This window comes from Medicago truncatula, chromosome 5, assembly GCF_003473485.1.
Source record: "Medicago truncatula cultivar Jemalong A17 chromosome 5, MtrunA17r5.0-ANR, whole genome shotgun sequence".
In the NCBI taxonomy this organism is placed as follows: domain Eukaryota; kingdom Viridiplantae; phylum Streptophyta; class Magnoliopsida; order Fabales; family Fabaceae; genus Medicago; species Medicago truncatula.
Window position 1 is genome coordinate 7,760,253 of NC_053046.1, and position 72,089 is coordinate 7,832,341.

Genomic DNA, 72,089 nt, shown 5'->3' on the forward strand with positions numbered 1-72,089 from the left:
GTCATTAGCTACAAAGACATCAACATCCCAAAATTTTCGCAGGTAAATTTTCATAATTTTGATGCTAACACTTTATTAATTTCTTTTTTTTTTTTATGGGAGATACTAAAACTCTTGCCATGCTCTATGTTCCAAAACACATGTTTTAATTTTATTTATTGATTAATAATAATTAACTACAAGTCTTCCTTTTGCAGCGAATACATCTTCTGTGGGCAGAGAAAGACAAACTTTTCACACCAGAGGTTGCACAAAACATGAAAGAGTAAGAAATCTTGATCACAAAATTATAAATATTCAAATCCATTCTTAAATTTTATATGCAATTGATCTGTGGTTTAAGTGTTTGATACATATTTACAGGAAGCTGGGAAATAAATCAACATTACAAGAGATAAAGAAGGCTGGCCACTTGGCTCATATTGAGCGACCATGTGTTTATAATAGGTGCCTTAAGCAATTTCTTGCTTCGGTTATGCTTGATGAAAAAAAACGATCCAATTCCTATTATGCTTGATGAAAACAAAAACAATCCTGCTCAAATCAATGAAAATGCCGAGGGTGTCTTTGGTAAGTTCTTTATTTGATAAGTTATTTTAGTAAGTCCAATTAAGCGCTTATTTGTAAGTTATTGTTGTGAAGGTGTATCCAAAAGCTATATAAATGCTATCAAGTATTTTTGTAATATCTGGAAAAAATATCTGGAAGTGTGTCCAATTAATTTGTTTTTTTATTTTTAAGAACCAATTAAGTTCATATATATATATAAATTTATTTATATTCTAGTTTTGTTTTTATAATAAATGTTTTTTATTTTGAAAAATATGTAACAAAAAAAATCAACTAAAATAGATTGTTAATTTTCAAACTGCCTATAATTATGTTGCAGATTTGAATTTAAATTTAAAAAATAATTGTTTTGTTAAGGGTAAATTTGTAAAAAAAAATCTGACAAAAAATTAGTTGATTGCTAGTTAACTTTAAAGTTATCTTTATACATTGGTATAAATATTGTGGCTTTAGTCCAACTTGGAGGTAATGTTAAATAAATCAGTTTTAGCTACTTAGATGCTTGATGACGAAATTGATAAGTGAAACAAATCATATGCAAGTAATAAAGTATACTAAGTTATAATCTCCACATGGATTATCGTTTAATTTGGTAATTGGCGGAATTTATTAGAAATAACAAAATTAAAAAACAGATGAAGTGGTTTACAAGATTTTAATTGTCTTGCCCAATGCGAAATTAGTATGTTGTGATTCAGAAGTTTAACGTCGATTACAAAATCCTTGAATCCCCCTTCTGTCTTTGTTGGACTTAACTCGGTTGATTATTAGTTTATGACATGTTTTTCAATTTAAGAAAGTAGAATATGACCATGTGATGTATCAGAGGAAGTTTTATTTTAAGGGTGCTGCTAACCGGTGCCTCTGGGGCACTGGTTAAGAAGCAATAAAAGAAGAGATTACATTTATTTTACCTTAATTAAAGTGATAAATAAGTCATAAAAGAGAGTTGTATTTAATACTATATCAAATTTCCTTTCCTTTATTTTTCTTGTGATTTTAGTTTTGGTAATTTTTTTCACGTGGATTTTACTTCCTTATCCTATTAAAAATATGATTTCTTTTCCTTTAAATAAGTCAACTAATTAAAATAAAAGAGAACTGTATTATTTTCATTTCTTAACAATTTTTTTTTCTTCACTTTTTCCGTAAATTTTATATGAATCATTTTTTTTCTTTCGAACCTCTGTGAATTTTTTATGAATCGTTTTAAAAAAAAAGGATTCAATGCTTGTATCACAAAATAGGAATTTCGACAACGTATTGAATGCACATTTTCTTTATTTTAATTAGTTGATTTATTTCTCACTTTAATAGAGGTAAAACAAGTGGGATTGATTCATTTATTGCTCCTTAACCAGTGCCTGCACCGGATATCATTGCCCTTATTTTAATATCGCATCAATTCAACCAGTTACAATTGTGACGTTCCCTTAAGATGAGTCAAAACCCTAAAATCATACTTAGATTCAATGAAAATAATTTAATTTAGAAATTAAGCAATTTACTACTGTCTGGTTCGGGCGGAATTAGTGTTATCAATCTTAATATTCTCTATCTATAAATTTGGTATAGAAATGGAAATATACAAATTAAATCAGACATTCGAATCATAAACTGAATAAAAAAAAAAATTATTGATTATATCCAACAAATAAGAAGGGTTCATCTTGGAACCCTAATTAAAGAAGTTTAGTTGCACATGACAACGGACATCATTAGAAAACAGTAGAAAAATATACCATTGAGAAAACAAGAGGATGATGAAGATCCTCTGACTTGAAGCTTTGATGTTTGACCCTTGCCTTGTACCACTAACTTTTTGAATGATTAAAAGAGTGTGCAAGGGTCTCTATTTATAATGCATCATTGCTTAGGGGTTAAGAGAAGAAAACTAGGTTTTTTTTTTTTTTTTTTTTTTTTCCACCGATCCAACTTGAAAAACAAGCAAACAACAATTTCTGCCTGCAAGCCATGTGCAGGGCACATGGGTACTCATGTAGGGGTGCATGAGGTAGTAGCCAAGGCTGCCTGCAACAGTTTTCGTCATTTTTTTTAGTGTTCTTCCGTCTTGAAACTTGAAACGATTTTTCTTCACTTTGTATTGTCTTCAAAGACCTTCTAAGAACCATTGATCTTCAGTCTTCATATCTTCGATTCTTCACGTGATGTTTTGTTTTACTGATTTACATGATTTCTCATTAAAAAAACTCAAAACACATATGATTTTACATGATTTAGGATAAAAGTGAATTACAAAGACTCGAACGAAAACAATACAAAATGTTCTTCAAACCATTGACAACTCGTCTAAATGACTTCTTATCTGCCTTCAAATATGAAAAAAAATGACTAGAAACATAGCCAAAAATATCATATGATGGTCTATCATCAATGGTATCACATGTAAAGTATTTTAGACGTGGATGCATAGTAAAATATATTATTATTTTTATTTAGAAATAAGGGCTATAATTTTATGTAAGTTATTTTTTTTTTTTTTTTAACAATATCTTTTTTTATTGAAACCAAGACATGCTACTACATGTTTTACTTTTAACGACCAACCACATCAAATATATAGAAAGAAACAGAATACAAAGAGTACTCAATCTCATAACAATGACATAAGAGAAACAAAAGACAAATGTTTAATTGACCAAACGATCCTTTAACTTAAACTGTTTGTTTTAAAATGGTTCTATAATTAAAACATATCTTAAGTTGGTTCCTTAAGTTTTCTATCGTTATACTTTTTGGTCCTCTCTGTTAACAACTTAAATAATTTATTTGAAACTTAAAAAACCTAAATGACTATCCTGATATTTTTGTCAACTTTAAAGGATCAAAAAATGTATTTGGCCAAAATTAAAGAAATAATTTCCAAAACAAAGAAAATGGTTCATCATAATATTGTGACTTCCGGGATGGCCTAAACTAGGTTGAATAATCATATTAGACTAAGAGTAACTACAAAAGTGAGATTGACACCATATCTTTATCCAAAATTTTACGGCATTAAGTATATAGATCATGTTACCTATGTTTTTTCCACTATATACTCTTGCATCTAATGTGGAACATTAACTCACATATGAAACATTAACATTCCTCTCTTAAGTGTGAGGCTATTTGAATTAGTAATCTGGTGACTTAGCTAAAACAGGCCAGTTTGAGGCGCAACATGGTAAAAAGGTGCATTGGTGTGGTGATTTCATGGAGGGAGGTTTATGTTCCTTTCTTTCATAAGAATAGAGAAAGTAAATAAGAAAAATAAAGAAGATGAAAAATAAATTTTAACATGAGACAAATGGTGAGAAAATAAAAAAGTGTGTGTTTTAACTGTGAAAAGATAGGGAATAGAGTGAGTTGTTGAAAATTTTGTGGGTTTGTTTAAGGATTTGGAGTTCCTGGGGTGATTATTTTACCAAAAAATTAAACTCAATTAAAAAATACCCTGTCATTTTAAAACTTATAATAAGCATGTATTTTGTCAACTTAAAAAAACATATGCATTTTTTTAATTATCAGATTTCATCGAAAAGCACGTCATTGAAATAATAAGGCTTGAATGAATAAAAAGTATGAAAGTGAATGACATCCAATAATAAAGATGTAAAATAAAAAATTAAATAAATGACATTAATAAACTGTTCATCGTAATTTTGGGACTTTTAAAGGATCATGCATTGAATTTAATTTGATCACAATATTAAACTAAGAGAAACCACATATGTTAGATTGATATCACATCTTAAACAAAAATATGAAGGCATTAAGTATATATGTGTCATTTCACTTATATTTATATATTTTTTAAAATCCACTATTAAATCCAATATAGAACTTTAACTCACACATGACACATTAATATATCTTAATCAATGGTGCAACTCTTCGCATGTGTAATTATATGACATAGTTAAATAAGGTCAACGTAGGCACGTCTAGAGGTGTTAAATGGGCTGGCTCGAGAGGCCCAACTACATAAGTGGGCCATCCCGACCCAACTATTTATAATTGGGCCGCATATTATTGAGCCCGACCTGACCCGTGTGGGTCATGGGCCAGTCCAGCCTCTTTTAGTATTTTTTTATTGATTCAATTTTTTATATTATATTTTTATATATTACTTACTCACAGCTATCTTTTTGCTAAAATATGATTGAATGGAGATAGAAGTAAAAATAATTTTTACATTAACAATGAATATTAATTAAATTATAAATTATTCCTTCGATTGGATCAAATTAATAACATATAAATTTTAAATTTTAAAACTTTGAGCTAAATTCATTCATTTTTATTAAGTTTACTTATTTATGTATTTTTTTATTAATAAATTACAAATTGGTTGATAATTTTTTCAAAAAATAGTGTTTATTAACAAAAAATCAAATGAAAAAAATTTGATAATGGGCTGGCCCGAATCCCGATGGCCATCCCGACCCCATTTTTATATGGGCCAAAAAAACCCGAGTGCAATTTGGGTTAGTTTTTTGAGGCCCAACTTGACCCAAAATGTGGGCTAACAGGTCAACACATTAGTCTGCCCTTTTTTTTTACAACTTGAGGCACAACATTTCTAAAAGGTTGGTTGGTGGTGGTTTCATGGTCGGTGGTGGTTATATCACATATATATGTTGGAACAAAATGTGTTTAACATCACCCTTTAAGATTTTTGATGATAACAAGGTATTAAAAATTGTCAATTGGATATGCTAATATTTGTTCAAGTGTACAGAACCATAGACAAAAATTTGACATCTTAAATAGGTTCTGAAAGAACAAAAGAGAGCAAATGGATCAACAAAAAGGAAGCTTGAAGCGTCTGAAGAGAAGTGCTCCTAAAGTCATAGTGCTCCTGAAGTAAAAGTGCTCCTGAAGTGACGACGTCATCAGAAGCAAGGTCATAAGAAGCAAGTTCATCAAAAGCATCTCATCAGAAGCAAGATCACAAGAAGCTGAAGTACATCAGGAGATGTAAGACTTAAAGCTTCAAAGGTTGTTCAATGGATTTAATCGCATCCAAGCATTGGAGAAGACTAGAAGAGTGAAGCAACAACTATTTTGAAAGGATTTGAAGGCATTGGATGCTTGTTCTTCAAAGAGCGTTGACAAAGTACAATTGTACGAAGTGTACAACCACTACCTCCACTACTCGGTTTTTGTCTCTGCTACAAGACAAGAAAAACAGCTCTGCCTGCAACTATGTTCCCTCTCAATTGGAATGGATTTGAAATTGATCCTTCATAGGACAATAACCATATCAGGCAAAAGATCATTGATGATTGATCAAAGCTTCAAACGACTCTATTTTGATGTGCTGGCAATTCACAACGTCTCTTTCACACCTCTATATAAAAGAGTGAAGACTTATAGATTGACAAGGACTCAACAACAATTTTCAAGTGCCAAAACTTTGCTGAAATTGTTTTGCATTCAAAAGTTCACTTAGAATTTCTTAACAACTTTCATATCTTAGAAATTCTAGAGTCTTAAGAGTCCATATCTGATTTGTATTGTGAACATCACTGATTGTATATCAAGTGTTCAACCTCAAACATTTTTCTTTGTAATTCTGTTTGAATTATAAGTCTCTTGCAGTTGTGCTTGAGCATTATAAGTCTCTTGATTGTGTTCAGGAGCATAGGAAGACTCTTGCAGTTGTGCTTGAGCAATTTGAAGTCTCTTGCTAAGTTTAGCAGTGAGCAGTTGTAATCAGATATTACATTCTAGTGAACTCTCCTTGGAAGTGCAAGGGGGACAAGACTACTTCCGGTTTGTGGAAGGAACCTGTATAATTGCTTTGTGTCTTTCTTCTTTCTCTCTCTCTGTTTTTATCCGCTACAAGTTAGTCCTGAACATCACTTCAGAAGTAGAACTCTATCTGCTTCTGATCAGTGTTTTCAGCTTAGGAGAAAACGAAGAAAAAGCAAACACAATTCAACCCCCCTTATTGTGTTTTTTCTCACCTTCAATATGTTGCTCAATATCCACTCCTACATTCAACGTGGAACTTTAAATTACACTAGAGACATTAACATCTCTCCCGCAAGTATGAGACTCTCCGCATCGTGGATCTAGCTACAACCATGAACCACCCCTACTTTCCCCACAAAGTCGAACTTGACTATGATATTGTCGTTGAACCTTAAGGGAGCCAACACTAATGTCGGTCGAATCATTTATCAGAAAATAACCATACAAATAAAAATGATACCACATATTCATCCAATATTTTAAGTATGACGAAATTCTAAGCCCAAGTATCCATACTAGTTTTGATTAAAACAATTAAGATTTATGGTTCTACCCTTTTCGTCTCAATTAGAAATAGGGTTAAATATGTTTTTGATCCTTATAAATGTCAATTTTTCATTTAAGTTCCTCTAAAAAATTTCTTCAACTTTTAGTCTTTCAAAAGTTTTTCATCTTCGCTTTAGGTCCCTCAGTAAACTCACATGTAGAATTCATATTTTTGAATAAAATTTTGCAGAAAAATTTATAATATTATAAGAATCTCTCCAAAAAATAATTCGAATTTTTTAACAAAACATAAATTAAATATGAATTTTGTGTCAAAAAAATAAATAAATTAAGTATGAAATTTTATATTTTTTACGGTTAAAAATTCATATTTAATTTATGTTTTGATAAAAAAAAATAATATTTTTTTAGAGTGATTTTTACAATATTCTACATATTTCTACACAATTTAATTAAAAACAAAAATTAACTTAAACATAAGGACCAATAATAGTGTTTGAAAATTTTATAGGGATTAAAAGTTGAAGGAAAGTTTTCGAGCGACTAAAACAAAAAGTTGATATATTTATAGGCGCCGAAAACATATTTAACCCATACAATTATCAAATTGTCTTTTAAAAGGGTTGAATTTGTTTTTGTTCCCTGTAAAATTTTCAAATTTCAGGTTTATTCCCTATAAATTTTTTCATCAATTTTTGGTCCCTAAATTTATTTTACCCCCACTTATGGTCCCAATTTTTAAATCAAATCATGTGTATACTTCATATTTTTGAATGCAAGGATCAAAAATTGTGACGAAATTTTTTTGAGGGAACAAAAATTGACGAATTTTATATAGGGATTAAAATTTAAAATTTTATATAGAACAAAAAGATATTTAACATTTCTTAAAAAATTTAATTTATTTTAGACTTTAGTCTGTGTTGCGCCTACATTATAGTTGCACTTGTAATCATTTCGGGTAGGTCGTCATTTCAATTATTTTTTTGTTTCGGGTGGGTCGTCATTTCATTTTTTTATTTGAGAAGAGGTGGGTCGTCACATTTCATGTTGAGCGACTAAGCAATGCTGGCACATACACCATTCCTTCATACATATATATGTGGTCCCGTATCGCATTCATAGCTTCTTTTTAGCAAAACAATCAAGTTAGGTTGTAGTTACAAATAATTGGACTCGTCGATCAGTTTCATCATATATATAATATTAGTATTACTAGTAAAGCAAATTGCGAGCATGCAAAGAGAGATATCACATTGCTTAAACATGGTGAACTTGGTGACAGTTGCTTTGTCATTGATTAGTTGGACAATGAAGATGACTGGTATGAAGCCTTACACGGTGGAGATAGAGCCCGGTACAGTTATGAAATTTTGGGTTCCATCTGAAACCATTTCAACGCCCAAACCCAAACTCAAGCACATTTCAAAACCTACCAAGCCAGTAGTGGTTCTTCTTCACGGCTTCGCTGGGGACGGACTTGTTACTTGGGGGTTCCAAATCAACACTTTAGCTAAAAAGTACGCCGTTTACGTGCCCGACCTAATTTTCTTTGGCGGCTCCACGACCGACAAGCCCAACCGGTCACCGACTTTTCAAGCTGAGTGTTTGGTTGTGGGGTTAAAGAAACTCGGGGTGGAGAAATGTGTTTTGGTTGGATTCAGTTATGGTGGAATGATTGCGTTTAAAATGGCTGAACTTTACGGTGAGTTTGTTCAAGCTGTGGTTGTAACTGGCGCCGTTTTGGCTATACAAGAGTCTTTGATTAGTAGGGCAGTGGAAGATAATGGATTCTCTTCTTGTTCTGAAGCATTGTTGCCATCTTCTACCGAGGGATTGAATGCACTTCTCTCTCTTGGTGTATACAGAAACATTTGGTTTCCCAACTGTATGCTCAATGATTTTCTTAAGGTTTGACACTTTTTTTTTTTTTAGTTTCGTCCAATGAAAATTCATCAAATTGTTATATTACCAAATTATTCTAATTAATTATTGGTTTGTTTTTCATTAAAGAAAAAATAATACTTTGAAAGTTATGTATATAGTATTAATTAAATGATACAATTAAAAATATACGGTTATTATTACATTGAAAACTGAAAGTGGTATTTATTTTAAAATGAAGGGAGTATTTTATAACCATAATCGTATTTCAGAGATAATTAGCACATACTTGATTGTTATTGAACATGCGTCTAAACCTATTTTATATTGATGATGCTTGTCCTATTTTTTTTTAACACAAACTCATTAATCATTATTTTTTTTTCAAAATAAAATATACAACAAACTTATGATTAATCAATTTTCTAACAAAGAGGATAAATAATTTTTATTTTTAGGAATGAGGAGAAATGTTTTATTTACAAAAACGAAGTATAATTTCTTATATATTAAAAGATCGAATTTCATTTTTATTAATTTAGATAATTTATTTTGTGGTTTCCTGGATAACTTAGTGACTAGTTCTCATAAGAAACACACTTAGTGATTTGTTAATTTCATTTTTTTCTACCATGATCATAAATGTGTAAAGGAAAATAGAGCATTTATTAAGGAATCAATTGTATAAAAAAAAATCGAAATTAGTAGAAGTACGATTTTATTGGAATGCATGTATGTGCATAGTTTTTAGTTTTTTTTTTAAACAAGCGTATGTATGTCAAAAAAATGAGCATAAGTAATACTTCATCTCTCTTCAAAAAAGTAATACTTCATCCGTTTCAAAATACATGCTCCTTTTTACGTAAAATCGTTTAACTTAAATTTCTTAACAACACTTTGTTAGCTTGACCCATGTTTAAAATAGGTCAAATATAATGACTAATACTTCACCGTCTCAAAATGCATGCATGTCAATACATAACTTTGACTATTAATATTTTTAATTATAAATAATAAAAAATTATAAAAAATTTGATATCTTAAAGATATTCATTGAGACAAATTAAACAATATCTTACATGCTAACATTTCTATTTATATATTACTCCCTCCGGTCCTATTTACAAGAGACAATTTAATTTTTAGATACATTAAATAATTTATGTATTTGGTTTAGATTCTTGACTAGATACATACATTATTCAATGTATCTAAAAAGTCAACTTTCTCTTGTAAATAGGACCGAAGAAAGTAGTTAAAAAATATAATCAAAATAAATTATATGAATAGTGCACATTGTAAAATTACGACGTGTATTTTAAAATGAAGTGACTAATTAATACTTGACGGTATATAATACTTGAGGGTTGTCAAAATAATGAACAACACGAAGACAACACACGTGGCGTTGCTCCTTACATGAACAGAAAGGTGACAATTTAATTTATTGAATCCTTTTTATCTCAACAATAACTAAATAAATATGAACCCACCTAAGATAGTTTAAAGATATCAACGAGCTTGAGTGGTGAAGGAAATTAAGAAAACACGGTTAATTGCGGTTCAAATTCTAACGAAGATGTGAACTCATAATTATTGTACAATAGATCTTAAATTTATAGCATTTTACGAGGTCAAAATTCATAAATTAATTATTATGATTGAGGTTTAATCTCTGACTCCTTCGATTATATGTGAGTTTTCGAATGATTATTATTGTTTTATATATATGTTGTCTCCATTATTTAAAATTTCTTAGTATATCCCTACTTATAAAAACATTCATGCACGGATGACCGCAATGGGGTGATGTTAGGAGGTGCCTAAATAGGAAAGGACCCATCTCTAAAAAAAAAAAAAACTAGCTTACCTGTAAATTGTAGGGTTAATCAAGTAAATTTCAGTTTTAGTTTGTAAAATTTTTCATCAGTATTTTTAGTCCGTGTAAAATTTTTCATCAGTATTTTAGTTCCTATAAAAATTTTCAATCAACATTTTTAGTCCTTAAAATGCTAAAGAAAAATGTCACAGGAATCAAAAAGTATGATTTTATAGGAACTAAAAACAAAATTCTGAATATAAATTTACTTAATTAACCCTAAATTGTAATGGGACTTTTGTGAGCATCGTATCATTAATTGCAGGTGATGTTCTCGAATAGGAAGGAGCGAAGTGAGCTATTAGAGGACTTGGTCATTAGCTACAAAGATATCAATATTCCAAAATTTTCCCAGGTGATTGATTATCTTCATAATTTGGATTCTAACTCTCTTTTTTTTTCTTCGTAAAACACTATTTTTTTTACAGAGATACTAAAACTCCTATATGTACTATATATTTTCTAATTTTTCCAAAATCTATGTTTTTATTATTATGTTAGTTAATACTAATTACATAGCTTTCCTTTGCAGCGAATCCATCTTTTATGGGGTGATAAAGATAAAATTTTCAAATCCGAGGTTGCAGAAAACATTAAAGAGTAGGAAATCTTAATCACGTAATTATAATTATTTTATTTCAAATCATTATTATGGTTTATCAAGTCATTTAAAGTCTATCTTGTTGATGCCATATATTAGGACGCTAGGAAGTAATGCAACATTTGAAGTAATAAAGAAGGCTGGTCACTTGGCTCATTTGGAACGACCATGCATTTACAATAGGTGCCTAAAGAAGTTTCTTTCTTCCATTACACTTCATGAAAACAATTTATCCAATTCACATCTATGAATATGTTAAGGTTGTGTTTGGTAAGTAAATATTATTTAATAAGTTATTTTAGAGAGTGCAATTGAGCACTAAGGTTCTTATGATATGTTAAGCAAATTTCAACAAGGCATGTTATGTTGGACTAAGGTTGTCCAAGATGGAATTTTGTGATTTTAACAACATTTTGATTGAAACTAAGATAGGCGAACACACATGCTTTCCTTAAATATCTATCTAAAGGAGAATTGAATTTCTTCCAATGTTCTTCCTTTTGTCTCGGGGACCCAAATTGCCGCGAAAACAACGGTAAACGCAGCCATCACAGTGTAGATTAAGAATGTTCCTATTGAAAACCAAACTTTAGTATATGATTTTGATATTGAGATTGACACCATACATACAAGAGCATGCATGGATGTCAAGAAAATTTTCAAAAGAAATAATAAAGAGCATGCATGAATGTACTTGAAACAAAAACAAACCTCCACTACTCCAAGTCAAAAGCAAGTTTGCAGTCATTGTGATTATCCATGAAGTTAGCCAATTTGTCAAGGTAGCTATGCTGCCAGCAAGTCCCTTTATATTCACAGGAAGTATCTAGAAAACAAGATCAAGAAGTAAGAGGTTATTTATGTTTAAAAATGTGAAAAAAAATATATGTGATCCGTGCGAATACACAAGTATATTGTTAGTATAGCACTAAAACATTAATTGTTTGATTTATAATCTCTTATGTTTATAAGGTGAAGTGAAAATAAAGTCTAAATTTTACCTCAGACATTATAAGCCAAGGGATTGGTCCAAGTCCAAGAGAGTAGCCAATCACCATAGCCTAAAAAGAAACATTTGATAAAATTGATAAGTACTTAAATACTTGAATTCACATGGAACAAAAACAATGTTCAACAATTTTAGTTCAACATAACATACCACAAGCCCAACAACAGAAAGTATTCCCAAAAAGCTGTATAGAGGAGAATCCTTCTCTGTAACTCCCTAGTATCAATATAATGAACTAGTTAACATAGTAATGGTTCTGATATTGAATCAACTTTGAATAATTACCTAACTAACCTCAAAATAGAATGCTATTGAGACAAGAAAAAGGCTTCCTGTCATTATTGATGAGGATATCTGCAAAAGTGATTACACATTATAGATTTTTGCTATAAATTTTATTTATGTTCATTCACTATGGATTTTGGACTTTGCATTTGGCTTAACTATTAGAAGTAGCCTTCTTCCACTTTTGTCCACCAACCAAGTAGTGATTCCAGTAACTATGACCTAGAAGAAAAAGCTGATTATGATAACTGAATTCACTATTTTGTTATTATTACATGAAGAAACAATAGGATATGCAAAATCCAACCTGAATAATCCCAAGTCCAACTGTAGCAGCATTACTTGATGACACTCCTGTTATAAAGTGAAAGTCAAGACCAAAGCAATGGCAATATAAAATGAGAAAATATTAGGAAAAAGAAAGTATATGTTGTCAACTGATAGGAAGACCTAACCTGCATTTAGAAAGATTGTACTTGAATAAAACAAAACTCCATTGGTTCCACTCAATTGCTGAAGTACAAGTAATCCAATCCCTACCTGCAGGATCTCAGCCAAAAGTAGTGGTTTTTTCCAATTTTCTGACAATTAAATAGTGCAACCTTAGGAAAAAGAGTGAGAAGAAGAATACATATTTGGAACCAAAAAAGGAAATTTAGCATACCATTAAAGGAAACCAATATTTTTTCATCTTAAGATCTGCAAACTGGATTGTAACACCTTTTCCCATTGATTCCACAGATTTCTACAAAAAAAAAAATGATTATAACTTGCACCTTGTGTATATATTGAATCTTCTGTTTTCATTAACTCAGAACTATGAGCTAAATACCTTAATTTCATGTACTTCAAGAGATATATCAGTATCAAATCCTCGTAGCACTTGCAAAGAAGTCTCAAACTCTTCTGTCATTCTCATCTTGGCCTAATTTCCCAGTTTCCCACCAACCAAGGAAGGTATGAAAAACATTAAAAGCATAAAGAGAGTAAACTACAAAGAGTAAAATATCACATCCTCCTTTATCATTATTTTTTCAAAAACACCGAGAAATACACGTCTACATTTGTGAAAATGTAATAATTAAATGTAACCATGTATGTTAGTCTGGTGTTGGTGTCAAATACTAACACGTGTTGGACACCCCTTCAATATATGTGTTGGTGTTTCGTTTCTTCCTTTTCTAGATCGGACATGTAAACCATAAAGAGATGAAAAGTAGAAAATTTGTTTAGTAAATGCAAGCAAGCCATACCAACCATCTTGGTGATTCTGGTATGAAAAATAATCCAGGTATTAATATTGTACATGGTAAAATTCCTGAAATAGAACAACCCATGTTTATGCTGTTATTTGATTGCAATTATGTTCTAATAACCAAGCCAAGTAAATCACTAGGAATTTAATTACCTAGAACTGCTAGTATTCTCCAATTGACAAAAAGGCCCAACAAATAAGCTAGCAATATTCCAATTGTGACAGATAGCTGAGTCCAAAGTATCATACACATGAAAAATAACATTTCAAAAGTACAAAGAATTAGGAAAAAAATTAACATGACATTCTTATTAGCATTCAGAATATAAATTTGAACTGAAAGTTCCAACCTGGTTCACTGATCCAAGGGTACCTCTCATGTTTTGAGGTGAAACTTCAGCTATATAAACAGGCACCTAAACAGAAGAAAAAACAATAAACTAGTAACATAGTCTCATCAAAGAAAACATAACCGAATAACCAGAATCACACAAAAGACTAAACTATCTTCGATATAATATATTAACACAATCAAATTGAAGATTACCAACCACATAAGAGATTATCCCGACGCCAAAACCTTCTAAAAACCTCCCCATAAACAAAAACGACGAGTCCTACATATAAGTTTACGAAAATTACATATTATATAACAGTAAAAACAATAGTCAACTATCAATATCAATAATTTGTTGAAGCTTACTTGGGCAAAAGAGATGGCCAACCATCCTATTATATTGGGGATCGCAGCAATAATCAATGACTGCATTTTCATTTTATTAACATAGGAAAAATGTCATCAACTTAAAAGAAGAAAAAAAAAAACCACAGTACTAACACTAGTGATTCAATCTTACAACTAATAATTTGAAAATAATTAAGGAGGCAATATACGAGAATGATAAAGTTATTAAAATACCCCTTTGCGTCCGATGTATTCTGCCATTTGACCACTAGCAATGGCTCCCACCATGGCTCCAACATTGGATAAAGATCCAAATAGAGAAAACTAATTCCAACACAGTATAAAAAAAATATATATATAGATCAATAAAGTCATCCTTCAAATAAAATTAGAACCAATTATGAACAGACTTAAATTATAACCTCTGAAAGTGAGAGGTTTAGATCACTGATTATACTCTCTTGCGTTGGAGAAGTATAGCCACACTACACAAAAGCAATCATATTAAAACAGGACAAAGAAAAGAGAGTGTAAAACGTGTTAAATTGTTAGCAAATACTTCGTCTCGAATGAAATATAGACAAAAAATTCAAAAAGTTAAATTTATTCGAAATAGAATTTGGATCAAATACATTTAACTTTTTGGATCTTTTTACTTATATATCATTCCAAAGAAAGTAAAGGCTTAAGAAAAGTTAGATCACGATATGAAGCAATAGTAGCACCGTGAAGCCGAATTGAAGAGGACCCAATGCAACAATGAGGACACAAAGGAGGACAGAAACAGAAGAATCTCGCATGACATATTGAGTTGAAGAATTTAAGATATTAGTTTGTTTTGATCCCATTCTGTACCAGCTACCAGTGTTAAGAAATGGTTTCTTAAGGTTGTTTCCATCTTCATAATCTTCTCTGATCAAGCTCATTGCAGCTTCAGAAACAAAACTTCAAAGTTCAACAAGAGAGGTAGGTGTCTCTATCCCTTGTTACTTGTGATGTTTGTTGAGACAAAAGACAATGAGATTCCATAATTCATATTGGATAATAAGCTAGCAGACAAGACAAAGTTTGGCAGATTTGTCAGTCTTGGACAAACACTACGTATACGTGAACTGTTAGATGTTACTTAATATAAATAATATAGACAACATGGATTATGAAATTGTGGTTGGTTGTTTGATTTAGTTATTTTGGTTCTATTATTAATTATAGCTAGAAGCAATTATCTATCTGTCTGTAATATAAACTAAGGAGTAATCAAATTGCTATGAGCTGTTACTTGGTTAAATAACTTGTTACAAATCTTGAGTTACATTTTTATTTTTGGAAGAGCCAAGAAAAATACTACTATATTAAAAAATGATATGGCTGATATCTAAAACGTGAACATCAGACACCCCCCACCCCCCATCACAAGATACAACACAAAGCTTCAGCTACTTGCTTGAATAACAAATTCAATGAAATAAATTCTCAAAATAAAGTACTTCACAAGTTCTTGCATGTCTTGATCACTTACTTTTTAAAATTGATTTTGGAAAAAGTGAATTAAAATGATTTATATTTAGATTTAATAAAATAAACAGTAATAAAAAATAGTAGCCAACTATATACATATCAATTTTGACAACTCCAAAATTGAAACCAACTGTATGCATGTCATACTTGATTCTTAAATAAAAAAATTAACACCAATAATTATCCAAAAACTTAGCTCGATTCCCATTCTAAATGACAATTAGATCAAGACATTACTATTATATAATTAAAAATGAAAATTTTTAGCGACCTAATATATTGTTTTTTTTTTTTTTTTAGCAAAAAACCTAAGATATTGTTTAAACATCCAAAAATAGTAACGTTTATATTAAAAATGGGATAATGATTATTTTGGTCTTTGAATGTGTAAGAAGTAGTCAGAATGGTCCTTGATTGTATCGAAATTATAAATTAGTCCCTTATTGTGAACTTTGTTAGTCAAAATAGTCCTCTACAGTAAAATGTTTCGTTAATATCGTCATATCAGTCTCTAGATATACTTACTTAATGTAATATCAACCTCTATAAATATTTACTTATTTTCGTATCAATCCCTATAAGAAAAAATTATTGTCAACATTGAGGGACTATTTTAACGCGAGAGACTATTTTGACTAACGAATTGTACAATCATTGACTATTTTGAAATTTCAATACATTCAGGAACTATTGTGGTTATTCGTTGCACATTTAGGGACCAAAATGACTATCACCTCTATTAAAAATTGTGTAGTTATAGTTTTTACATATGTTTGACTTATATTTGCAACACATTTTTTTTTGTTCTTTAAACAATGTCTTAGGGCACTTGTTAGCACCCATTAAAAATTGAGGTAAAAGTTATTTCGGTCCCCGAATGTATAGTGTAGTAGTAACAATAGTCTCTCAGTGTATTGAAATTTTAAAATAGTCCTTAATCGTTGATTTTGTTAGTCAAAATAGTCTCTAACATTAAAATTGTTTGTTAATATTGTCATATAAGTCCTTCTAAGTACTTATTGTCATATTAGTTTATATTTAAAAAAAATCTTATGAACATTGAGAAATTATTTTAAGCGTTATGGGCCGGGCAATATTAACTAACAAATATACAATTAAATATTATTTTAGAATTTCGATATTATTTGGACCAGTAATTACATCGACTAAAAATTACACCAGTAACAAAGAAGGTGAGAGTGCAGGATTATTCGAGAATTGCTGTTCCCACATTACATAAGACTATGCCACACGAGTAAATGACGTTTTTGCCCCCTCGACAGTTAACTGCCGAAGTTTTAGAAATCCGGCTGCAGTTAACTGCCGAGGAAAACCTCGCTAGTTAACTGCCGAGGAAATCTGGACTTAATCACTCGCAGAACCAGAACTTTCCATTTCCAAAACAATTTCAAAATTCTCAATTTCTCTCCAATCTTCACCAAATCTATTTTCACGAATTGCAAGCAAATCAACTGCACATTATCACAAGTAAGTTGTGTCAATCATTTTAATGTTAATGTTAATTTGTTTAGGTTGATTTTTTAAAAAAAATTAGAGTAGTTTGTATGTGGTTAGGGTTGATTTTAAAATTGACAATTTGATGATTGCATGTGTAGTTTAGGAATTGATAAATGAATGTAGTTGTTGCCTATGTTGTTTAAATTATAATGTGGTTTTGAATGGTGGCAAATGAACACAATTTGAACATGTTTTATACTTTGCACACAAAGTGTTTGATAAAATGCCTCAATGACAATTTTATTGATTATTTAGTTAGTTTAGGTTATGGAAATGATAGAAATGATAGAAATTATAGTTTGGTTAAGTGTATATTGATTTTTTAGTTAGTTTAGGTTACGAGAATTATGATGGACACAAATGATTTAGTTGTATAGAAATGATTAAGTGTATGTTAATTATTGAATGATGTTTAGATTATTATGGAAATGATGGATATAAATTTTATTGTAATGATGATTATATTGAATGATTTTAGGTTATGGAAATGATGTTCGTTGTTGTACTTTTAATGAGTTTGATTATGTTTATGTTTAGTTTAGGTTATGGAAATGATGTTAATTTTATTATTTTTTGTGTAGATATGGCCGATCAGGACTCCATTGATCGATCTAAGATGATTGGTGGTAGGCGTGCGATGACTCAGAGCCACCGGAGGGAGAGGCAGAGCGGCGACATCCCAAAGAGGGGTAGAGGTCGGAGGGGAGATGGTTCAGGGAGCTCTCAGGCTACACAGCCTGAGGAGTCATAGGTTGTTGACCCGTCACAGCTTGTTGACCAGTCTGGGGTGGAATACCTGAATTATCAGGATCAGGTACACCACGATGTGACTGATGGTGGGTATGACCAGGATCATATACCACAGCAGCAGCATGTAGGAGACGATGATGACATTGCAGCAGCTGCTGCACCAGAGGTGTTACCTGTGGACCCTCCCTTTTCTGGTGGACCGGCAGACTTATCTTTGCTCCACTCTTATGCCAGTCATGTGGCGTTGCCACTTTGGTATAATTCAGATAATGTAAGTGTAATTTTTTAAATGCTTTTTCTTTATATGTGTGTTTGTTTAATTATTATATCCACTTTTATATGTGTGTTTTTTTTTTTTTAACTCTTTTTCTTTATGTTTAATTATTTTCTTTAAATCTGTGTTTGTTTAAACTATGATATCCACTTTTATATGTGTTTTTTTTAAATTCTTTTTCTTTATGTTTAATTATTTTCTTTAAATGTGTGTTTGTTTAATTATTATATCCACTTTTATATGTGTTTTTTTTAATTCTTTTTCTTTATGTTTAATTATTTTCTTTAAATGTGTGTTTGTTTAATTATTATATCCACTTTTATATGTGTTTTTTTTAATTCTTTTCTTTATGTTTAATTGTTTTCTTTATATGTGTGTTTGTTTAAACTACGTTTATTTTTCTATTATTTTAGGTTCGTAAGCTCCGTGTGGTAAAACCAATCAATCATGGGGCTAAGATCCTCAGTCTCGGACGCTCAAACGGGAATGAGAATTGGTTTTGGGATCCGCTTAGGGAGAGCGGGTTACATGACTTGGTTTACCTGAGCTACGCCACCGTGCCTCATGCCCTGCTGATGACTCTATGCGAGAGGTGGCATCCCGAGACCATCACCTTTCACATGCCCTTGGGGTGAGATGACTGTGACATTGGATGATGTCGCATGTCTCACGCATCTTCCGATTGAGGGGCGGATGTTGAGCCATGGGAAGAAGATGCCGAAACATGAGGGAGCGGCACTACTTATGAGGCACCTGGGTGTGTCGCAGCAGGAGGCGGAAAAAATTTGTGGGCAGGAGTACGGTGGGTACATTAGCTACCCGAGGCCGAGGGACTTTTATACGACGTACCTTGGTAGGGCCAACTTATTGGCTGAAACGGAGGATCCAGAGGAGCTTGAGGAGCTGGTGAGGGTTAGGACTTATTGCATCCGGTGTTACCTTCTCTACTTGGTCGGATGCTTGTTTTTTGGCGATAGAAGCAACAAGCGCATCGAGTTGGTCTATCTGACGACCATGGAGGACGGCTACGCAGGGATGCGTAATTATTCCTGGGGAGGGATGACACTCACTTACCTATACGGCGAGTTAGCTAAGGCGTGTAGGCCTGGAAACAGAGCTCTTGGGGGGAGCGTGACATTTCTCACTGTAAGAAAACTTATATTTTATTTTTTTGTTAACTTTTTATTTTTTTTGTTATATTTTCCGTGCGTAATAATTTATAAATGTGATTTGTTTGGTTTGTGCAGACATGGTTTTTGGCGCATTTTCCTGGCTTTTATAGTGTTGATCCCAACACTGACTACATGGAAAACTATCCGGTTGCAGCGAGGTGGAAGCTTCAGAAGGGTCACGGGGAGGGGGTCACGTATCGGTCACTACTTGATCGTATACAGTTTGATGACGTATGCTGGAGGCCGTACGAAGAGCACAGGGAGATCCAAGACTTTGAACAGGTTTTCTGGTATTCTTGATGGATTATGTGCGGTGTTCGTAGGGTGTACCGTCACTTGCCCGAGAGGGTTTTGAGGCAGTGCGAATACGTCCAGACCATCCCCAGACATCTAACGGATGTTGTAGACCTGCCACCGCTTTACATTGTGCAGGCGTTCGTCGACTTCCGCACTCACACGCTTAAGGCGGCCGATTGGGGTGAGCAGGCAGGAGAGCAGACATGGCGGATGGCTATGTGCTATGGTACACTAGGGTGTCTCACCCTCAAATCTTGTCACCTCTTCCAGGAGATCTTCTGAGGCCTGCAAATGAAGAGAAGATAATTGCAGAGCAGTGAGAGCGGTATGAGGTGATGAGATAAAACCGCAAGTGCACGGTCCTATCGAAGTAGTAAAATAGAGTATCGTTCCGTCAGGGAGTTATGAATTCAATTAACTTTAGATAATGATTAAACTAAAGATTTAGAGGGTAAAAAGGTTTGGGATTTTAATTACAAGAAAATAAATAAGATAAAAGCCTTGGAATTATTGGTTCATCCTAATGACAAGTCCTTCACAAACCAAACTATTAAACTTATAACCTTATGTTAGACCTAATTTCTCAAGACAGTTTCTCTTTTGTTCCTCTAGCAACCAAGCCTATTTCGCTGACTTGATTACTATTAGATTTTGGTTCCTCTAACAACCAAACCTATTTCGCTGACTTGATCATTATTAGTTCCCTTGAAGATCGAAACTATATGTCTCAAAGATTGTAAAGACTATTTCGCTGCCTTTACAATCTTTGTCTAAATTCACTTGTTCGAATATCAAAGCTCCACTTTCGTTTTATGAATTGATATTTGAGATGATGGATAAACAATTATCAAACCCTCCACTTTCGTTTCCACAGTTTGATAATGGTTGATCCATGTTAAAGCGGTGAATTTAGATAAGGAATTAGGGTTACATAAGATTAAGGTTTAAAGCTTGGTTTGATTAGGATTATGTCATTAGACTTATCCAACAATCCCAAGACAAGAGAAGTCTACTCACTGACGTTCATTGTAGACAAGGAGAAGAAGAGAGAAAGCATAAAAGTAAATAACAAGAAAGTAAAATGAACTTTTATTAGAAAGACAATTGTCACATATTGTATTCCAAGAAAAGATGAATATTTGTGATGGATGGCTACTCTATTTATAGCATACATTTGACTTAAAATCTAAGCAATTACATTCGGGCTAAAAATATAGTAGCTTAAAATCTAAGCAAAAGCAGCAAAAGACACTCTGGAGGGTGGCACGGCCGTGCCAATGCTAGCACGGGCCGTGCCAAGCTTCTGACTTTAGGGGAGACATATTTTGTCTTCCAATCTTTGTATTTTCGTACCGAATCAGCTCCAAGTCCCTTCTTTTGCTCCAAGACTCAATCCATCCAATATTCATTCCTGAAATATAATAAAATGCAATTTGTAGTAAACTATCTTAAAAAGGAAATAATATTAATATAAAATAAACTAAAATCTAATTAAAACTAAACTAAATAATATCTAGAAATAGGTAATAAATGACTCATCATGAGGCGAGAAGCTCGCCTGACACCTATGACATGGTTTATGGTGCTGTTGCCTACGCTGATGCGCAGTTAGGCCAGGAGGAGGTCATGAGCATGACCCCTCAGCAGTGGTTTCAGGCCATGAGCCATATGAAGGAGCAGATCGCACCGATTTTGACCAGGAGGCGAGGCCAGAGGCCGAGGAGGAGGCACTATCAGCAGGACCAGAACCAGGACCAGTAGTAGTATTTTGATTTTTAGGACTTGTTTTTTAGTTTTGGTGTTTTCATGACATTGATTTGTATATTTGTATAGTTGTACTTTTATGACATTACTTTTAATTTCATGGGATTTTTTTTACTTTGTTTAATGTATAAAAATGTTGGTTTAATTAAGTTGTGCATTTGCGCCAATATTTTTTTGTTATTTGAACCGTTATGATGAATTTCAAACGTTTGTGTAATTTGAACCAAATGTCGGTTTGATTTAATTATGGACAATTGTAAAAGATATTGTATCTATCTTGTTTATGTTCGAGTTTCAATGTTGTATGAATTGTTTTGCCTTTCAAAATGCTTTGGTTTAATTACAGGTAAAAACTGGCCGAAAAAAAGGCTTGAAAATGTTTTAGAATGATGCAGAGCTCACTGCCTGCATAATCAATTTTCCTCGGCAGTTAACTCCTGAGGTTTTCCTCGACAGTTAACTGCAACCGAATTTCTAAAACTTCGGCAGTTAACTGCCGAGGGGCAAAAACGTCAATTACTCGTGTGGCACAGCCTTATGTAATGTGGGAACAGCAATTCTCGGATTATTCTATATATAAAAAAGTTGGTGGGATTTAAATAATCTTTTTATTTTTATTTTTGGTAGATCATGAAAGAGTTTCCATTAGTAAAATAAAAATAAAAATTCCATTGATCAATCTTCATTATCTAATATCCCTTCACCCCCAAATTTGAGTCTGACAAACAACCATGAAACGAACTCGATCTCAAATCAAATCCAACCCCACACCCATCACAAATCCACAACCCCCAATCAAAACCTTAATCTCTTCAAAAATCACCTTCCCCGCCAAAAAAATCCTTAAACCCACCATCAAAACCAAAGAAGAAGTGAAAAAACCACACTTTCCCCTTCTCACACCAATAATCCAAAAACCATTAACATCACAAAACGAAATCACCGCCGCACTCAACCACCTCCGCGCTGCTGACCCACTCCTTTCCACCATCATCAACACCTTCCCTCCACCCCAATTCTCAAACTCAAACGCTATCACACCTTTCTTCTCTCTCATCAAAACCCTAATCTCCCAACAACTCTCCATCAAAGCATCCTCTTCAATCGAACAACGCTTCATCTCGCTCTTCACCAACCAATGTTCCATCCTCCCAAACACCGTTTTATCCGTTACACCGGACACTCTTCGTTCCGTTGGAATCTCGGCGCGAAAAGCAACCTACATTCACGACCTAGCAACCAAGTACGCTGATGGGTTTTTATCGGATTCATCGATTGTTGAAATGGACGATGAAATGCTTTACGAGAAACTAATGTCGGTTAAGGGAATTGGACCGTGGTCGGTTCATATGTTTATGATATTTACGCTTCATCGTCCTGATGTTTTGCCTGTTGGTGATCTTGTTGTGAGAAGAGGTGTTGAGAAATTGTATGGTCTTAAGGTTTTGCCTTCTCCTGAAAAAATGGAGGGTTTGTGTGAGAAATGGAAGCCTTATAGGTCTGTTGGGTCTTGGTATATGTATAGGTTTGTTGAAGCTAAAGGGGTTTTACCAAATCCCACCACTACTACTACATAGATTGGGATTCAGTGACTTTGGTGGCGGAGAAATCATTGTGACTTTGGTGCATTTTCGTGTATTTCATGAATGAGAACGATGAAAGAGAAATGATAAATAAGACGAGAGGGAGATAGTGCAATATAGGAGAGAGATAGACACAAGTAATTTTTCTTTAAAGGTAGCGGATCTGGGTCCACTACGACACTATGCTAACGAATCTGTTAGTAAGTTAAGTTGTATTTGTGTGTAACTTGTGTTTCAAGTTCTAACCTTTGTTATCCAGTTTTTTTTTAAACTTTTTTGTGTTGCTTCTCTTAGTCTTTGAAGATGTGACTGATTTGTATTAGGATTAATTAATGTTTTGTATTTCAAGTTTGGTGAAAAATGAAAATCAATTTGGATGGTTGTGTTTGTTTTAGAAAGAAAAACTTGCGGTGGAAGATGTCAAGGCATTTTTTGTAAGGGATGTTTGGTTTGGATGGATAATATCAAACTTTTGGAGGGCATTCATGAATTTTTAACGAGCTTAATTTCTTAGTCATGTTTGGATTAAATGTGAGTTTGATGTTGTTGAAATTTTGAACTGTACACCCTCTAGTTTAAGCAAAAATTTACTTTTTAGGTTCATCGAATAACTCATGTACATGACACTATTTTACCAGATACATCAGTTGTTGTTTAATGATCCTAAAAGGTTGTATTTTGCTTATAATAGTGACTAGAGAGTGTAGTATTTGTCAAAATCATAGTAGCACTATGATTATGCAGTTGCTTATCCAAAAATGCGCTTACATGTTGTGTGAAGATATTTGTTCAATTCATGTGTTGGTTCAGTTGGGTACGTGTAAGAGGATTCTCTCTGGTTTTACAAATTTGCAAACTGAGGATAAATTGGGCCATGTTTCCCGAGGTAGGCCGCCTTCTCTCAGGCCAGCAGTCTTCTACTTCTAGTCGACTGCTCTATGACGGGCTTCCCTGTATCCTGGGCTCTGCTTGCTCGTCTACGCTCCGACCCAGCAAGTAAGAATTGAAAATCTTTCCTTCTCCCTTACGGTCGAGAACTACGTACCTTGCCTGCATTAAGATTTAAAACTTGTCGTCAAAAAGGCAATCAATCAGAATCAAGAAAAGGAAAGACCTTGTGTATTGAGGAATGATATGACTAGGTCTGCAACTAGTTTTTGGGGGCTTTGATGAACGTTTGATTGAGTTTTGATGTGAACTATGGTGAACAATATTGTTTAAGGTGTGTTTAAATGGTCTTGATAAAGTTAGGGAAGTATCAATGTAGAAGAAAAACTTTTAATTGCTGCCTTGGTTAAAAGAATAAACACAGTCTTATGATAATTGAGTATATGCTACATGAATTAATGTTAATCCCAGTATGCCATGTATTTGGGGCGTGAATCACGCCATAGACGGAGTGGCCACCCCAAAGAAAGACAAGTCATTTCGGCAAATATTACACACGGAACACCGTAGACTTCGAGCATGGTATATTGCTAGTCTTTGTCCTAAAGTTTCATACCGGAACATAAATAAAATTCCACTTGAAAACCACTGGTGAACTATGGTAGATTTGAAGTTGCTGTATGGAAAACATATAATGAGGCCGAGGGATTGCCCTCAAAAGGGAGGTCACTAAAAAAAAAGTGATACTCGGGTGAGCGTATATTTAAGAGAGTAATAGAATTCTAGAGTGTGTGTGTGATAAGAGATGATATCTGAGTAGTGTAGGGAGGAGCTTATCTGCAATTCTGAATCATTTACACAATGACTCCTTTTTTTTCTTAACCTATTGATTTCTCGTGTGTCATGTACAGTATGAATTATAGAATCTGAACTGTATAAACATTCAATAAAAATATCAAAAACACGTTGAAATATTTCGGATTTTAAAATTTGAATAAGACGCACAAAAAACTCATAGGATGAAAGTAACAGTTTTTACTCAATTGGGTAGTATTTGGGTGGGAAGTTTGGGAACTGGGTCAGCCTCACTAGTAGTCCAATGGGTCGTATAGTTGGACTGTTTCAAGATAAAGACAACGATTTACTATTTATTTATTTTTAACTATTTTGAATGAAAAAGAAGAAAAATGATATTTGAAAAAGATTGACAATAAATGATGCGTACATACAATCAATAAACATTGAAAACAACTAAACATGAACTGCCTGCCTTATTTAAAAAAAAAAAAAAAACTAAACATGAGGTAACCTAAATATAAACGTACTACGTACTAACTAGCAACATAGTACTCGTTTTAAGCATGGGCCCGTGCTCCATACAGGTTGGGCATCAAAGTGGGGGCTATGCGTCAAAACACATTGCAATGAGCCAATGACATATGTATTGAGAAAATATGAAAAATTAATGATAAAGCTGACGGTAATGATAAAATGAAAAATTACATTGACCTTTTTGAAATTTTCTTCTTGTCGTATCAAGTGTTTCACTAATTTTTTTTTTTTTGTAGGCTATTGTTCATCGGTTAATTTTTATTTTTTTTACAAATGTTCATTGGGTCGTTGCTGGCTGATTATAGATGTATATTTGACTTAAATATGCTATTCCTCCTTATAAATATAGAGAAATGATATTTCTACAACACTTTTGAGATAACATGTAGACAACTTTCTCTCTCATACTTATATTATATTTTTATTCTCTTTCTTCCGCTTTCTCTCTCCATTGTTGTGGATCAATAAGAAGAGAGAAAAGTGAGGTTGTCATGAAAGTTGTTAGCAAATGATTGTTCAAATATCATTACTCATAAATATAGGCCACTTGAGTTTTGATGGAAACATATCTTCTCCAGTCTTTTCTATACTATCGTTTCTCCTGTACAATTCTGAGCCCTTGATTTAATCAAAACATTTAAGTGGCTGTTTGGTTGCCCGTTACAATGTGGTAGACGTACGTTTGCAAGGGGAAAAGTGAGTTTTCTTTACTAAATATGTGTTTGGGTGTTTTTTGAAAAATCAATTATGGCCTTTAAAAAAAAGTTATGTTTTATTTTCTACAATAAATAAGGTTACGGCTATAAAATGTATTTATGTAACAATTTAAATGATCTTTTAAAAAAAATGTAACAATTTAAATGAAAAAAACTAAAAAGTAAAAATTAAATGAAAACTAATAATAATATTTTTCTAAAATATTATCAACTTTAAAAGGTGATACATGTATGTAGAGAGAATCAAGGAAACAGGTTTTCGAAGTCTGTTGATTTGACAAATATTTCTACTTAACAAACATAAGAGATAGCCGTTGTACTCCTTTCACTCTTAACCTAGGACCGCCGTACTCCTTTCTTCCTCACACAAATTCCAAATCCGCCGCCGCCATCATGTAGATCTAATGGATGGTGGTGCGACGAGGGTCTTTGTCCTCCGCACCACCGTACCTTTCCGACGTATGGTTGCTCGCTCTGTCGTCGTAAAGGTTGGTTTGTGTTTTTGGTGTTTTTTTTGTTTCGTTTGATTGAGACGCTAGTGGGTTTCGTGGTGTGTCGTTGGATGCTTGCCGGTGGTTGTTTGGTTTTCGTGGGTCTCAGACTATTTGATTTGTTTTCTCTCTTGGTTGTGATGGAGGTTATGTTTGCTCGCAACATAGGTGGTGATTGATCGGCCACAATGGTGGTGATGGATCATATCTAGGTTCACTTATGAATTGTTATGGTTTCGATGGATCTTTGGTTGTGTTGGTTTGTGGTGCTTCATGGCGGGTTTCATGGTGGTGTTGATTTTGGGTCTTTTGTGGCGGGGCTCGTGGTGGTGCTTGTGGTGGTTTTTGGTAGTGTTGCGCACGGTGGTTGGTGTTGCTTTTAGGTGAGGGTTGGTGGTTTTTGTGGTGGTCAATGATAGTTTTGTTGACAGTGGTGGTAGTGGTGTTGATTTTTGTGGTTGTTTTTGGTGGTGGTTAGTGATGGTTATGTTTTTTTCCTTGTTGTATGATCGTACAAAGGTTATTGGTTGGCTTTTACGGTTCTTTGTGAGGTGTGTTTTGGATGAAGGTGCTTGGGAGAGCTAATGGTGGTCTTTGGGGTTTTATTCCCGGCTGTTTTTCAAAGGTTGTTGGTTGTTGTGTAGGTTTTTAAGTTGGTGTTCAAGGGTTGTGTGCGAGCAGCGAAATGTGGGTGGTGGAAGTTGTTTTTGTGGCAGTTGCGACGATGTTTGAGGATTTTGGTACAACTTTTGTTTATGTTGTTCCGTTGATCGTGGTGTTAGCTTTGTTTTGGTGTTTATATTTATTGATTTTGGAGATAACCCTTTGTTAGGAGGCGTTTCCTATAGGTTTTTTAAATTTTTTTTCCATTAGGGTGTATGAGTCCATTGGAGGCTCTCCATCTATCCTTTGTATGTTACTATTTAAGACTCCTAGTTTAGTAAAAATGTTGTGTGTTTTGATTTTTTTTTTTCTTTTCATTTTTTAATATGTATGCAGAATTTTAACACTCATTCTTAAATAGAGGAAATACTATCCCTAAAAAAAAAAATAGAGGAAATACTTATAGTATTCTGAAAAAAAGTTAGGTAGTCGATATAGTTAGTACTTACATTAATTGGACTTTCTGTCAAAAAGAGTTAGGTAGTAGATATAGTTATTACTTACAATAATTGGACTCGTCGATCAGTTTCATAGTATACATATTAATACGGAAGGAAATGGCATGCATAGCACATAGGTTCATTGCTTAAAACATTGCAAAGAGAAGGTAAGTGCAATCACAATAGAAAAACAAATTAATTAAACATGGTGAACATGGTGAACGTAATTTGGTCATTTGGTAGTTGGACGATGAAGAATGTAGGTGTGAAGCTTTACACCGTAGAGATAGAGCAAGGTACACGTATGAGATTCTGGGTTCCATCTGAAACTATTTCAAAGCCCAAGTCTAAGTCCATCAAGCCAGTAGTGGTTCTCCTCCACGGCTTCTGCGGCGATGGACTTGCAACATGGGCTTTGCAAATTATGACTTTAGTAAAAAACTATGCCGTTTACGTACCTGACCTAATTTTCTTTGGCGGCTCCACAACTGATAAGCCGGACCGATCACCGACTTTTCAAGCAGAGTGTTTGGCAAAGGGGTTAAAGAAACTTGGGGTGGAGAAATGTGTTTTAGTTGGATTTAGTTATGGTGGAATGGTGGCGTTTAAAATGGCTGAGCTTTATAGTGATCTGGTTCAAGGTGTGGTTGTAACTGGCTCTGTTTTGGCTATACAAGAGTCTTTGATTAGTAGGGCACTGGAAGATACTGGATTCTCTTCTTATTCGGAAATGTTATTGCCATCTTCTATTGAAGGATTGAAGGCACTTCTCTCTATTGGTGTATACAGAAACATTTGGTTTCCCAATTGTCTCCTCAATGATTTTCTAAAGGTTTGCCTTTTTTTAGTCTCTTTGAAATTCATCTAATTGTTACATAAATGAATTTTATAACCACAACCTTATTTTTGTTGGTTTTCAAGTGTGAGTTATATATCCTACATCGGATAAAATAATAAAGGTTGAACACCTTATAAGTAAAAGGACCCATAATTAATTTTATTTTTTTAAATGATTAGCGCATATTTAATTATTATTGAATGTTAATGTAAAACTATTTTATATTGATAATGTATGGTCAATTTTTTTAACACAAACTCATTATTATTTTGTTAAAAAAATGTATACAAGAAACCCTTTAATTATCAATCAATTTTCTATAGTTGCAGAAATATTTTGTATACACAAATAAGTCTAATTAATGTCATTTTTATTAATTTATATGGTTTATTTGTGGATTCAAATTAAGGATCGGATAACTTCGTGATTAGTTCTCCCAAGAAAATACTTAAGGTCGTTTAGTGCTCAAGATTAGAGATAAAATAAGACAAATGCATTATATATATGTTAATCATTTTCTTTAAAAATAATATTATTTTTTTGTTGAATAAACCAAAATAAAATATATGAAATACTAAAAGTGATTCATCTCAAATAACGCGTGCAAAAGAGAACCACTCCATGGCCATGATAATAAAAAACACTCATCTCTAGGTATCCATAACCACAATGGGTTCTAATAGGAAAGAGCAAACTATGAATGCTCTTCTAATCTCGCAAAAACAAAACCAGCTTATGAATAATGTGACTTTTGTTAACATTATATCATTATATTACAGGCAATGTTCTCAAATAGGAAGGAGCGAAGTGAGCTATTAGAGGCCTTAATCATTAGCTACAAAGATATCAATGTCCCAAAATTATCGCAGGTAATTATCTTTATAATTTGGACTTAACACTCTTTTTTACGGGCAATACTATAAAACTCTTGTTGTGTACTATATATTTTCCCATTCTTCCAAAACCTAAGTTTTTATTATATTAATTAATAATAACTAAACAACTTCCCTTTGCAGCGAATACATCTTTTATGGGGTGAGAAAGATAAAGTTTTCAAACTAGAGATTGCGCAAAACATGAAAGAGTAAGAAATCTTGATCACACAATTATAATCATCTCAAACCATTTTATAGGTTTATCAAGCTACTTAAAGTTTATCATGATCTCATAACAGTAATTACTTATACATATGACAGGAGGCTAGGAAATAACACAACATTTGAAGTAATAAAGAAGGCTGGTCACTTGGCTCATCTTGAGCGACCATGTATTTACAATAGGTGCCTAAAGAAGTTTCTTTCGTCCGTTATGCTTGATGAAAGAAAATAATCTAATTTACATCTATGAATATGTCGAAGGTGTGTTTGGCAAAAACATATTTTATAAGTATAAGGGTGCGTTTGATTTGCTAAAAAATGAAGGACATGATAGAACAACTCTAGTTGTCCAGTGTTTGATTTGTAAAATTGTTTCAGGTACAGGACAAACTGGAGGCAAGGGACAGGACAAAAACACATATTTTTGTCCTTCACCAAACCACAGCACAACTTTTTGTCCCACGTACAAGTTGCCTAAAATACAAAAATAACATTTCGAGCCCCAAAAATCGTATAAAACAAAAAATTATTCAATGTCATAAAAATTTGTCCTGTGCTATTCTGTCTTGTGTTGTGTTGTTCTGTCTTGTACGATTATGTCCAGTACTTGCTGTTTTGCAAACCAAACGACTATTGTGCAAGTGCATGTGTATCCCAACACTAATATAAATGTTGTATAACGTTCAAATAAAATCTTCCAAACAATGGTCGTAATGTTAAACAAATCAATTTTAAATATGTTTAATTTTCTTTATAAATTCAAAGTTGTTATTTTATTTAAGAAAATAAAATTTTGTGACTTTAACAATATATATCCAAATGAGAATTAAATTTTTTCCCGTGTTCTTCCTTTTATTTCGGGGTACATAAATTGCCAAACGATAGTACATCGGCTACTACCAGTTAAGAAATGTAATTAATTAATTTTGTATTATAAGTTGTTTTAAAAAATTGGCATTAATAAATAATATGAGAAAGATGAATTAAAGAATGAAAACTAGTGAGGATGATAAATAGTAAATGACATTATAGAAAAAATTACATTAATGTTTTATTAGGATTATAAAGTGACTTTTAATTCGAGACGGAGTGCATATATGATATTGATATTAAAATGTGATCTATCTTATGATTAAGGAATATTATGAAGATGGAAATCTCCATAATAGAACATATGACCCTAGCATTTCTTATGGTGTCAAATATCAATCACCATATATATAAACAAGAGCATGTATTAATATTCCAGAAATTGAAGATTCCAACCCCCACCTCCGGGAATAAAAATAGAGAGTTAATGGGTAAATAAAATTATTTATTTCTGAGTATATTATTTTTGTTTCCTTCTACCAAACATAGAAATATCGTATTTAATGTCCTTATTCCTAAGAATATATTTTTTATCTCCCAAACAAACACCCCCTAAGTCAAAAGCAAGTTGCAGTCATTGTGATTATCCATGAAGTTAACGAATTTGTCAAGGTGGCTATGCTGCCAGCAAGGTCCTTTATATTCTTATGTTCAAATAACGGTGCTCCGTGTGAATGCACAAATATCTTAGTAGTATAGCACTAAAGCATTAATTACTTGATTTTTTTTTTTTACAAAAATAAACGATATTTATTCATTCAAATTGATATAGTACATCGATACAATACAAATCTAAATTCGCTAAAAACAAAAAGGATGAATCTGTGAACAAGCTCACATCATCCATGTTAATAGCATAAAACGGCAAAGTATCTATGCCTACAAATATGATTAATATGACTATATTCATGTCTCCGGAATACTCATGTCTCCGGATCTGCAACGTTGACGACGCCAAAGTCATTGTCATTGATCGGATCTGCACTTGCTCAAAGTTAATCTTTCAACTTGAATCAAATAAACACCGCACTAAGATGGAAAATCAAAAACACACAGCACAAAGACGGGAAATCAAAACAAACAGAGTCGTTCAGAGACGACGAAATCACAAAAACAAATGAAAGAAAACAAAAAAATATGTGAAATCAAGAAGGAAAAACAATTCGGAGGGGTGATTTTTGGGTCAAAATTGACCCTAAATCACCCCTCTAAAAAGAAGAAGAAAAGGGTGACAGCTAGGGTTTAGGAAGGAGAGAAGAGAGAGAGGAAGAAAGGTTCAATAAAAAAAAAATATTATGGATTACTTGATCTTTTTTTTTAATGGGTTGATCCTTTGAGTTAATACGTTAGAGTATTAATGCCTCATTTATTTCTGGAAATATTTTCGTTTTCCATTTTTTAAAATGGATTTTTCTATAAAAAGTTTAAAATAGTAAGTTTACTGGATTTGGAAGACAAGTTTTTAATATTTATGTTCATTTTAAGTTACTAGTAAGAACCCAGACTACCAGCCACAAACAATCACTATTCACTATCATCATCATTCATCACATAAGAAACAACCTAAAAGTCCAAACCAAACCATTTCATTTTCAAGTATCTTCTTCAAATAAAAACAAGGCAATTTCAAAAAGTCCCAAAATGCAACAAAACAACAACAATAACAACAACAACAACGACGACGACAACAACAAGGAAAACCCCCCAATCTCACTACACAACACACATGTGAAGCTACTAGCAATCGATCTCCTAACCCTAATGTAACACTCTACATGTTGTTTTATTTATTTTGATTTAGGTGGAGTCTAATATATGATTTTTGGTGATTTATGTGGTGTGTTTATTTTATTATATAGTTATTTTAATAATAATTAGAATAAGTGAGAAATAATAATTATTTTGGTGTTTGGGGAAATAATAGAAATTATTAGAATTATGGGGAGTTAAGTAATGGGAAGTTAGGAAAAGAGAGTCAGAACTGTTTTACGTGAAACCAAGCTTTGGGAGAGAAAACCAGGAACAAGGGAGGAGAACCAAGAGAATTCATTTGCTGTGCATTTTTCATTCTGAATTAAGGTAAGGGTGAGGTTTGCTTCAGTAGAGTAGATGTTAATTTCTAATTTTGAGTTTAACAGAGTTTTGGTGAAAATTGGGGATTATGGGTTTTGTGAAGAAATGATGAATTTGAAGTAGGAATTGTTGTTTTGATGTTAGAAATAGGTTCTGAGTGTATACAGTAAGTTAACTCATATCCGTAAACTGATTTGGGGAGTGAATGGGAGGAAAATGAGATTTTTGGGAAAAACCTGAATTCTGGCTGTACTGATGTTCATCGCTCGCCTCGCGAGTATTCATGTCTTGCCTCGCGAGTGAGCAACATCATGTCTCGCCTCGCGAGCAGAACCACTCGCCATGGCGAGTTAGTGAGTGAAATTCTGAATTTTCAAATTGTTGTTATAAGATGTTTTGGGGATAGTTTAATGTACCTAAATGATTTTAATGATGACTGGAGCAAGTTTTAGGATAAAAAGATGAACATGGAGCTTAGAATTGAAGTTTGAGTGAGAAAAATGTCAAAACTTCCGAGAGCACCTACTTTTCACTCGCCTCGAGTTCGCCTTGAACTCGCCGTGGCGAGTAACCTGTTTTGTGAACTCGCCATAGCGAGCAGATGTGCTCGCGAGGTGAGCTACCCAGTTTTTGAGTGCTGAATTTATTTATATGAATGATAGTCATTGATGTTGTTGTTTTGAGCATAGTTATATTTAATTATGCATTATTCTGGATTGTTGGATCATTGTTTGATGTTGTTGCTGATGGCTGTAATGTATGCTATAATTATTGAATCATACATGTTGTATTATTTGGAGTCATATGGAGAATGTATGCATGGTCTAGTTGTATGTAGAAATACACGAGTGGGTCCATTTCATATGCATAAACAGCGGAGAGGACTCATGTCCTGGAGCACTAGTTGTTCACAGCGGTGAGGGCTTCGGTCCTGATGAATGCTTTAACCATTCAAAAGCGGTGAGGGCTTCGGTCCTGTTGGTACCACATGCATAATTGCATATTTGGAGAGTCTTAGTGGTGTAGTCATGTCATGCATGAGTCTTTGTTGTTGGATGTAGTTGCCATAATGTTGATCATGATGTTGTTGATGAATATATACTTATACATATATTGTGATGAATTGATTTTGAAGATGATGTTGATGTTTTGTGAGTTATATATTTATATTTACAAGATGAAGTGTTGATGGTTATAGGGTGTTAGATTCAATTGAAGATTTTAATATCTATATTTTATTGTTGTGAATCTCACCCCTTCTGCTTGAAAATGTTGCCTTCCCTATGGGTAACTTGCAGGTGATCCTGAGTAGTTGGTGGTGGCTCAAGAGTCGTGTCTAGGGCTCTGATACGTGGGATGAGAATTATTATTATTATTATTATTGTTTTTCCTTCCTATGTATCAATTTTTGGAACTTGATGATGTGGCCCTTTGTTGGTTGATTTATTGTTGTTTAGGCTTAATGCCAAGATATCATTGGAGGTTTAAATAATTGTTGATGTTGAAACAAATATTCCGCTGCAAGTTTATTGATGTTTAACAGTTGTTTATTTAAATAGTTTTATATGCTATTTAAGGAATTTTGAAATGTAGTGTAGCATGCCCGTTTGGTGCTTAACTCTGATGTTTATGTTATATTTAATTACTTTTGGGTAACGAGGTGTTACACCTAACCCCACCACTCTCTCCAAACCACTCCTTCATTCGCAACATCCTCCCCATCACACGCACCGAAACCCTAGCAACCATAACCCTCTGCGACCACAAACCCTTCAAATTCCTTGGTTTCGCCATCGACGGTGGAACCTGCTGCATCCCTTTCATTCTTTGGCTCAACCACATGACCTCGCCTCAATTGGCTCGATGGCGTAGTCCTCAGGATCTTTGTCTTCTTGTTGATGCTGCTGCGAGGTTGGCGGAAGTGGTGAAGGTTGGAGTTGTTGCTAGGGTTAGAGGGGGGTTACTAAGTATAAAAGGGGGTGCAGATAACTATTACGAATGTTGTTGGTGAGAGGGATTTGAATGTTGAGGTTTTGCATTTGGTTGAGTGTGTTAATTTGGCTAGGAATTGTTATAATCTTCTTAATGTTTCATCTTCTGGTTCTGTAATACCTAAATTGAATTAGAAGAGTTGTTGTATTTTGGTTTTGTTGTAAGAGAGGTATATGATCAATGTTGTCATGGTTTTGTGAAGTAGGCAAACTGGCTACACATATTGAAGACGAAGCGGCGTGCAAGAAAGGCTCAATGGAAATAATGCAGATTTGGTATCCGGTGTACGATTGACTCGAATTATACGTTTTCGGAAAAGGAATTTGCTCACGACCTTAACTCGTCGCTTTTCCACGATGTAAGGGTGAATTTAGCCATTCAAGGTCATCTGAAGGCCCAAAACCCGATTTTTATTATTTCAACACAACTTTATTATTTTTCTATTTTTCGTTTAATATTGTTATTATCGGCTCATTAGAGTTTGTTATTTCCTTATATTTAAGCTAAACATTCGTAGCCTAAGAGACATTTTTCCATTCAATAAAATTATCTAGACTTTTCTTAATTCTAGTGGATTCCGAAAACCTTTTTTTGACAGGTTTGTAGCTTGCAACTTGTCTGTTTATCTTTTAGGTTTAACGTTTGCTAATCCTTGCTTCACTTATGCGTCATTTTAGTAGTAATTGTTTGTGTTTAGTGATAGTGATTATAATTGTTTGTGTTTTGTGCTTCATTTATGTGTCTTTTGGAATAATATAAAATGTTTTGGAATACCAAATCATTGCTTGACCTTGAAGGTTGGAGTTCCCATCATGTTATTGAGAAATATTGATCAAGCAAAGGGATTATGCAATGACACAAGGTTGCAAGTTAATCAATTTGAAAATAATTACACAATCATTGCTACCGCCATAACTGGTAAGAGTATTGGTGAAAGGCTTTTAATTCCAAGAATAGATTTGGTTCCCTCTAATTCTAGCTATCCATTCAGATTTTCCAGAAGACAGTTTCCAATTTCATTGTGTTTTGGCATGACAATAAACAAATGTCAAGGGTAATCAGTGTCTAAGGTTGAGTTGTATCTACCTCGACTTATGTTACAGATGGACAATTTATATATTGTTGTATCAAGAGTAACCAACAAAAAAAAGGACTGAAATTCTTGATTTTGGATAAAGATGGTAAAACTTGTACTTCAACCATTAATGTGGTTTTTCCTCTAATTTTTTATAACCTCTAGAGAGACTACAATATCAACAAAGAACAAAGGTACATATAGAGTTCTAAATTCCTTTTTGATAACCTATAATTTATCAAAAATTTGTATATTGTTACTAAAGGACATTATTAATGACACTTATATTATTTGCAATGTAGTTGCTTTGGACCTCAGTGAAATAATCAAAGTATTGTTGAAGAGCTAGGCAAGGAAAGAATGTAATTTTTTAAAACAGCTTGTGCTGGAAGCATTCAGCTATGAGGATAATGAGTGTTTATAATAATGATTGCAAACTATGCCATATCTTTAAAATAAACTGATTTTATTATATATTAAATAAGTATTATTACATCTAGTAAAATTATTTCCTTAAAATACATGTTTTTATAACAATAGGGAATTCAAAAAATGGTTAAGTATGTTTTCTTTGACTAGTTAGTTAGGCTTTTTTTTAGAGGTAGTTGATCATTTGTTTTAATGTTGACGTTTCTAATCGGAATATCGTAGTACCGTCGTTTCTCTCTTTTTTCGTGGAATTCACTCACATTCAAAAGAAACGAAATGTAAGGAAACGTCTATATTTTATCATATTGTTTAAGTCTAATTCATATCATGTCAATAAACTTTTGTATATAACCACTATTTTATTTGATAAATATATATTCAAGCATTCTACAACTTTTATTTCTCATATCTTCAAGAATTCTACAACTTTAAAGATGATGCGGTGGACGTTCTGGATTAGGTGCCGATCATGGAACATTACCTTTTGGCAACATACCAAAATTTAAATTTGTAGGAGTTCGTGGTGGAGGTGGAGAATTAGATGATCCTCTACTAGGTCCCGACCACGGAACATGACCTTTTGGCAACATACCAAAATTCAAATTCGTAGGAGTTCGTGGTGGAGGTGGATAATCAGATGATCCTCTACTAGGTCCCGACCACGGAACATGACCTTTTGGCAACATACCAAAATTCAAATTTGTAGAAGTTCGTGGTGGAGGTGGAGAATCAGATGATCCTCTACTAGGTCCCGACCACGGAACATGACCTTTTGGCAACATACCAAAATTCAAATTTGCAGGAGTTCGTGGTGGAGGTGGAGAATCAGATGATCCTCTACTAGGTCCCGACCACGGAACATGACCTTTTGGCAACATACCAAAATTCAAATTTGTAGAAGTTCGTGGTGGAGGTGGAGAATCAGGAAATACTGGATTAGGTCCCGACCCCTTAACAGGACCTCTTGGCATCATACCAAAATCAGCCGCAATAAGAGTCAAAAACAAGTAAGACATTGTAACAACCAAGTAAACCTCTCATATTTTCATCTCTCCGGTTTAGTAATTTAGGTGTGGCAAAACAACATATAAATAAGGTTTAAAAGGCAAGTTTCATATAAGGAAATTTAAGTACTTTATATTCTATTATAGGTTTTAAAGGTGAACTAATTAAATTAGTCAAAATAGCAATGTGAAGTAATTCAATAACATTCCTTTTTTTTATGTGCACCGTTACATAATTTATCTAAAAGAACTTTTAGCTTTGACTTTATATCTATATCTTAGAGGTGGAAATTTGATCCACCAAATTCATATTATCTCTAGTCATTCCACAATTAAATTCATCCACTACATAAAAAAAAATAAAAAATTAATGGATTAGATTCAATCCATCTTTTTTAAAATATGGATAGATCCAATTCATTCATTTATTTTAAAAATTCAATAGATCACCTTCTCAAATATTAATAATAAATTCATTGGATAAGAAAATTATTTTGAGCCCACGTACCAAAAACAATTAAAATTAAATTTGTAAATAAATACAAACTAATTTATAATTAAATATTTATATTTTAATTTTAATAATATATCTTTAAAAAATGGCCACCCTGGCCACTGGAACTCCACCACCCCTATGGACTGCTGCCACTCGCTGCTAGATGGACTCATCGAAGCTCTACAGCAAGTCGCCAAAAATAATTATTTTTTGGCAGAACGCCGCTATACTCCATCGTGGTTGTCGCTAGAGCTCTGATGTTGACCACTATTGACCACCCCCGCTGGCGGTCAGCCACAACAACCTTTTTTAATAGTTAATATATTTATTTATTAAATTTTAATATAAAAATCAGTTAATTCTTTATGAGCATATTATTTTACCACCGGTCTTGGACGATACGGTTCCACTTCATCACTACCCTCACATTTGATCTTGTATATCCATTTGTTTCGAATGGCTTTTTGACCTTTTGAAAGTTCAACAAGATCACATGTCTTGTTTCTATGTAAGTCCTTCATATCTTCATGCATTGTTATCATCTATTAAGAAGCATTTTAACTGTTTAACGTCTCTTGAAAGTTGAAGGTTCACCTTCTTCGGTTAGAAGACAATATGAATTGTGCCTCATTATAACATAGTTTGATTTCCAAGATGGTTTTTGCGTTTGAGGCGTTGTGTGAATCTTTGTTTATCTTACGACTACCACAAGATTCCAATTCACAACTCTTACCATTAGTGCACTGATGTTTTTGATGACATATGTTGCTTCAATGTTACGTATTCAACGCAAATCTTGGGTCCTATTTCTTTCAATGTCACAATCCCTAAATCATTTCTCACCGTCATGCAATTGAACCTAATAACCATAACCCTGCCCTTTTATATGGGCCTAATAAAGGTATGCAAGGAATTGAATCAGGTAGCACAAGAAAAATTCATTTTTTAAAAAATCACTAACGTCATTGCAATTCCTTTTTTTTAACAGTTCTTTTCAATATTCTTTTTTTCTTTCAATTACCATATAAAGATTCCTTTTTATTATTATTTTTGCTTTCGGTAACCACATGGAAATTCATTTTCATTATTATTTTTTTTCTTTCGATTACCACGTAGCAGTTTCTATTCCCTTTCATTTTTATAGATTTAACAACCTTTGCAGTTACGACCAATTTTTTTGGTGCAGACTTTTGTATATATTTTTTCTTTTGAATTGTCTTTTTTATTGTAGTTCATCTTTTATTTTTGTTGCTTTTTGAGGTAGTTTGATAACATAAAACTGAATATAACTATAAAAGTAATAATAGTCAATTTCATAGTTATATGTGAAGCTCTACAAAACCCGTGCAGATAGAGTTTAATTTCTTTTCAATATCTTTTCCACTCTCAATCAATTTAACATTCGATTCATTTAGTCTTCTAATTTCAATGCAGAAGAATTTTGGTTGATATTATTTTTTCTACCAAAAATGACTTAATTTTACTAAGGGCATGTGATATTACCTCAGACTCAACTTGTGCGACACACGGGTGTAGGTCTAGTTATTATTATTGTTGTTGTTGTTATTATTATTATTATTATTATTATTATTATTATTATTATTATTATTATTATATTAATTATAATTATTATCCTTATTTATTAATTTTATTAGGTCTACAACAACTTAACCTAATAATTTCCCTCTAAAATGCTGCATTAGGTTAGCAGCAATTTAACCTGACAAATTCCATCTAAAATGCAGCGCACCAATTTAACCTAACAAATTCCCTCTAAAATGCAACAATCCCTAATATTTCTCCTCACTAATGAGCTTTTCATTCATATATTGTTGTGTCATCGTTTGTATATATCTATTGTTTTTGTAGACTTTTTTTTTTTATAAGTTGTTGTACACTTATTAATACTTTTACAAACAGAATACCCTAATTTCCATGCAAACTCGACTACCCTAATTTTCATGCAAACTCGGATATATATAACAAACTCTAAACCGTGTTTCTTTCAGAAAAAAACATAAACCGTGGTAAATTACACAGACAAAAGAAGAATCATATATTTTGATATTTTGATTTTTGCAAATGGAAGGACGTGACCTTACAACCTTCCTCTCATACCGCTGCTTAACTGGTATTCTAATTTAACATGCATTTTATCGATATGCATATTTTTGTGAGAATTGGAATATCCATTTTGCGTTTTTTTGTTTTTAGTTTGAGATGTTTACACCAATCTTGGCAATCTTCCTATTTAGTTTTGTCGCAATTTCTTGGTCTATTATCTAAGGATTCAGACTGTGCCGTGTTATGTCATGTTTTTTGAACTTAATCTGAATTTTATTTCATTCAAAACTTCATTATGTTGTTAGCCTTTATTTCCTATGCATACTTTTATTATTTCTTTCTTTGCAAGCAAAGTTGTGCAACTGTGAATGAATTTTGAGGTGAGAATCACCTTTCCTTGGACCGGATTGCATATAGAGGAAGGGGAGAGTGATTCTGCAACAGTACTTGGTGGTTTTTTGTTTTGTTAAATAAATAGTCATTTATTTTACTGGTGGTCATTGTTTTTAACTAATAATATCATCATCAATTAATTGTAATAATAATTATGGAACAGCTGCTCAAAAAGAATTAATTATGAAAAAGAATGTGTACGCATGTGTTGTTTTATTAGATAGACACCTAAAAGAGCATGTTTTTCAAAGCATATAACTTAAGTAATGGTTTTTGGATTATTATTAGTAGTGTTTTTTGAAGTATATAACATACTGAAGCATATATCAGTAGTGTTTTTGAATTGTACAATTTAAATCCCACTGTATTTTGCTAATTATCCTTTGGCGCCACTCTTTCGATTTGCAACTTATGAACACCCTATTGCTCAAGTGCTTGCATAACATGTTATCACCCTACAACTTTTTTATCATACTTTTTGTAGCATGTTGTTTTCCATTGATTTGGTAGGTCCTTTGATGACTCATCCTGTTACTGAGATGGACAAGACTGTCACCAAGCTTCAATTGAAGTACAGAACATACATAGTTGAGTACGACACAGAAGATGTAATTTTTCGTTTTCCTTCCTAACCTCTTGCTCTTTTTTTTTTTTTTTTTTTTTTTTAGGAAAACTATCATTTTAAGGTGATGTCGTAACATGTCATTTTAGGATGCTGTCTTCCTAACATGTTATTTTTCAGGACACAGAATATGTTAAGTTGTCATTTTCCTTCCTAAGTTGTCGTTTCTGTTTTATTTTAAGTTGTGTTTTATTTTTTCTATATGGATACGGCGGAACAGGCAAGACGTTTCTTTGGAGAGCAATGTCGGCTGCGATACGATCAAGAGGTGAAATAGTTTTAACAGTTGCTTCAAGTGGTATAGCTGCATTATTAATACTAGGAGGGAGAATCGCACATTCGAGATTTGACCTTCCCTTTATTATCGATGAATGCTCCACGTGTAATGTCAAACCTAATACCCCGTGTATCAGTTGGTAGTCCAAGCAAGATTAGTAATATGGGACGAGGCTCCGATGATGCACAAATTTTGCTTTGAAGCATTTGATCGTTCTTTCAGAGACGTTATGAAGGAGGTGGACAAGAGAAACAAATACATCCCTTTTGGAGGTAAATTCGTTGTATTTGGTGGAGATTTTATGCAGATATTATATGTAATTCCTAAAGGCAGAAGACCAGAAATCGTTCATGCTACTATCAATTCTTCAAAATTATGGAATCATTGTCAGGTTCTTACCTTGATTAAGAACATGAGGCTTTTGAGGCGAAAAGACAATTTTCATAATGTGTTTTAAGTATAGGCGATGAATGAATAGGGGAAGACAATGAAGTGGACAAGACCATTGTTGTTCCGTCATATTTGCTCATAGAAAGCGCAAGAGTGACATAACTTACTTTCATAATAGAGCTATATTGACAACAAAAAATTTCATAGTCGAGAAGATCAACGACTATATGTTGGACATGTTCCAACTGAGAAGAAGGTTTATTTGAGTTATGATTCACCTATTTAGCGTAACTTAAACGGTGATCATATTGACGATGTTCATACACCCGAATTCCTCAACACCGTCACTGCTTCTGGACTGCCTAATCACAAATTAAGGTTAAAGGTTGGTGTGACAGTTATGTTGTTGAGAAATATAGATACACGATATGGATTATGCAATGGAACCATATTAGTTATCACTAGGATGGGAAGATACGTCATTGAGGAGAGGGTTATTTCCGAAAGTAATGTTGGTGATCAGGTTTTTGTATCCATGTTATCTCTATCGCCTTCAGATGTCAGGATTCCCTTTAAGTTTCAACGAAGACAATTTCCTTTGATTGTATCATTTGCAATGATAATTAACAAAAGTCAAGGGCATTCGCTTAAACATATAAGGCTCTATACTAAAAAAATCAAAAGGCGTCATGGTGTATATAAGCTCATATGACTATAAAGACACGTCTTGTAACAATCATATTTTCACAAACTTATTACTTATTTTTACAAACTTATAAAAAATTTTAAAATCTTAATTGAAGAATTGAAGTAGTAGGTGGAAAAATAACTTATAAATTCTCTTCATTCATATCCAAACTCGAAAAAAAAAGCTTCAATAACTTTTTTTGCGAGTTTGGAGGAGAAGGGAGAGAATGGTTTGAAAAAAAAGAAAAAAAAAAAAAGAAGGATTGGATGGAACAAATAGAAGACGTTGGGAGGAACGGCTTTGGAAGACTTATTTTTCTTTAAAATATAAAACCCTCCTCAATTTTCCCCTATATTTTTGTGCCCCGAAGTATTTTCTTCCCCTCCATTCCAAACTCCCAAATCAATGTATATATATAAAGTAAGGTTTTTTATGCCACGTGTCACTTCCACATTTATTCGCAATATTTTTATTATTTTTCTATTTTTTAAAACCAATATTTGATTTGGCATAAATATCTCAACAAACTTTTGATCTTATCTATTAAATATTTTACTTAACTTTTTTATTGAATTCCTAATATTTTATGCGACAAAAACATCTCAACAAATTACATACAATATCCTTCAATTATAAATCATCAATCAATCAGTCAATCAATAGGATATATAAAGTAAGGTTTTTTATGCTACGTATTAGTTTCACGTTTATTCTCAATATTTATTATTTTCTATTTTTTAAAACCAATATTTGATTTGACATAAATATCTTAACAAACTTTTGATCTTTACTATTAAATATTTTACTTAACTTTTTTATTGAATTCCTAATATTTTATGTAACACATATATCTCAACAAATTACATATGATACTTTTCAACTATAAATCATCAATCAATCAATAGTATATATATAAAGTAAGGTTTTTTATGACACGTGTCACTTCCACATTTATTCGCAATATTTTTATTATTTTTCTATTTTTTAAAACTAATATTTGATTTTGCATAAATATCTCAACAAACTTTTGATCTTATCTATTAAATATTTTACTTAACTTTTTTATTGAATTCCTAATATTTTATGTAACAGAAATATCTCAATAAATTGTAAACGATACCCTTCAACTATAAATCATCAATCAATCAATCAATAGTGTATATATATATATATATATATATATATATATATATATATATATATATATAAAGTAAGGTTTTTTAAGCCACGTGTCACTTTCACGTTTATTCGCAATATTTTTATTATTTTTCTATTTTTTAAAACCAATATTTGATTTGAAATAAATATCTCAACAAACTTTTGATTTTATCTATTAAATTTTTTTCTTAACAGAAATATCTCAACAAATTACATACGATACCCTTCAACTATAACTCATCAATCAATCAATGGTATATATATAAAGTAAAGTTTTTTATAGTATAGATATAAAGTAAGATTTTTTATGTCACAAGTCACTTTCACTTTTATTTGTAGTATTTTTATTATTTTCTATTTTTTAAAACCAATATTTAATTTGACATAAATATCTCAACAAACTTTTGATCTTATCTATTAAATATTTTACTTAACTTTTTTATTGAATTTCTAATATTTTATGTAACAAAAATATCTCAACAAATTACATACGATACCCTTCAACTATAACTCATCAACCTATCAATCAATCAATCATTAGTATATATATAAAGTATGGTTTTTATGTCACATGTTACTTCCATGTATATTCGCAATATTTTTATTATTTTTCTATTTTTTAAAACTAATATTTAATTTGGCATAAATATCTCAACAAACTTTTGATTTTATCTATTAAATAAATATTTTACTTAACTTTTTCATTGAATTCCTAATATTTTATGTAACAGAAATATTTCAACAGAAATAACACAAATTCCTAAAAGTTAATTTTATTATATATGTGTTAATATTTTTACTAAATCCAATTAATTTTATCTGTATGTACATCTATAAATTCACGAGTATTTATAATATGATATATTTTATTATATTTGTGTGCATTTATTAAGATATCCATCTTATTTCAATCCGTGATAAATTTTATTTGTGGATATCATACATATAATTTTTTTATCTTCTTGAATATGTCTAATACGGACAACCCCGAGTAAATACTGTAACACCCGTTAACCCAACAACGTAATTATTAAATGAAATCAGAGTTAAACAACTAACGGAATGTCACACAGCTTCAATATTGCATAAATAGAATTGAATGCTATTTATTAAACTTCAACAACATAACAACTATTACATTGCAGCGGAAAATTATTTTAAACATTAAACAACTTCCAACAATTCTTGGCACATGGCATCAACAATATATCTTTGAAGATTAAATCAACATCAACAGGTTCAAAAATGATACATAAGGAATGATGAAAATACAACAATATATATAATCCACATCCCGTTACGTATCAGAGCCCTACGACACATGTGAGGGAAGTCCACTCACAATAGCAATGAAAATCAACTACTCTGGATCACCTGCAAGTTACACATACGAAGGGCAACGTTTCCAAACAGAAGGGGTGAGATTCACAAACAACAATAATAGATATATAATTCATCAATTGAATTTAACAATTTAAATAACAACAATACTTCAATATATATATATATATATATATATATATATATATATATATATATATATTTCATAAATCAACAACATTATCAACATCTTACAATTTCATCCAACAACAACTACTACTCAACCGACAACAACGGCGTATGCGATGACATGGCAACAATGTTACGACTCAACAACAATGCAACAATGCACATGCATGTGGTACCATTTAACGCATTTGAATGAACGAGCATTCACAGGGCATAAGCCCTCAACGATTGAATGACTTGCATTCACAGGGCATAAGCCCTCAACAATTGGAATGATTAAGCATTCCCAGGGCATGAGCCCTCAACGGTTTGAACGACAAGACGCTCACAGGGCATTAGCCCTCAACAATTATGAGTATGCAATGGACTCAATTTAGTGTATATCAACATACAACTCCCCTACAATGACAACAACATGAACAACAACATCTACTACACAACAATGCATATATAAATATGACTTATGCATCAACATGGTCAACTAGCAACACCACAACATCCAACATTGAAATTCAACAACTTGTATAATTTATTTACATGCAATTATACTTAAATCCACAATCAACAATCATTCATATGCAAATCAGCGACTCTGATAAAATATTATAATTAATCAGAATTATTAAAATACCCAACATTCCAACCAAACAGCACATCAAAAGTAGATGCGGCTCTCAGCCACTGAGCAACTCGCGAGGCGAGTGCATTTGCTCGCAATGGCGAGCTGAAGAAAAGGGCTACTCGCGATGGCGAGTTCGTTGTTCGCCGTGGCGAGCAGGAAAATTGTGCTCTCGAGAGTTTTGACATTTTTCTCACTAAATCTTCATTTTTAAGCTCCCTAATCATCTTTTTGATCTAAAAATTGGTCCAGTCCTCTCTAAAAACATCCGGTCATTCAAAACCATCCAACTTACGTCTTATAACAACAATTTAAAAATCATAATTTCTCACTCAGGTACTCGCTACGGCGAGTTGTTCTGCTCGCGAGGCGAGCGATGAAAAGGCTTACTCGCCAGACGAGTCAGCTTACTTGCCATGGCGAGTTGCGTCAAGTCTGACTACGGGAATTCTGCAGTTTTTCACAAAAAGTCCCAATTTTTCCCAATTCAATCCCCAAAACTGATTACAGAAGTGTTATAAGTTTCTGCCTACGACCTGAACACAGTCTATCACTAATGTCATGGATTCTACACTCTTTAATTCAAAAATCATACTCAAAACCTAACCCCCAATTCCCAATTTCAACTGGAACCCTGCTAAACCAAAATTAGAATTGTATAACCATTATCATTGAGAGTTAGTCTCACCCTTACCTTGATTTGATGAACAAAACTCTTCCAAAAATCAGATTCTCCCCTCTTGGCTCTTCTCTTGGTTTTTCTCCCAAAAACTGCTTGTACATAAAACTGTTTTTCTGACTTTCTAACTTCTTACTTAACTCCCCTTTTATTTCAATTAACTCCCACTTAATTCCCTTAATTAATATTTAACCCCCAAAACTCCAATAAATTATAACTCCCACTTTGTCATACCCCAAATTTTGACCTAAGGTCCCACTGACACGCGTCTCCGAACTCGGATCAGACTCACATTTCAGTGAAAAATTCGGCAGGGAGGTATTTTGAAATACCTCATAAAATTCCGAATCGGGCCCTCTTCTCTCAGTCTAAAATTATTTCCATCTTTTAAATTTTTATTTTAACTTTAGTCTAAATTTAGATTAAATTTCTTTTATTCCCATTTTAAATTTTCCTTTTTATCCTTTTTAAAAAACCAAAAATATAGACATTATCCTTTTATTATTAATTTTTCTTTTTAATTAAGTTCCAAAATTGTCCAATGATAAGTCCAACAAAATAGTCCAAATTCAGATAAGCAGTCTCTCATCTCAATCCTTATACACGTTCTGTTCCTTTTTCATCCCAATCCAAATCCAGTTCATGCCTCATCTGAAACAAATCCAGTAAAAACAGACGCGTTTCCCTTTTTCTCCTCCACAAGCCACTGCTTTTTTGCTCATCAGTAACAAACCCTAGCCTCAACCTCACTCTATAAATAGAGACCTGCACAACAAAGAAAAACACGAAAAAAACAGAGGACAGCAGAGCACACGAGAAACAGAGAAAAAGGTATCGCACAGAACCGCAACACCAACAACACGGCAACACAACAAACACACACGCACAGAACCGCAACACCAACAACACTGCATCGCACAACGACACACACGCACAACATCACAGAACCGGCCACAAGAAAGCCGAATCCATTTCTTAAACAAAAGGTATAAATTTCTTTCTTTTTTTTTAGATCTAGGCGTTTGGGTAAAGGTTTTGGGAACTTGAAGGCTAGAAGTGAACAGAGGGAGGGAAGTAGAAGAGAAAGAGCGAAAAAAATCAAAAAAAGAGGAGCTTTTTAGCTCCGGCGCGGCGGCGCAGCCGCGATGGCTCGCCGGCCACCGCGCCGGACTTCTCCCGGCCGCCCCATCTCCAACCGGAGAAGAAGAAAGAAGTAGAGAGAGAAGAGAGGATTTGAGGGATAAGAGAGAGAAAGACAAATGAAAAATGAAAGGAAAAACCCTACAACCCTTATATATCCCCCAAACCGGGTCAACCCATGACCCGCGACCCGGTTCGTTTTCCTTAAGCCCAGTTCCTTTTTCTGCTTTCTGCACACCCCTGTTTACTACTGCACCCCACCTTGTGTTTGGACCTTTTTTTTATTTTTTTCTTATTCCTTTTCGTATTTATTTATTTATTTTTTTAGCATTTTAATTTTCATTGCAGACCTTAGAATGTAAATAGGCTTTTTATGTAATAGTCATAGATTTTATATTTCTAACTTAGGGTAGCCGCGCTTTTTATTCTTTATGCTCCGTTAGTTCTATCTTATTCCAAATATAACAAAAATCACAAAAACGTTTTCATAAACAAACCTTGATCCAAATCAAGTGATCGTCTTTATTTTATTTCTTTCATAAATCAAAATTGCAATCAACTTTAAATCTACTTTAAGTCATTTTCTTTTAACAAAAATACAAACCAATTCTTATTTTGCCACTTGGCTTTTCCTTTTAAAACTTTTTTCAAAACTAATAAAAAACACAAAACCAATCAAACGTTGTTTTCTACCCCGAACTACGAGGTTTTGATCCTTCACGGGTACGTAGGCAGAGGACACTCGTCCTTCCAAACAATAAAAAATGTAGATAAATTAGGTCTCACTTTATTTTCTTTTTCATCACATTAATTCCTTCTTTTCAAAAGCAAGCAAGTTATAGCACATTAAATTAAATAAAACCAAGAGGTTCCCGTAGAGTACTGCGGACATAGAGGGTGCTAATACCTTCCCTTTATGTAACTAACCCCCGAACCCTAAATCTTTTCAAATAGGGGTAGTTTGAACTTTTTCCCCTTTTCTCAATAAAATTAAATGTTCAGTCGTGAAATAATTAGTGAGTCAAAAGCTAATCAAATAGCCTTGATCTCCAAAAAATGACGCGACAGAAATGGCGACTTCACTGGGGATACCCCCTAAAGAGGGTTGAGCCTAACTTGGCCTTATTTAATTCTCTATGCTATAACTTGCTTAAAAAAAAAAAAAAAAAAAAACAAAAAGATGGAAATAGTTGTACATATCTTCTCTTTTCTTTCTCCTCTTTTCTTCTTAAATATGAGTGGTGAGATAAAGCCCTACACCCGGGTTTGAGAGAAACATAAGATAGGACGGTGGTATAACCAAAGTGCCTTTCCGAGAGTCAAGTCTCGTGTTTAGGTTCATGTGGTATAACCCCACTCAATGGAGGGATCTTGAAAGTAATTTGTGTTGGCATGAATAGTCGTGTTGGCATTATATTTTCAAGTGACCGTCGAAGTTGAGAACCTTTAGTTACCCTTAACCCATCTTAGCCTTTTAGGACGTAGTGCGGTGGCTAATCAAGAGTAGTCTTGATTTAGTTGATACGCGATACTACACTCAAATGAAACTTTCCTACGGATATTATTGGATCAAGAGTAGTCTTGTAACCTGATAACATTCGGAGGTAGTTAATGACTTTGGGAACTGGATAGAACCCGTGATACAGGTACAAATAAAACCATAGTCCTTACCAAATGGGGGTTATTACCTTTAAACTCCAACATGATGAGCTTAACCTATGCATAATCATGCATACATGCATTCATCCATAAAAAAAACTTTTTTTTCTCATCAAAATATCGAAGGACTTAGATAAGTTTTCGTAAACATCAAAGATATGGTCCTTGTAAGAAGGAATACCAGGAAACCCAAAACTTCAAAAAAGCTTTAGCTTTTGTTAAGAACTTTTTCCTTGGTTTCGTTCTTACTTTTGAAAGGGAACCAATTGCAACGTCTTTACAATTTTTAAATAAAACAATGTTCCTTATCAAGTTTACAATTACTTTGACAAGTCCTTCAAAAAAAAGAAACGTGTCTGTTTTTGCATAAGCATGCATCATTCGCATTCATAGTTTCAAGTCAGAGTCTTACATTGTGTCTTTTCTACTAAAGGTCAGTCCATCTCAAAGAGTCATGGCATCCTCGTCTGAAACTCACTCGCAATTACAACACTCGAACAATCATGAAGAAAGGATGAAGTTTCTCAAACAAGAAAATCAATTGCTCCGTGAGGAGGTGGCAGTCATGCGAACTAAGATGGATGAAATGACTGAATTGATGAAAGCATTAACGGCTGCACATAATCAACCACCGCCTCCTCCTCCTCCTATTAGCACTCAAGCCGAAGCAACTGTCTCTATTTTTCCTGAATGGACGATACCTGTTAGTACTTCCCCAAATTCTAGGCCAGAAGATCGTCCTTGGAGTGTCCCTATTTGTCTCAGTGAAGTATTCCGCCCTATTGCTTCTGAAACTCAGATGCCTACTCATCAATATGCAGCTCATGTTCCTCCGCTTCCTGTAAGAGCTCCTCCAGTTGTCATGACTTATTCAACACCTATGATGCATACCATTCCACAAAATGAAGAACCCATCTTCCATTCAGGGAACATGGAGCCCGATGATAGAATGAATGACTTACGGGAAAAATATGATGAAATGCATCGAGAAATGAGGGCTCTCCGTGGGAAAGAAAAATTTGGAAAGACCGCTTATGATCTCTGTTTGGTGCCGAATGTCCAGATACCTCACAAGTTCAAGATCCCAGATTTTGAGAAGTATAAAGGGAACTCCTGCCCCGAGGAACATTTGAAAATGTATGTAAGAAGGATGTATGCATATGCTCGAGACGATCAGGTCCTCATTTGCTACTTTCAAGAAAGTCTGGCTGGTCCCGCCTCAAAATGGTACACGAACCTAGAGAAAACGAGAATCCAAACTTTTCGTGATCTATGTGAAGCTTTTGTGGAGCAATACAGTTATAACATGGATATGGCGCCGGACCGAAGTGATCTTCAGGCTATGACTCAAGAGAGCAAGGAAACGTTCAAGGAGTATGCCCAGCGATGGAGGGATACCGCTGCCCAAGTCAGCCCGCGTGTAGAAGAGAAAGAAATGACCAAGCTCTTCTTAAAAACTCTCAATCAGTTCTACTACAAGAAGATGGTCGGAAGCACGCCCAAGAACTTTGCTGAGATGGTTGGTATGGGTGTACAATTGGAAGAAGGAGTCCGAGAAGGACGATTGGTCAACAATACCCAAGAAATTGCCGACTAGGTGGAGACAGGATCTCTCTTGCACCTTCCATCAAGGGGCACAAGGTCATGACGTTGAGCACTGTTTCTCCTAGGAAATTGAAGTCCAGAAGCTGATCGACGACAATGTGTTGCATTTCGAGAAATTGGATCCGAGTGTGTAACTGCAATTGGGTTGATGTTTATGTCTTCTCCTGCTACTCGATTTGTCTCTAGTGATATGTTTGTTTGTTTACTACCTCTTCAAAAAAACATCCTTTCGTCCCGCCCGAGATGAAAGTGAACTGGTGTAGGGCTTTTTACTTTAAGAAATTGTCATCATTAAAAAGGTCGTTTTGATCCCGCCTTTGTTTTCACTTTGTGCTTCTTCTTGGAAAATGGTAATACAAAAAAAACCAAAAAAATTCTTCTTTAATCATTCTCAAGTATCTGCATAATCATAACTTATACTTACTTGTCAAAATCAACAATAAATCATGCATTAATAAACCCGTTGAACACATTTACCATGTACTCTCTTCCAACTTTGAGTTCCTTGTATCCGAAGCTGAAAGAGACATGAATGAAGAGACTCATGACAAGATCTCTCGCCTACTGGGGCATCTAGCCATCAAAGCTACCAAACAAAAATCATGAAGATAATCCAGAAGATGGCACTCACTTGCAAAGACTAGTTCGAGGTGCTACCATTCGCTTTGCTCGGATATCGTGCTTCAGTACACATTTCAACAGGGGCATTCCCCCTCTTTCCCTCAAGTATACAACAGGGAGGTGATGCTTCCCGCACGATCAAAGTCCCAACAATAGGAGTTATGTCAAAGTCCAAGCTTAAACAAACTTAAAATGCATGACGACCTTGTACAATCATGTCAAAAAAAGTTTGAAAACAAACTTCCAACAAGAAGGTTCGTCCCCGTGAAATTCAAGAATGAAACTTTGTGCTCAAAAGGATACTATATTTCCAATCAGACTCCAGGGGCAAGTGGACGCCTAACTATGAAGGATCGCGTGCAATAACTTCTCCAACCATGGATGACAAACTCGCACTTCCTATGAATGCCGGTGCGGTCAAGAAATACTTTGTCAAAAAATAATAAAGCTCGATAAGTCGCAAACCTTAAAGTACGGCTTAGGCAAAAATGAGCGTCTCGGTGGACTGAAAACCCAAAAGGGCGGTCCAAGCAAAAGTTAGAGACATGAACAAAAATGGTTATCCTGATAGATTGAAAACCCCAAAGGGCGATCTATGCAAAAGTTAAGGATCAAAAAGACAAAGTAACTGCATCCGGTCAAGCACAATCCACTTGGGGCATCCAGCTATCAAAAGACCTCCGACTCGAAGCATCTGCAGATCAAAGACTCGGAACAGGGGCATTCAAAGTTGTTAGGGAGAATAATGGTTACTGTGTTCAATGTACCCTCCCCATTACATTTACCATTTTTCCAAAATTTTCAAAAATCCGTGGAGCCATGCCCTTGGCAGGTCACCACTCAATTCATCAAACTTGAGCCTGTGCCCATTTATTTGGAACTCTCATTTATTCTATTTGCATAATTTCTTCTTAAAGCAAAAAAATTTTCAAATACAAAACTTTTTTTACATCGCTTGAAAAGTGTGAACAACAAACACATTCTCTTTGAACTCGTGAGTAGGTGAAGTATACATCAGCATCCGCCTCGATAACGGTTACACTCCGGAAGAGAAACATGACTAAGTACTATGGAGAGGTCCTATACTTTGAACAAAATGCTGTCACAGTCAAAAAATACAAAAAATAATACAAAGAAGCTCGCTAAGTTGAAAACCTGAAAAGGCGACTTAGGCAACAGAGAGCGTCCCGGTGGACTGAAAACCCGAAAGGGCGGTCCAGGCAAAAATTAGGGGCAAATACAAAAAATATTCCCGGTGGACTGAAAACCCGAAAGGGCGGTCCAGGCAAAAATTAGGGATTTTTCAATAAAACAAAAGGCATGACTGCTGAAGCATACCAATGGAAGGACACTCTGTGCCGGTTTACAAATGGCGACTTCTTCCAGACTTCTTTCATCAACAATGGGCTCACCCCCCAGGAGGCATCAGTGGCTACCTAGTGCCAGGTTCTTACACCATCAACGGCTCGATTTGCTCACAATAATACCATCTCCAAGGAGGGTTGCCGAGTGTTTGTAATGCAATGTCGGTCCGACTCCCATCTTACCTGTCTTGTCTCGGTTCATCGACTCACGTGTCATGTACATTCATATATCCATACATTCATAGAATCATGCATTCACCAATATTTTCACATAATCATACGTTTATGCGTACACGACATATGCATAACATCAATTCACACATAATTGCATCAGTCAAAGCTTACCATTGTGTCAAGCCGCAAGTTTCTACAAATGAGCGTCTTCCATTTCAAATTTCAAATTCAAAAGTGCCATCCCCGGCGTAAAGCCGTGCTAGTTATGTCACTAATCAATGTCAATTTCAATTTCAAATTCAAAAGTGTCATCCCCGGCGTAAAGCCGTGCTAGTTATGTCACTAATCAATGTCAATTTCAACTTCAAATTCAAAAGTGTCATCCCCGGCGTAAAGCCGTGCTAGTTATGTCACTAATCAATGTCAATTTCAATTTCAAATTCAAAAGTGTCATCCCCGGCGTAAAGCCGTGCTAGTTATGTCACTAATCAATGTCAATTTCAACTTCAAATTCAAAAGTGTCATCCCCGGCGTAAAGCCGTGCTAGTTATGTCACTAATCAATGTCAATTTCAATTTCAAATTTCAAAGGTGTCATGCCCGGCGAAAAACCGTGCTAAGTCATGTCACTAATCAATGTCAATTTCAACTTTAGTCTCGAAGTGTCATCCCCGGCGGAAAGCCGTACTAGTCACGACGCTAGTTAATCTCGATGTCAACTTCAAACTCCAGGTATCATCCCCAGCGTAGCTGTTCTAGAGATGTCACCAATCCAAACCTTTCAAGCGACCGATTCCAACAAACGAATAGCCTATGTCAATGTTTTTTACCTTTCGAGCGACTAGTTCCAACAAACGAACAACTCATGACAATCTTTTATCTTTATGCCCAGCGACCGATTCCAACAAACGAATAGCCTATGTCAATGTTTTTTTTACCTTTCGAGCGACTAGTTCAAACAAACGAACAACTCATGTCAATCTTTTATCTTTATGCCCAGCGACCGATTCCAACAAACGAATAGCCAATGTTTTTTTACCTTTCGAGCGACCAGTTCCAACAAACGAACAACTCATGTCAATCTCTTATCTTTATGACCAGCGACCAGTTCCAACTAACGAACAGCCTGCAACAAGTGGCCAATTTCAACCAACAAATAACTTGTATCCTTCTATTATTTCATTTTCAAAACCAAGTCCACAAATGAACATTGGAGTCCGAACCATTGCACTTTGTTTCGAGATATCGAGACGATGAGGAACAACCATTTTCCCCAGTGAAACCAGATTCCCCAGTAAAGTCGGATCCCTTTCTCTGAAGAATTTGGGTATCCCAGTGTCCTTTCATTCCAGTCGAGCCGTCTTTGTCATCATGCATTCATAATTAAATCATGAGCATTCATAAACATCTTAGGTCAAAATTGGTGCACTTCTTGTATTTAAGTCTCTTCGGCTCGTCGAGTCAAAGATTTTACCTTCGAATCTCTGAGCGAAGAAACTTAAATAGGGGCATCTGTCATACCCCAAATTTTGACCTAAGGTCCCACTGACACGCGTCTCCGAACTCGGATCAGACTCACATTTCAGTGAAAAATTCGGCAGGGAGGTATTTTGAAATACCTCATAAAATTCCGAATCGGGCCCTCTTCTCTCAGTCTAAAATTATTTCCATCTTTTAAATTTTTATTTTAACTTTAGTCTAAATTTAGATTAAATTTCTTTTATTCCCATTTTAAATTTTCCTTTTTATCCTTTTTAAAAAACCAAAAATATAGACATTATCCTTTTATTATTAATTTTTCTTTTTAATTAAGTCCCAAAATTGTCCAATGATAAGTCCAACAAAATAGTCCAAATTCAGATAAGCAGTCTCTCATCTCAATCCTTATACACGTTCTGTTCCTTTTTCATCCCAATCCAAATCCAGTTCACGCATCATCTGAAACAAATCCAGTAAAAACAGACGCGTTTCCCTTTTTCTCCTCCACAAGCCACTGCTTTTTTGCTCATCAGTAACAAACCCTAGCCTCAACCTCACTCTATAAATAGAGACCTGCACAACAAAGAAAAACACGAAAAAAACAGAGGATAGCAGAGCACACGAGAAACAGAGAAAAAGGTATCGCACAGAACCGCAACACCAACAACACGGCAACACAACAAACACACACGCACAGAACCGCAACACCAACAACACTGCATCGCACAACGACACACACGCACAACATCACAGAACCGGCCACAAGAAAGCCGAATCCATTTCTTAAACAAAAGGTATAAATTTCTTTCTTTTTTTTTAGATCTAGGCGTTTGGGTAAAGGTTTTGGGAACTTGAAGGCTAGAAGTGAACAGAGGGAGGGAAGTAGAAGAGAAAGAGCGAAAAAAATCAAAAAAAGAGGAGCTTTTTAGCTCCGGCGCGGCGGCGCAGCCGCGATGGCTCGCCGGCCACCGCGCCGGACTTCTCCCGGCCGCCCCATCTCCAACCGGAGAAGAAGAAAGAAGTAGAGAGAGAAGAGAGGATTTGAGGGATAAGAGAGAGAAAGACAAATGAAAAATGAAAGGAAAAACCCTACAACCCTTATATATCCCCCAAACCGGGTCAACCCATGACCCGCGACCCGGTTCGTTTTCCTTAAGCCCAGTTCCTTTTTCTGCTTTCTGCACACCCCTGTTTACTACTGCACCCCACCTTGTGTTTGGACCTTTTTTTTATTTTTTTCTTATTCCTTTTCGTATTTATTTATTTATTTTTTTTAGCATTTTAATTTTCATTGCAGACCTTAGAATGTAAATAGGCTTTTTATGTAATAGTCATAGATTTTATATTTCTAACTTAGGGTAGCCGCGCTTTTTATTCTTTATGCTCCGTTAGTTCTATCTTATTCCAAATATAACAAAAATCACAAAAACGTTTTCATAAACAAACCTTGATCCAAATCAAGTGATCGTCTTTATTTTATTTCTTTCATAAATCAAAATTGCAATCAACTTTAAATCTACTTTAAGTCATTTTCTTTTAACAAAAATACAAACCAATTCTTATTTTGCCACTTGGCTTTTCCTTTTAAAACTTTTTTCAAAACTAATAAAAAACACAAAACCAATCAAACGTTGTTTTCTACCCCGAACTACGAGGTTTTGATCCTTCACGGGTACGTAGGCAGAGGACACTTGTCCTTCCAAACAATAAAAAATGTAGATAAATTAGGTCTCACTTTATTTTCTTTTTCATCACATTAATTCCTTCTTTTCAAAAGCAAGCAAGTTATAGCACATTAAATTAAATAAAACCAAGAGGTTCCCGTAGAGTACTGCGGACATAGAGGGTGCTAATACCTTCCCTTTATGTAACTAACCCCCGAACCCTAAATCTTTTCAAATAGGGGTAGTTTGAACTTTTTCCCCTTTTCTCAATAAAATTAAATGTTCAGTCGTGAAATAATTAGTGAGTCAAAAGCTAATCAAATAGCCTTGATCTCCAAAAAATGACGCGACACACTTATTCTATTAAATAATAAAAATAATCATTTAATAAAATACACCACAACATAAAATCAACATAAATCATATAAAAGACCCTAAATTAATTAAAAATAATTAAATAACAACTAGGGCGTTACAAATACACTAGTAAACATTAAAGCATGCTCCTCTAAAAGCCTCGTATTTAGTTATTTTCAATGAAAATTTAATAGACTTCGATTTTTTTCAATGAATATTTCGTTAAACTATTTTGACTTCTAAATTTTTTTTTTATCAATTATGAATTATCCGTTCTAAACTTACTTATCAATTTTTTTATCCAACATAGTCATATACTAGAGAATTGATGTTGACACATTGCATTAGGCTGAGGCACACGAGTAATTTACGTTTTTGCCCCCTTGGCAGTTATCTGCCGAGTAATTCAAAAACCGGCTGCATTTCCAAGCTATTTTTCGGCCAGTTTTTACCTGTAATTAAACCAGAGCATTTCCAAAGGCAATATAAATCATACAACATTGAAACTCGGTTATAAACAAGAAAAATACAATATCTTTTATAATTGTCCATAATTAAATCAAACCGACATTTGGTTCAAATTACACAAACGTTTGAAATTCATCAAAACGTTACAAAGTGTCCATAATTAAACAACTCATTACACATCATTAAATTAAATCCCTACTTACATTCAACGCAATTGCATATGGAACGAACATACATATATAATATATTATCTTCCACCATATTCCGAAACATAAATCCGACGTCGCTATCGTCGCGAATAAGCCAAAGCATATAGCTTGCCGTTTTCCATGCGTATTCGTCTCTATCTTCTTCTAGGTCTATGCATGGCATTTGACCAAACAAGTGACGTGTATATTGATTTTCACCAAGATGCTCAAAATAAGTGTTAAGTTGTGCCTTCAAATCATCAAGAGAGTCCGTCGACGTTATCATAACATTAACCGTCTTTTTAAAAGCAGAGTACCTAACACGACCTTCAATTTTTGCAACCTCGGACATTTCTCACTTGACAAAAGCTTTAAGAAAAGAATCATAGATTAGAACAAAATTAAATGAAATGTAATAACGAATAAATCAAGTGCGTAAACATTAATAACGAATAAATAAGTATTGCACTAGTTTCACCACATAAAAGTCGTATTATCATATATATCAATATAAATTATATAATGTTAATTATATATTGGCCACAAAAAATTGGCGTTACAATTTCGACCCCAAAATATACGTCGGTGTAATTTCTACCCAAAAAAAGGACTAACACCGACAAAAAAATCACTCATTAAAGACCAAGTGATTGGAGAAGATCAAGTGACATAGAATCTTCCTCATCTTTCACAATAACTTCAAATTGTTGCTTTTTGGTTTTTCGGGAGTATCCAACAAAATAGGCGCCGCTTTGTTTGACTCCTTTTGTAGTTTCAGCGGTTTGTTTCCACTTTCAATAGCCATGAGCTTTCGGAACAACTCATGTTGATCCAAATACTCATCTTCCCAAGTCACCGCATCTTCTTTCTTGTGATTGTGCCACTCCATAGATGATGGAGGTAGTGGACAACCGTTCTTCAAATAAATAAGCACGAAATGATTCGGAATTCCCCAAGGCACAAGATGAGAGTTTTTTGATTACCCAGCGGTGGTGGCGCTCTTAGTGGGGAAAAAGATTCCGAGTTTCCAACTTCAAGATTTTTCAACACGACTACACACCTTTTGTAATAATTAGCAACAATGTGTCCCATGTCCGAAAAAGTCAACCACTTATCAACAAGATGTGCACAACTTTTTGTATTTGCGGGACGATGTAAGCCATTTAAAATGTAGTTATAACGATCCTCACCCGCAAATACTTCAACATAATCATCTTTATAATCTATCAACTCTTGAATAAGATGTGTACGGATCATGAGATGATTTTTTCGGTCAAGCCCATGAACTCGGCTATAGCCCGGAATCCACAATGTCCATCGCCAATAACATCCACCACTTTTTCAATAAATGGAAACATGAAGTGTGGCATATAATCAATAGGCCTCATAACCGGGATACCCTTGGGCTTTGGATACCGAGTAGGTGGTGGAAGTGGTTTAAGCGATGTTTTACCAAGACGAGCACCTTTTTTCCTTTTATATGACGATGCCGTTGGTGATGGTGACGGTTGACTATCCGGATTTTGGGAATCAACAACCTCCCATGAAGAAGGGATCCGACTAGTCGATGTAATTTTTCCTTTAGACCTCGCAATTTCGACTTTTTTCTTGGCTCCCTTGGTTGGTACTTTTCGTGGTGGTGGAGACATCACAGTGGTTTCAAGAAATGCCAACTACCGTAAACCCTCTTTGACTTCAAGCTTCATTTGGAAAGAGAGTTTCTTGAGACGTTCTACAATAGCCTTCAACTCAACCTCGACACAAAAACCAACTTCGTTACTTTCTTCGCCCATACGTAACCTATGCCAATGGTGGTATATCTCATCCAATAAAATTGGCTTCTCTTCAAGGAGCTTAGTAGCAATTTCGCATGCACATGGTAGCCCGTAAGATGTCCTTTGAACACAACCACAAAATGTCATTGTCCATGCACAATGTTTCCCTACAACGTGTCTCTTCCAAAGCAATGTTGTCCAAAGCATATCTAGACACATGACCACCTAACCCGGAGTACAAAGTGACATCTTTGAATCTATGTTCCAACATGCTAACGCTCTGACCAAAGTTTGTTTGTATCGTAGTGAACTAAAGCAACAACATGTCATGTATTTTCTCCCAACAAGTACCCAAATTACCCACAATATTGTCCAAATATTTCTTCAATAAAGCATGAGCCGATTCGACCCTGTTGGTGGTCCTGCAACCAAGATGCATCACATGGTCTGTCCATGCCCTCACAATTTTGTCCTTCACTTCATTCAAGGTGGTCATTGCATAATTTTTGAAAAGTGAGAAATCACTACTTGAATCTTGGAACTCCACTAATGCATTTGCATATAACTCTTGAGTGGGCGATTCAACCATAGCTTTCCATGCCCTCATGACAACATCGCGATTACTCACCTCTTTCCCATCCTTTTTTCCCAAAGGATATTTACAATCTAAGACGCACCTTTGTTTAACATTTGCTTGCACATGAAAGTAACAATTCATTGCATAACTTTCGGGGAAAACATTTGCATCTGCTTTCATCGAAGACATATCCATGTCGGTCACAATCACCTTAGGCATATTCATCTTTGACGTAAGAAGTTTACGCAACATTTTTAAAACCCAAACAAAGTTTTCCTCTTTCTCATGTCTCACAAATCCAAACCCAACCGAATATGTTAAATCGGTCGAAGTGACCCCAACTACCTCAAACATTGGCATCCTGTACATGTTGGTTTTGTAGGTGGAGTCCTTAACCAAAACCGTTGGAAAATTGTTAAACAACTTAACGGATGTTGGATGAGCCCAAAAGATATCTTCGATTGTAGTACTTTCACTTTGTGTTCTTGAGTAATAAGTATAGTTGTGCTCCTCCAACTTCGAGATTAGATATTGCAACGGCTTCTTGTCACCTCTATTTTCCTTCCATATTTGTTGACGTTCATTGTACACTTGCTTCACATTTGTCATGCAATGTGGTCTTTTGTTTTTCAAATGTATCAAAATATTTCTTGGAAGCATCTTGCTCTTGGTCAAGTCACGTACAATCTTCTTGTCGTCCTCCTTTAGTCTACCGACAAGAATGTGTCCTTCTAAAGCCGGCTCCATCGCATGGTTGTGAACTCCATTAAGAATGTTCAATTCCCATTCCTTTGTTTGCTTACTTTGATATCCACTAATCATGAACAAGCACCCACATTTTCTTGAGCCCGTTCTCGCATGCTTCGGTTTTTTTTTTTCCGGCACTTTGTGAGCTCCACTCCTTTCACACATTAGGCGGAACATTGGATTGATCAAGCTTGATCTTTGTGTAACAATTGTAAATCCCGCCTTATTTGCTTGACGACGCGCCCACTCAAGCAATTATTCTCTATCTTTCGACTTAACGTCGTTCGAAAAAAACCTAGCCGTGTCGACCTCGTGGGATTGAAGTGGGAGGACACCGGAGCCGCCAACATACTTTGAAGCTTCAACATGGACGGAAGCTCTATCGATGTTTGGTTTCGCTTCAACCTTAGGCGGTTTGACATCTCCGAAAAATTCGACAAAATTTGGTTTTGTCTCTCCCGAAACATCTTCCGCGTTCTCAACCATTGCTATAATTAAACAACATATAAATATGAATTAACAACTAACTAATGCATAAACATCAATGTCATAATTAATTAAAACAAAAAAAAACAAAACACAAGAAAAAAATTTTGAAAAATTGGCAGTAGCTGCCATTTTTTCGTTGTGAAAATTTCACAAGAGTTCCTCGGCACCTTACTACCGAGGTTTTCCTCGGCACTACACTACCGAAGTTTTCTATGATAGAGTTTGACGTAACTGACGTAAAGACTCATAACAAAACCAAAAAATGAAAGGGTTAAAATGCTCAATACCTGTTTTTTTACGTCAAAAGTGTGTTGATACCTCCTATGTTTGATGCTTGAATGATTTTGGATCAAGATTTGATGAAAAAAATATTGGATTTGGGGATTGAATGGAGGTGGTATTGAAGTTGATGATGAAAATAGTACGTAGGAGGAGCAGGTGACTGTTTCATCTGATGAAACATATTCCTCAGCAGTTAACTACCGATGATTTCCTCGGTAATTAACTGCAGCCGATTTTTGAATTCCACGACAGTTAACTACCGAGTGGACAAAAACGTAAATTATTCGTGTGTCTTATCCTTATGCAATGTGTCAAAAGCAATTCTTCATATACTATGAGTTTTTTGTTTAGTAATTAAGTTAGCCGTTTGACTAAAGTCAAACTTAGAAAAATAGTTATAAAATTTGTAAGCCACTGTCACTCTATCTATCACACAAAAACCATTTGAACAATTTCAACCATATCGTTCAAACAAAACACAGACAAAACAGAGCAAAAATCCAAAGCCCCAAAATGCAGCAAAACAAAAACCCATTCCCAATCTCACTACACAACACACATGTAAAGCTATTAGCTTTCGATCTTCTAACCCTAACCCCACCGATCTCCCCAAACCACTCCTTCACCCGCAACTCTATCCCCATCACACGCGCTGAAACCGTAGGAACCATAACCCTCCGCGACCACAAACCCTTCAAATTCCTCCGTTTCGCTATCGACGACGGAACCGGTTGCATCCCTTGTATTCTCTGGCTTAACCACATGACTTCTCCTCATTTAGCTCGCCGGCGTAGTCCTCAGGATCTCTGTCTTCTTGCTGATGCTGCTGCGAGATCGGCGGAAGTGGTGAAGGTTGGGAATGTTGCTAGGGTTAGAGGGAGGGTTACGGAGTATAAAGGAGGGGTGCAGATAACTGTTACGGATGTTATTAGTGAGAGGGATCCGAATGTTGAGGTTTTGCATTGGGTTGAGTGTGTTAATTTGGCTAGGAATTGTTATAATCTTGTTAATGTTTCTTCTTCTTCTGGTTCTGGTTCTGGTTCTGGTTCAGTAGTACCTAAATTGAATTAGAATTAGAAGACTTGTTGATTTTTGGTTTTGTTGTAATTGTTTGTGATTGGTGATAGTGATTATAAGAAATGTTGACTTGTTATTGAGATGAGAGGAAATGTTTGTGAGCATGAGTGAAGATTTTGGAGAGAAATGTTTTATTGAAAATTGTTCATTTCATATTTTAGAAATTTAAAATTTTATCTTTTAAGACAAAATTTGCATTTTAATTCCATTTTTACCTTCTTAACTTGTGTCTTAAGACACAAGTTAGAATGACCCTTATTTATTTATTGGTCTAGTCCTTTATTTATTCATTAAAAAAGTATCTTCCCTAAAAAAAAAAAAAATCTGATTCAAAGATAAAATTATATGCAGTTAATGTTTTTGATGACCAGTTAAAAAACTCATCCAAATTATTGCGGTTAAATTTGGCCTAGTTATAGTGAAAAATAAGTTGAAATGATAATAAATATTTCCTCCGTCCCATATTATATGACACAGTCGATTTTGTGACGTATTTTAATCTTAAATATCTTTAATAAAAAATTATGAAAACTTAATAATTTAAAAATATTCGTCCAACATCTTATATGCTATAATCTATGTTTGTATATTAGTAGAAAAATATGATGAAAGTATATTACGTTGAATTGTGCATATTTTCAACATATGTCATTTAAAATGTGTATATAACTTCTGTCTAAAAAAAGTGTATATAACTTTTTGAGAAAACATGGTCACACTCACACCGCACGATAAGCTCAGTCGTGGATGGTAGCTCAACAAAATCAGAACTATTTTGGCTAGGGACATCCAACCAAGCTAGAAGGAGAATTGATCGAGAAACTTTATATTGTTTTACTTTTTCAATTGATCATTCAGATGTTTTTAAACATATCATCATGATTAAAGACAAATAGCTTCTTTCAAAACGAATTATTCCAACATTGATTATCGTTGACATATAAAAAACGCAAAGGAAATAGACAACCAAAATTTTATCATCAAAATTTCTATACAGAAAATAACATTGTACAATAACCAAACTCGTACCTCACCATTTTCATACAACCAAATGCCCTAGTTGTGTTTTGTATAAAACATCTATTAAATCAATAAATTTGAATGAACAAAAAAAACTGAAATTTCCTTTCAATTTTCATAAACAACCATAAACTTTAAACAAATTTGAGTTCTTAAACTTCGGCAATCAAATACTAAAAGGCATAACAAATTGCCGGCGTGAGATCACTTGTTTCCTTCCAGAGCACTTATTTTATCTATGATGACCCTGTTCTCAAGCAAGGTTTTGGAAGCTTCAACGACTTCAAAGGTCAGTGTAATTCACACACCCCTTTGGCATTTTACATGCTGCATAACATGGTGTGTGGCAAAAAAGGTATCTTCTAAACGCCAAAGGTATTCGCCTCGTTAATCATTTGAGCTTAACCTGAAGAACTAGATGCACTTGCTTTTTGAAAATGGTCCTTAGCTCTTCATTAGCTTCTATTCCTATTCTCCTGTTAAACAAACATGAACAAACAAATGTTTACCACTTCCGAATAATGATGCCAAAGCAACTTTTCATTTAAAGGTCGCAACTCGCAAGGTAGAGAATAGAATCCTAATCATACACCCCTTCATGGGAGAAGGGTTAATTAGGGCATGAGATGGGGAGGTAGACTCAAACAAGAAACTGAAGTAAATAAGAGGTAAATCCTAAGATGGATAAAAATAACGAGAAAAAACCTTATAGAAACTTTAATCGACCAAAAAGGTCATCAATTCCATCTGAGTCCAACAAAGAAACAAGATGAACCTGTCTAATCTTCATACTCAAAAAGTTTTGACATATGGAAAATGGCACAGCCATATATATAACAGAAAAAGATGGAGATATATACGGTTTTCCCATAGTTTATGCCTAAACTCAAATTAGTACGCTCCAATAAGTAATATCTAAAATAGGTGAAATTGCGAGAACAACGAACTAAAATTTGTTAAACTACAAAAAGGAAAGACAGAAGAAAGAAGTTACCCAATTTTTGAGCCACGCTTCCCCACAAGAATCTTGAGTTGGCCTAATTTGTTAGTGAGAAAGTGTTGTTCAATCCTAAGAGAACCATCTCGCAACTCTTTCCAGTCAATCAACCTATGTTCAATATCATATGGAATTTCCTGAATTGAGAAAATTGTGAGCCAATAAACACTATTATATAATCCTACAGCATACTCAGACACAAATTCTAGCTATCAATTAGAAGAACAAGTGAATTCAACAATTACCTGATGTACATGGTCCAACAATCTTTCACGCACAACTTCTAATGATATCATTTTCATAACTTCCTCGGTCATGGTAAAAGGATCTTCTTCCCAGGGCCGTTCTACTGCCTATTGCATAACAAACAATTAAAATCCAGTGTTAAGTCTTGGAGTTTGCAAGATAACAGGACAACTATAATTAAAAAAAAAAAAGTCTAATTGTAAGAAAAACAAATTCATATGCATGGTAGAAGGAAAAAAGAATTGTGATTCTATAATTGAAGGTGGGACAGTCTTGCTACACCCAGAAAAGAACATTGATGTTTCCTTGAAGTTACCAATACTATAATTTGTATACAACTAATATATAGCAGACATAGAAAGATACATGCCTGCTCCATCAAGAACTGAGTCAAATCTTTTACACCAGCCCCCTTCATTCCAGATATCATGAAACGCCTAAATAATAAAATAGCCAATAGAAGCAAGTTTAAGAAGTAGAGTCAATCTACAAAAATATTAAAATCAAACTCACACTGCAGACCAGTGTTTCCCTTAATCTTCAAACAACAGCAAAAAGACCTTACCTTTCAAATCCAGGAAGATTTTCGAATTCTTCTGCAACCTTCGTTAAGTCTTTCTTTTTCTCTACTAAATCAATCTTATTCATACACAAAACTCGCTTTTGATTTGGAATGGACCGTTCTCCCATTCGCTTGATCAGTTTTACAACTCTTGAATCAGGCCTATACTGATGGAATGTTAAAAAACGGAATGGGATCACTAATAATGAAAAGAACAATAAATGTATATTGTATAACATTAAAAGAATGGAAGAATGTATAACACTTGTCTGAGGTTTTTGACATACTAACACGTGTTGTATAAGAATCAAACAGACATCAGTGTCTGTTGTTTTTGAAATAAGAACTGCCAAAAGAAAATATCGGGTTGAGTCACGACCAGGTCCCTCTCTTTAAGACGTTTCGCGGCACTACCCAAGTTGTGCAAGGTAGACTAACAACCACGCCGTCTCCAGGATAAAACAGCCCAGATCACTGTTACGATTATATACTGCACAGTATACAACCGCTCGTAGATATACACCTCAAATATAGTTTAATCGTTTGATTAAACTATTCAATACGGTACGAAGCCGTTCTGTTTGAAACCGAAAGGGACAGAAGAGGAGGAAGAAAAGAATGACTCGTTAACACAAGTCGAAGGGAGAAGAGAGGAATCGCACAGGAAGTTTCAACTGTTTAATTCGATGTGTTAAATGAGGGGAGCGAGCTCTCCTTTTATAGGAGGAGTTCGTAACAAAAACGAGATACTTGGGGATTAAGCCTACGCGTTTCTGTTTCTTATTGGATGTACCCGGACGCACGTTCTGGATCGTAACGCGTTCAGATAATGACTAAATTAAATAAATAATTAATTTATCATTTTCAAGTGACAAAAAAATATATTTCATTTTCCACCACGACCCACGCCCAAGCCCGGCCCGGTTCGGTCGGACGGCGGCGTCGTTGCGCGCGTGATATACATATTTTTGTAAGCGTTCACCCGTTCACAAAAGTGGGTACCCCAAGGGCACACCCTTGGAGGTCACTCTTCCCTTATATAAACACTTACTAGTTGGGGTGACTAACCAATGTGGGACATTTTTAAGTCACACAACCACACTAGTTCCTATGTAGTAATTATCCTCAATCAATTTTCTCACTAGATTGAACTAGTGTTCCAACAGTGTCTGCAACATGTCGAACACACCTAAACCTATGAGTGTTGGTGCTTCATACTGCTTGGGTACCAATGACCCATCGACACCCTAATACATCACACTAGGGATTACTGTATGAAGGACCGAAGAAGCAAGAAAATCCATGCCCAGCTATAAGTTAAGCAGACAACAAGATTTAATAAATCAATGACTGACTAAGATGAGGTGAAGACTAACAAAGAAGCAAGAAAATATATACTCAGCATTCAAATCAAACTTTCTGTAGATTCAAGTATCTTATCTATTGTCATAAGTTAATCCGCGCAAGACGTCTATAGCCATCTTTGCTTGGATAAATAATAGAGAAAAGTTGGGAAAGTTATAATAACAGATCTCTTGATAACCATTTTAAGTTGCAAATGAAGCCAAGTTAGCAACAATGCAGTCACTTTTATAGGCTTTTGACCAGATTCAGGGTAAACAATTTTAACACAAGTTTCGTATGGAATTTTCGGGAAAAAATTTAAAATATTAATAAAAATAAAAAAAGTTTAAACACAAATGTCAGAGCAGGTGGATTCTAAGGTGGGGGATCAATTAAATCCATCACCGCAGCACCGGTGTACCACACTATATTTGACCATTGGATTAAATAAGACTATAGGATCTCCTTATTTGTGAGCATACCAGATCTAATATCTTCTCTGCAACCAGTTCTTTCTCTCCGCCTAACACATCTCATTTCACCGCAGCACAACGACGTACCGGAACAACGGCTCCGGGCTTCGATTGTTCTACAAATACGAATATTTACTCCTCAGTTCACAAAATAAACCCCACAAGTTCCAATCATTTTGCCTTCAGATCTAAATCATATCTTTCATTTTCTCTCGAATGAATAATGCTCTGGTAGTGTATGGGTAGAAGATATCAACGTCGCGCAGAAAAACAACAACGCATATGAGACTAATACCCAAAAACTAAACCCAAAGAAAAGCCTAATTCCTACAACTGAACTCATTTGAAATCAAATTCCTACTTGAATTCATCGTCCTGTCAAAATCCCTCGTTTCATTCCTCATTACTTTTATTTCTTAAAACTTCCCTAAACTTGTTTTAATTTTATTTCAGTTTGTATTATCTTTCCATTTTTTCAATTCAGTGTGCAGCAAAATGAGATCTGGTAGGCGAGAGAAAGGACGGGTAAGAGATATTAGATCCAGTGTGGTCACGAATAAGGAGATCATATGGTCTTATTTAATCCAATGGTATAGTGGTACACCTCACCGTAGAATCCACAGTCAGAGTATTTCCTCAGATTAAACAAAACACTTTACCTAGTAATATGTCTATGGACATCAAAAATGACTATGAGCACTTCATAGAGATTGACTGAACTCCAAGCACTTTCAACACGAGCTTTGGCATCCTTATAAGGGAATCCGCTACAATTTAGCACGAGCCCTGGCGTATCAAAAAAACACTGCATGGAGAAAAAATGATCAGTGCAAATATGTGACCATGTAAACTGCGTTGTCAAATTAAAAACCCATCATAAAACAACATAATGAAACAGTAAGATCATGGCTAAAGTAGTGAATCTCCAAAGGTTTTAGTAAATATACTAATATAGTCAACAAACCAAACACAGATGACAAAAGGCAAGAACTACACGGGAGTAGGGCATGTTGAGAAAAAAATGAAGCAGTGATATTAATTTGGTAGGGCAGCAATACCAGATTTTAACAGGATGCCTAGGATAAAGGTTTACATGATCTCTTCATTCATAATCTATATAATTATTCAAGAAAAAAGCAGCAGTGGCTTCATTTATTATAAGCTGGAACTTCTTGAAACACCTTTTCTTTCCAATAATTTGACTCATTCAAATCCAAATTAAGCATATAAAAACAAAATGAGCTTTTTTTTAATTGATTTATTTACTTGCTTCTAGAAAATTGTAATTGTATTTTGCAATTGGCAAAATGATGTATACAATAATGATATATAACTAGCGTTAAATTTGTTTTAAAATGACCCTACCAGTTCTAAAGCACAGATATATTTTCACATTTGCTATATGATCTTTTTTTCACTTTACATAATGAAATCTATGCAAAAGCACAAAAAAACCATGTTTCATTGGAATCAATCATGCATATATCGACGGTTCATGACCTTCACTGATACTATTGAATACTTTACCAGTCAAACATAATTGATATAGTTCAAGTATATCTGACTAAGATGCAAAACTCTTATACTCTGCATCGAAAGAATACCAATTTATTGCATCTACTACTTTCTAAAGCATAATAGCATAAGCCTCTGTTGTAACCTCAGCATTCCCTTTTACACACGACGAAATAAAATATACAGCCAAGTTACTCACAATTTGGGTGTCTCCTTTAGTCAACACGCCCACAACTTCATGAGTTGTGGTGTTTGTCTTACGTGAAACAGCCGCCACCTTTGTTCCAACCTATGATGATAAATCAGAAATAACATAAATCATATTTAGAAATGTTATGAACCAAATGCTGATTGAAATTTAAACTAATAATAATATAAATGGAACTGTTCCTCATAAGTTACAACCAGAGATCACGAAGAGGTTATCAAGATCGTGAGTGGAGCAGAAACAGAAAAAGCTGAAAACAGCTATAAGTTGTTTTCATAAACTATCAGGAAAAACTTCATGAAAATAAGCTGAAAACAGCTTATGAACAATGTTATAAGCTATTTTCATAAGCTCTCCCAAACAGTCTCAAATAACATATGCTAGTAGAAAAGTTCAAATAAGTTCAAATAAGCTGAAATTTTTTCTAATCTTATCATATATAGTCTTAACATTCAATGCAACATCCTCATTTCAGCTACAACATAACATAACATCATGATTGAAATGCAATAAAGAAAGAAAGAACTTCACCATGTAGTTAGTGAGAGAAGATTTTCCAGCATTAGGAGCACCAATAATCCCAACAGACAAAGACTTCTGATCCTCCTCATTCACAACACCGACATCTTCATCTTCTTCCTCCTCCTCCTCCTCGGGTTTACTCAACGCAGCTTCCAACAAAGCCTTCTCAAGCGCCTTTGTTTTCCTCTCCTCCTCTTCCTCCTTAAACTTTATTCTCCCCTTCGGCTCATCGCCGAACACCAGTTTATCCGTCCGGTCTCGATATTTCTTATTCCACGACACCTTCGGCTTTTCGTCGTTGTTGTTAAGGATTGGGATTTCGTAGTGAGAACTATCGAAGGTTGCGTCTGAATGTTCGGGTTGAGGATCGGGTTCCGGTGTGAGGGGTTCGGCGGAGAAGAAAGCGCGGAAGACGGTGGTGGTGATTTTGGGTGAAGGAGTTGAATAGAGAGTGTTTTTGAAGATTCTTAAGGATTTCATTGTTTTGATTTCTACTATGCAAGAAGAACCATAGAAGTGATTTTGTGTTTTGGGGTTTAAGGGGTTAAGAACTAAGAAGAGACTGCAACGGCTGCGTTTTGTGGAGAGACAAACAAGAAGAAATGTTGTAAAATAAATGAATATACCTTTTTATCAAAATAAACTAAAAAAACTAGTAAATGAAATATTACATACATAATGAAGAATTATTTTAAAATTTCTATATATTGAATGACTATTGTGATTAATTGTTAATTTTTTAGGAATAAAAACTTACTTAACCTATTATAGAATGCTGAAATGAGAGTCAATTGTTTTATCGAGTTAAAAAGTTCTTTCTCCTAGTTCAACAGGTAAAGTGCCGAAATTATTAGGCGGATGTCATGATCGGGGTTCAAACCCTAGTACCTCAACTTATGTGTGTGAGTTTATAATGGTTTTGTCATTTCGTCTATCTACAAAAAAAAAAAAAAAAAAAGTTTTTTCTCCCTAAAAGTAAAAAATGATAAAAAAAAAATTTGTCCTCGTAGAAAAAGTAACATATTTTTGTCATTATAAAATTTTCATGTACGCATTTTTAATCTCTATGGTTAAGTCGATATATATTTTGAATATTTTTTTCAAATATGTTAGAATATCATAAAAGGATCTTATAAAAAAGTTATATTTCGTTCCTTTTATCTCAAACTTTTGAAATTTAAAAGAGTCATATTTGATTCACCCCATGTTAAAAAAAATATTGTAAAAAAACTTTTATAATATTTTAAACATGTCTGAAAAAAATTATCCAATAATGTTTAAGGTCACCATTGTCTGAACAATAAAATGGTTATATTATGATATTAGATATTAGTATACGATTTACTTTATTAAAACTATTAAAAAAAAATTATATAAGCAATCAACTCCCAAAACAATTAATAATCGTAACAATGAACTAGAATTGATCAATTATTGATGTTAAATGATCATACCATGTAGATGTCGTACATGATACAAAGTACATGACATTTTCAAATTTTTACTACAAATTTACAAGCTTTGTACAATTTAATTATAGAGTTGCATCAAAGTGGAAGCCTTCATTCAAGTCTTCTTAGGCGAGTGCAATGAGCTCTGAGTTTGTCTTCTCCGCTCAAAGTAACCAAAATCTTGAAACCACTAAAAAGTCACCCGATCCCCAACAGCCCCAACCCAAAGATTTCTTTTCGTGATAAGCTCCTAGGACCCTCTCAAGAAATCCCAATACGTGAAAAAGAGGACATGATTGGAAAAAAACTTGTCCGTATCGAACATGAAAATGGAAACCGTCTTCTACCTAAAGTGTATCTGGAAGAAAGTATTTTCCAAGAACTCTGTACACCATGGAAGGACGCCATTGTTGTCAAGTTGCTGGGGAAAAACCTTGGATACCACACAATGAAAGATCGATTGAAAAAGACATGGAGACTACAAGGAGGTTTTGAAATTATGGACAACGATAACGGTTTTTACATGGTGAAATTCGATCAAGCTGCAGACAAAGAAAAAGTCATCACTGGGGGGCCTTGGTTAATTTTTGATCACCGGAGTTTGCATCTCCAGATGCCAAAGTGGATCGCACAATAGTTTGGGTGAGATTTCTAGGGTTGAATCTAGTCTACTACGACGAGAGCTTCCTGCTTGCTATGGCTTCAGCACTTGGCCGCCCAATAAAAGTGGACACTAACACACTGAAAATTGAAAGAGGAAAATTCGCAAGAGTCTGTGTTGAAATTGATCTTACTATGCCGGTAGTAGGAAAAATTTGGGTTAACGGCCATTGGTACAAAGTCCAGTATGAGGGTCTTCACCTAATTTGCACAAGCTGTGGATGTTACGGTCATCTCGGAAGGAACTGTCCTACCAAGCCGGTCCCAACCAATCCTGCCGGACCTCCTTCTCAACATGCAGCCGCCAACAGCCATGGAGAAAGCTCTCAGACGCAGCATTCAATGCCCACAACCACGCAATTAATTCCTGACCCCGAAAACGGTAAGGCAGTTTCTATTTTTCCTAATAAATCATCAGCACATAATGACAAAATAATTAGCAATGATGAGGGAAATAATGAGCTGCATGGTGATTGGTTGCTTGTTACTAGAAAAAAGAGAATACTCATTGGCCCCACCTCAAACTCCACAAAATCGGCCTCACATAACTGCTTTACTGCGCTGAACAATCTGACCCAAAAAGCCAAACCGGACCCACCATATCAACCTACAAACTCTCGACCCTACCCAATTGAACCACCACGCGCTACAAAAAATCACAAAGACCAAAAACGGCGCAGGCATGATGATGATGTAGTTATTCCTCCTAATGTAGAATATTCCTTTGACCCCACAAGAAACAAAGCCATCCTTATACCATCGGACCGCTATCCCAAGGCACCTTCCAATAAGATTCACGTGGCTAAAATCAACCCTCAAATCTCCATCAACAAAAAAACCAATAACCATAGCCCACATATCCTCGACCCTATTGAAAGTAACACCGCCCAGCAAGAAAAAAATCACGATTCCACCAACATGAATATAAGCTCACCCATTCAAACTGAACAGGACAATAACATTGTCAATAATGCCGATATGCAAGAGGAAACCTGTGACGACCTTGATGATGTGCAAGAGGAACAACTTGCTGCTTCAGAAAATCATGATTCCAAAGGTACTGGTGAGGAAGATATGGTTACGTAATTGCTACCTTTTCTGGTCTCATCTTGTCTACTTAGTTATGGAAGCGCTCCTAGATATTTCCATCCTCTCTTGGAACATTAGAGGGGCTCAAAATCATAATGCTAGAAGACATTTGAACGAATTGCTGAGAAAGTATAATACAACACTCATGGCTATCTATGAAACTCATGTTCCTTTCAGTAGACTATCCTCTTTCTGGTCTAACAATGGTTACATTCCCATA

At 34.4% G+C, this 72,089-nt stretch overlaps 8 protein-coding genes and 1 pseudogene across 9 annotated transcripts in view; 6 read left to right on the plus strand and 3 right to left on the minus strand.

Annotated features, from left to right (window-relative positions):
• The window catches only part of LOC11409564 (putative 2-succinyl-6-hydroxy-2,4-cyclohexadiene-1-carboxylate synthase), a 3,658-nt gene extending 2,915 nt beyond the window's left edge, over positions 1 to 743 (plus strand). The window contains exons 2-4 of the mRNA XM_003611958.4: positions 1 to 42; positions 198 to 265; positions 364 to 743. The exon at positions 1 to 42 is cut by the window's left edge and continues 48 nt beyond it. Coding sequence (XP_003612006.1) covers positions 1 to 42; positions 198 to 265; positions 364 to 517 — 264 coding nt within the window. The 3' untranslated portion in view covers positions 518 to 743. The remainder of the gene's footprint in view (positions 43 to 197; positions 266 to 363) is intronic.
• Positions 744 to 8,084: 7,341 nt separating this feature from the next.
• LOC11413630 (epoxide hydrolase 4) lies at positions 8,085 to 11,454 on the plus strand. Its single transcript, XM_003611959.3, has 4 exons — positions 8,085 to 8,751; positions 10,869 to 10,958; positions 11,136 to 11,203; positions 11,304 to 11,454. The coding sequence occupies exons 1-4, from the start codon at positions 8,107 to 8,109 to the stop codon at positions 11,452 to 11,454; spliced, it is 954 nt and encodes a 317-aa protein (XP_003612007.3). The 5' UTR covers positions 8,085 to 8,106.
• On the minus strand, positions 11,393 to 15,546 carry LOC11408051 (sugar transporter ERD6-like 6). 2 transcript variants are annotated; one of them, XM_003611960.4, is made up of 18 exons: positions 15,164 to 15,544; positions 14,861 to 14,923; positions 14,673 to 14,762; positions 14,457 to 14,516; positions 14,305 to 14,370; positions 14,104 to 14,169; positions 13,907 to 13,982; positions 13,752 to 13,816; positions 13,331 to 13,423; positions 13,163 to 13,243; positions 12,954 to 13,038; positions 12,806 to 12,852; positions 12,658 to 12,720; positions 12,508 to 12,567; positions 12,364 to 12,429; positions 12,206 to 12,265; positions 11,916 to 12,030; positions 11,393 to 11,776 (listed from the first exon to the last, which is right to left on the minus strand). In XM_003611960.4, exons 1-18 carry the CDS (start codon positions 15,362 to 15,364, stop codon positions 11,664 to 11,666), a joined length of 1,470 nt encoding a protein of 489 aa, XP_003612008.2. In that variant the 5' UTR covers positions 15,365 to 15,544; the 3' UTR covers positions 11,393 to 11,663. The 2 variants fall into 2 exon arrangements, with proteins under 2 accessions (XP_003612008.2, XP_013453530.1); XM_013598076.3 differs by lacking the exon at positions 12,658 to 12,720 and having other exon boundaries at positions 15,164 to 15,546.
• Positions 15,547 to 22,406: 6,860 nt separating this feature from the next.
• On the plus strand, positions 22,407 to 24,420 carry LOC11416684 (probable DNA-3-methyladenine glycosylase 2). Its single transcript, XM_003611962.4, has one exon. The coding sequence runs from the start codon at positions 22,463 to 22,465 to the stop codon at positions 23,306 to 23,308; it is 846 nt and encodes a 281-aa protein (XP_003612010.1). The 5' UTR covers positions 22,407 to 22,462; the 3' UTR covers positions 23,309 to 24,420.
• A 3,629-nt stretch (positions 24,421 to 28,049) lies between these two features.
• LOC11426441 (epoxide hydrolase 4) lies at positions 28,050 to 30,029 on the plus strand. The gene is given in 4 exon segments (XM_003611964.3): positions 28,050 to 28,676; positions 29,462 to 29,551; positions 29,699 to 29,766; positions 29,879 to 30,029. Coding segments are annotated over 4 exon segments (936 nt in total).
• Positions 30,030 to 30,031: 2 nt separating this feature from the next.
• Positions 30,032 to 34,848, plus strand: LOC112422000 (CST complex subunit STN1-like; annotated as a pseudogene).
• Positions 34,849 to 36,685: 1,837 nt separating this feature from the next.
• On the minus strand, positions 36,686 to 37,234 carry LOC11412830 (proline-rich protein HaeIII subfamily 1). Its single transcript, XM_003611967.1, has one exon. The coding sequence runs from the start codon at positions 37,232 to 37,234 to the stop codon at positions 36,686 to 36,688; it is 549 nt and encodes a 182-aa protein (XP_003612015.1).
• Positions 37,235 to 61,148: 23,914 nt separating this feature from the next.
• LOC11407523 (CST complex subunit STN1) lies at positions 61,149 to 61,867 on the plus strand. The gene has a single exon (XM_003611971.4). The coding sequence runs from the start codon at positions 61,219 to 61,221 to the stop codon at positions 61,774 to 61,776; it is 558 nt and encodes a 185-aa protein (XP_003612019.1). The 5' UTR covers positions 61,149 to 61,218; the 3' UTR covers positions 61,777 to 61,867.
• Positions 61,868 to 62,788: 921 nt separating this feature from the next.
• LOC11405637 (GTP-binding protein ERG) lies at positions 62,789 to 69,724 on the minus strand. Its single transcript, XM_003611972.4, has 9 exons — positions 69,721 to 69,724; positions 68,679 to 69,295; positions 68,139 to 68,228; positions 67,084 to 67,229; positions 64,611 to 64,769; positions 64,416 to 64,482; positions 64,045 to 64,152; positions 63,797 to 63,936; positions 62,789 to 63,278 (listed from the first exon to the last, which is right to left on the minus strand). The coding sequence occupies exons 1-9, from the start codon at positions 69,722 to 69,724 to the stop codon at positions 63,194 to 63,196; spliced, it is 1,416 nt and encodes a 471-aa protein (XP_003612020.3). The 3' UTR covers positions 62,789 to 63,193.
• Positions 69,725 to 72,089: the final 2,365 nt, after the last annotated feature.

Coding starts and splice junctions, on each gene's coding strand:
- LOC11413630 (XM_003611959.3), top strand. CDS start 8,107: ATGGTGAACTTGGTGACAGTTGCTTTGTCATTGATTAGTTGGACAATG. Junction 10,959..11,135: donor ATATTCCAAAATTTTCCCAG/GTGATTGATTAT, acceptor TTTCCTTTGCAG/CGAATCCATCTTTTATGGGG. Junction 11,204..11,303: donor GTTGCAGAAAACATTAAAGA/GTAGGAAATCTT, acceptor GCCATATATTAG/GACGCTAGGAAGTAATGCAA.
- LOC11408051 (XM_003611960.4), bottom strand. CDS start 15,364: ATGAGCTTGATCAGAGAAGATTATGAAGATGGAAACAACCTTAAGAAA. Junction 14,517..14,672: donor AATACATCGGACGCAAAGGG/GTATTTTAATAA, acceptor ATGAAAATGCAG/TCATTGATTATTGCTGCGAT. Junction 12,031..12,205: donor CTTGGCTTATAATGTCTGAG/GTAAAATTTAGA, acceptor CTTGTTTTCTAG/ATACTTCCTGTGAATATAAA.
- LOC11407523 (XM_003611971.4), top strand. CDS start 61,219: ATGCAGCAAAACAAAAACCCATTCCCAATCTCACTACACAACACACAT.
- LOC11405637 (XM_003611972.4), bottom strand. Junction 67,230..68,138: donor CTAAAGGAGACACCCAAATT/GTGAGTAACTTG, acceptor TTCTCCATGCAG/TGTTTTTTTGATACGCCAGG. Junction 64,483..64,610: donor AATCTTCCTGGATTTGAAAG/GTAAGGTCTTTT, acceptor TTTATTATTTAG/GCGTTTCATGATATCTGGAA.
- LOC11412830 (XM_003611967.1), bottom strand. CDS start 37,234: ATGTCTTACTTGTTTTTGACTCTTATTGCGGCTGATTTTGGTATGATG.
- LOC11416684 (XM_003611962.4), top strand. CDS start 22,463: ATGAAACGAACTCGATCTCAAATCAAATCCAACCCCACACCCATCACA.